The sequence below is a fragment of the Molothrus ater genome, chromosome 5 (assembly GCF_012460135.2).
Source record: "Molothrus ater isolate BHLD 08-10-18 breed brown headed cowbird chromosome 5, BPBGC_Mater_1.1, whole genome shotgun sequence".
Classification (NCBI taxonomy): domain Eukaryota; kingdom Metazoa; phylum Chordata; class Aves; order Passeriformes; family Icteridae; genus Molothrus; species Molothrus ater.
The window spans coordinates 34491252-34557929 of record NC_050482.2 but is presented as its reverse complement, the minus strand read 5'-3'; the positions used below and the strand labels follow the sequence as shown (position 1 = coordinate 34557929).

Sequence of the window (66678 nt, the reverse complement as noted above, 5' to 3'; positions counted from 1 at the left end):
TGCCCCAGCACTTTGGTTGACCAAGTACTAGCAGTTTTATCATGTAATAGATTAATTATATGAAGCCATTTTGAAGGGAAGTAACACTATTTGAGGTGAAGTACTTGTGCTCAGACACTGCCCATGTACCAGCACTTCCCCTGAGACTCTGAGCTCAGCATGTCTGAGAGTGTGCCCCTGGCAGCTCAGTTATTCACTACAACAGAGCCATTAGAGAAGGTGACAGCTCTCATGTCACTAACAGCAGCTTTCCAACTTGTATCCATCCCCAGGAAGCCAACAGCCCCTGCCCCAGCCCTTCCCCAGACGAGTGTACTGCTATTGACAATCCCCCAAGAGAGTTCTGTGAGTCAATGAGTTTCCTCTTGGAGTAGAATCATTGTCAAGAATGTGAGATTTATGGGGCCAGAAAAAATAGCTACAGCATAGGAATTATAATGCTGTTTTCCTGTTACCTGTTTTTAGCTATGTGTCGTGTAAGCTAAAATCCACAAACAGGCTGGAGCCAGCTTCCCCCTGGAAACACAAACAACCATTCCTCACAAGAGCACCATTCTGGGAACTCACAGGCCCACTCTAGCTGAGCTGAGCCTCAGCAGGTTTCCCTAATGCACACAGACAACCTTGCAAGAGCTGGGCACCCAGTTCTCCAGAACAGGGTGCATCTGCAGATTAAGTTTATGTGTCACAACAACCCAGGAACCAGAAAGGGGTCTAGAAAGGAGAAATCCAAAAGTACATGCTTTCTGGATCCTGCCAGGCATTCCTATTCTAATTCACAACCTAAAGCAGGTGCTTTGGAGACATCCCAGCACATGACAGTATTACACAAAGACACCTTGAGTTTCAGAAAAAATGATACATCAATATATACATATGTACACACAGCCATGATTTAATTGCAGCCAGAACTAAGCCCCACTCAGACATTCACCTACTCCCACTGGAATGAGATGGGGAAGAGAATCAGAAGAGCAAAACCTGTGGGTTAAGATAAGGACAGTTTAATAGGTAAGGCAAAATCCACACATGAGCAAAGCAAAATGAGGAATTCATTCACCAGTACCCATGGTGAATGGGCAGGTAGGTATCCAGCCCCAGGAAAGCAGGGCTCCATCATGCATAATGGTTACTTGGGAAGAAAAACACTATCACTCAGAATGTCTCCCCACTTCCTTCCTGTTTCCCAGCTTTATATGCTGAGCGTGACACCACAGGGTGTGGGATATGCCCTTGGTCAATTAGTGTCAGCTGTCCAGACTGTGTCCCCTCGCAACTTCTTGTGCACCCCCAGCTTACATGTTAATGGAGAAGGGTGAAGAGCAGAAAAGATCTTGATCCCATGCCCAGCAATAAAGAAAACACCTCTGTATTATCAACATTATCTTCAACACAATTTCAAACAGATCCCCATACTAGCTGCTATGGAAAAAAATAACTGTTCCAGCACACACACACATTTGTATACATACACAGAGAGTATATGTGTATATCAGATTTAAACACAGTTAAAAGGAAAAACTGTGAGGTCCACTTGAAACCTTCACAGTTTGCCTTAGTTACCTCGCCATAAGATTACCTGGCATAAATATAATGTCAGTAACATTTACAAAGCTGACATAGTTTTCTAGAAAACATTATCATGACCTCTGAAGAAAGTGAGGAGTAAGAAGCTTGAGTTGTTCTTTGCGCCCTCCACTGAAGAACCATCAACACTAAGCAGTATCTGCTGCTCTGGCTGTACCACCCAGCTCTCACTGCAAAGAGCAAGTTCTTGGCAAATGATTGCTCTTGCTCTTGCACTTTTAACAGAGCCTCACGAGTGCAACGAGTGATCCAACAGAAGCTGCAAAAGCTGTATGGAAACCAGGCCTTGCTTTCCCAAAGGACAGTCTTCAAAATGGCTTCATATAATTAATCTGTTGCATGATAAAACTGCTAGTACTTGGTGAACCAAGGTGCTGGGGCTATTTCTTAACCTGAACAACTGTTTCTTACTGGATTTTGAATTATAAGACAGTTTGCAAAATTCTGTTCCCATTTAGAGTGGTTTTCTTCGAGCTACAGTATGTCATTAATTCCACTTCATCATGTTACTGAGTCATGGCTGGGCAACCACACCACACATTGACAGGAAGCTCAAAAGTTTCAGTTCACCTGATCTGACTGTTCGCAAGACCTAGTTGGACACATGTAGGTCACTATATAAAGTGATAGTTTTGTAATATGTATGTGACTTTACACGCTGAATTAAGAATTGCCATCTGGTGGAAGGGGTTAATAGTGGTGCCTTTGGTGCTGTGAAGCTGTGTGCACTGACATGGTCTCAATTCTCTTTTTTTTTCCCCTGTGTGAACTGAGTGTTGACTGCTGTTGATAAGTCTTATTAAAACTTTATGTTTTACTGATGTTGGCAGGAGTTTTCTGAAGAAGCAAGACCGCTGGACTAGGATCTATTGCAGTTACACTGCCACAGGGGTTTTTTGTTGTTGTTTTTCTATTAATTATTTAATAATTTAGGAACTGCTGTAGAAGTTACTACCTCAGTGGTCCTGGTAATTACATGGTATTAACACATTAAAAACACTGGTAGCAGCAATATAGTGTTGTCTCGATGTATCTCTAGGTTGCTTTCTCTTGTATCTCCACTATATGAATTTTTTTGAGAATAAAGTTATTTAAAACAGAAGGGGGTTTTTGTGTGTTTGTTTGTTTTGGTTGGGGTTTTTTTTGTTTGTTTTGTTTTGTGTGTATATGGCTCTGGTTTTTATTTTGTTGGTGTTTCCCCCCCCCTCCCCCCCTCCCAGAATGTAATTTAAAATTGAGGCAATGACTTCCCTTCCTCTTGGATGTTTTATGATATGAAATACTAGCTTTATGATATAGCATCTTATACTCAGGAGACCCAAAAATTATGTAACAAAACCAAGTGAAGGTCAGAGACAAAGATCTTTGATGAAGGACCAGATATAAAAGCCAAAGTGTTACTGTCAGAGGAAATGTGTTACTCTGTGTTACAAAGATGTTACATCCAGGGAAGGAAGGAGATCGCAAATCCTTAGCAAAAACCCTGAGTCAGCAGTGCCTGTGCTGAGAACTGTCTCCAGTCTTTTTCAATCACCTGATATTCCCAGGCTAAGCAATTTTATTGATGCTATTCATTCTTCTTCCAAAGGACTCACAATTTCTTACATAACATTAAACCTATTGAAAAAAAAAAAAGAAAAAAACGAGTCAAGCAGAAGTATGATGGTTGAATGCTACATGTCCTCTCCCAGTCTCTGTATTGGTACCATTTCCTCTGTAGAAACTGAATTCCTGCTGCCATTCCTAATTATTGTGCCCAGAAGACACTTGCGTGTGTACTATGTTTCCATAAGGAATGGCTGCATTACAGGAAAGCTTATTTTCAAGTTTTGTAGGGAAGAATTTATTTCCATTACTGAGGTTTTCATTGCTGGGCAGAGAGCTGTCTAAAGTTTACTGGATCTTGAGCTGAAACAATTTTATAGTCTACTTTGATCTTTGGAAGTTTGAAAGTCTGGACAAAAGCAGAGAAGATTGAGATAAAATGGACATGACAGCTGCCTGCTTCACAAATGAACTGCACCCACAAATGAGGGGATAAGTGTGACCTGAACCCTGAGATTGAGTGTTCAGTTTTAGGTGTTCCATGACCTATGGCCCATTCATACAAGGGTTTTAGGGGAGAGAATCTCACTGCCAAAGAAAAGATCCAAGAGCACAGTACACAGGCTCACTTTTTCACATGCCCACTCTTCAGTATTTCTAGCCCAGTGGCCAGTCCTGACATTTCTAATAGTGCAGTATAATCCTGGCTGGCTGAAAATGTTCTAAAGCCCAAGAGAATTCCTGCATGCTGGTATGTTGCTGCTGACACAACAGCTGAACATCAAAGTACAGTGTTGGTGCTCACCTGTGACCTCATTCAAAGTCAGAAGGAAGTGTCTGTGGCTTTAGAAGCAGATGTGATGCAGAGTTCCAGTCCTCCCCAAAAAATCTTCTCTCTTCAAAATGGGTCAACAAGTCATTGTCGAGAATATTTACCACTATGGTTTCTTAATGAATTAGGGAAGTTCCGTGTAATTAGACTTCAAGAGTTTATAGGTGAGTTACATGATAGGATAGACACTTAACTCTTGGTGCAGTACCAGGGAGAAAAAGTGACCTGTGAATAATTTCAAAATAATTCCCTTAATTAATTATACTTGAAAAAAAAAAACCAGAGAGTAATTTATAGAAGATTAAAGATCTTTGGTAAGTTTTAATTAAAATGAAAGCAGAGGACATGTATTTTCTTGTAAGAGTTTCATATTTTAAACAGTGTTACTAGCCTTAAATATTAAAAATACCATTAAACCTATTAAAAATCATTAAATAAGAAAGGGAAATTACTTCCCCCTCATTTTTCAGATGCATTTTTTTCAGTTTACTCTTTCTCCACAAAGCAAGACCCTCCAGTGATGGTTTCATCCAGAGTATCATATTTTAAATGAAAGGCAGCTTTCCTTCCACTGATATCTCCTGCTATGCAGGTCAGGGTAGCCTGTTTGAGAAGGGGAATCTAACCAAGCAATTTCTCTGAGGCTTACCCTAAGTGATGCTTCAAGACCTTGTTTTTGAAAAGTCTATTGTATTTCCTCCTCAAACAAGAATAAAAATAAACTCTTCCTCAAATCTAGTAGAAAACACGGAGCTGAAGTCTCTTCTGGACTTCAGCTGGGGACTGGAGTAAGATCCTGAAGCACTAGCACAGGTTTTACACATACATGTCCCAGTGTATGGTTTGAAATAAAAGAGCAGGAAGACAGAAGAGATGCTGTAATTACTGCATAGGAAGGGGCAGAAGAAGGATTCATCATCTAATTCCCCATTAATCTGCCTGATTTTGTTTAAATATCCATCAGGACAAGGGACGAGGTGTGCTCCTCATGGTGGTTTGAACTGATGGGCGTGGCACAGCTCCTGCTTAGGTCATGGACCCTTTCTATGGGGTTGGAGCCACAAAAAGAGGTCAGGCAAGCTGGATCTGTGTCTGATGAGTGAGTGACCAAAGGGATGGAGAGGTAACATCTGCCAGAAGGACAAGAGGACAGGGGATCTGAATGCCTGTCCACAGCTCCCGTTGTGGGTATGGGACTTCAGTTCTGATGGATGAACTGGTGGAGAAACCTCAGTTAGAAGCAGACTTTGGTTATCAGACTGTGTTTAACACCTGGGGCCGAGTTAATGGAAATGCATTTCAGGGAGAGTCAATACTTCAAAGCAGCCTATCCATCAGGATTCTCCCAGTTTGGTCTTTACCATCTATCCTTTGGTTATGTAAAACTTAGCCTTTCATCTTCTCATTAATCTGTACCCCACTGGAATGATTAGCTTGAAATATAAGTGGTAAAGAGTTTAGAAATATATTCTTGAATAGCCTTGTGGTACATTTGGGTGTGAACTAGACTGTTGATATCCTGGGTCCAGACTCAGTTTCTGCTGCCTGCTGCAGTCAAGATGCTGTTGGAGGCTGGTCATGGGAATGGGTACCTGAGAGGGGCATGGAAAAGGAGGTGGTGATGATGGCTCCAGGGCTCAGCTTCAAGGGCACAGATCTGTGCAGCATCGATGTAGCAGATGTCTAAGGGCAACTGAGGCAGGACTGAGACATGGAGGGATAAATTCATGCCACAGAGGCATCAGAGGAGGCTAAAGAATAAACCTCATTCCACTCAGCTTTTAACTGCTTCCTTTCAGGTGTCAGAAAAAAATCTGGGCATTTCAGACCATGAGGTTAGGTTGAAAATGGCTCTTGTCCTGAGAACCTGAGGCACAAAGAATGGAGCCCAGCCAGATGGATGCCCACCCTCAGAGCTCTCAGATATCCACTCTCAGAGGCAGAGCTGAAGCCTTGGTTTTCCAGATGTCTTTTCTCCTGTTTGTCACCTGTGTGCCTTGTGGGTATTAGAAAACCAGGAGTTTACATTTGTACCAGTTCTGTCTTCTCATGCTTTACCATCTACAGATGTGTTGAAAATTACTGTCTAAAGAGTGCAGTGTCCCGTTTGGAACACTACATGGCATTTCAGACTGAAGGTGCAGCACTGCCTCCATGTTAGCAGAAGAGCCTTAGGAACATGGAAATCACCTGGATGGATACATGACCACAGCTCTGGTCATTATACCAGATTACAGCCTTAAATACAGATATTTTTGAAAAAGGGAATTTGGAAATCAGGCACGTGATAAATGCAGTGTTGATCCTACACAGTTTCTGATCTCTCAGGGAGGATTGCACAGTGATGTGCAGATGGCCCATGACTCCAGTGGGCCACTGCGTGGGGAAGGTATTTTTCAGGGTAGGAGCCACAGGTGGTCAGTGCTTTGGTTCTGACACAGTCTCTGATCACTTGTGTGCACCAGTCAGCAGCAGTGAAACCAGTCTTGTACCACAGAAGATTTGTTGATGGTTTTCTGCCATCAAATTGTCAATCAAGTGAGCGTGTGATAATTAGGACAGGAGGCACAAACTCCTACAATTCTCAAATATTTTTATGCAAAAAGAAGTCAGGATTCCTACCCTGGTAAAAGCCCCTACTTTGCCCCACATGAATATTTGGGTTTTTTTATAGGAAACTAAAGATTATGATGGCCTTGAAGTTGTATTTGTGGGTTTTGAAGTGGTTAGGTAGTTCTCAGAAGAGGATACTTACAAGTAAGAGACTTGCTGATGTCATTTTTATTTCACCACCAGTACGCCAAAAAAAAAAAGCTGAGAGAGACGTTGGTGGCCCTATATAAGGTGCAGCTCACCTCCTGCAGAGCACATCAAGAATCACAGCAAAGGTAAGGCTTGCAGCCCTTGTGCTGCTCTCACTTTGACCCTCTCTCCTTGGTGCTAACGCTGCCTTGTCTCCTCTCAGCAGTGCTGAGCCCGCTCTGCAGCCGCTGGGACAGACGCTGTCAGACCCTGAGCCATGGCCTCCCTGCACACCTTGGCCAACAGCTTCCCAGGATGGATGTTCTTCTGCTGCTGTTGCTGTCTCCCTCTTCTTCTCACCAGCTCTCTGCCTCTGAAAGGGGCTCCCAGTGCCCATCATGCCTGCAGGCTCAGGAAGATCCATTTCCAGCAGCCCTACATCAGGAATCGCACCTACACCTTGGCCAAAACGGTACAGTCATTGTGTGTCCTTCGTGGTGGGATCTGAGGACCTACTCCTCTCTTGGTGCCTCTAGCCTTTGGCATTCCTCCCTCTCTCCCCTGAAAATAAAACAAGTGGATTTGCAGTTAAGGCAGAGGTTGGGTGTGTGGAGCAGGTCTATTGCCTGCTGGCTGTGTAGGCAGGGGAAGCTGCTGCTGCCTCTCCTCCTGCTGCTCCCCAAGGGAAAGGCAGCCCCTGGAACAGCACAGCTGCTTCTTGTCAAGCAGCTGCTGCCAAAGTGGGTAATTTGTGAAATATGACATTAAATTTCTGAGTGTGCTCAGGCCATTTGGAGCTGGGCCTGTCCATGACTCCAGTCACAGCCAAGCAGATGCTCAGGTGTCCTAGAGTGCTCTGCCAGGGCAGGTTTCCTGGCTGCTTTTGCCATGGGTGGGTGTCCCTGGGTGCACACCACCGAGCACCTCCCTGCAGCACTGTGGGCCACTGTGAGGTCGGCCACCTGCAGTATCTCGTTTAGTCACCCATAACCACGACGACTTCTGACTTTTAACTGAGAGGTACAAGTTCAGACCTCAGCTTATTTATTTTCCTGTGATACTGACCTTGAATCTCACCCAACTGAGGGGAGAAACAGACACGATGTCGAAGCTTATCTACCTGTAACAGACTGTGGTGTCCATTCCCTCATTTCACCTGCACTTTCATTGCTGATGAAAACTTCTGGGTTTATTATTAATTTTTCTGTAAGGTTCCCAATGCCTCCTGACTCTTCCTTTTTCCTCTCAGGCCAGTGCCTCAGACAAGGACACAGACAACAGATTGATTGGGCAGCAGCTCTTTGTTAATATCAGGGTAAGCCTTACATGAGGAGTCTGTTCTTTGCATCCCTCTGCAGCACTTATGATCTCTTGCCTTGATTTAACATTGATTTACTTTCATACATAGGAAAACAACCGCTGCTACATGATGAAGAGGGTTGTGGAGCTCGTAGTAAAAGATGTTCTCCTCACTGAAATCAAGAGCCAGTACCCTCATGTTGAGGAGGTGGCACAGTTCTTGGCATCCCTTACCTCAGAGCTGAGCAGCTGTGTGAGTAACACTGGGTTTCTTTCCCTCCGACTCTCATTGCTGCTCCTAAATCTCAGAATGCTACAAGCAGTGTCAAAAGGCAGTGATATGAAAGGAAACCTCAGATCAAAGATATGAAAGTCAGAGTTAATAGAAAGGTGTGAAAAAGAAAAAAATAGTACATCGCTGCATATAGCTGTCCATCTTATGTCTGATGTTTCCTTTCTTTTAGCAATTCTCAGGAAAGAGAGACCACATTGAAAATAACCTGGAACAAATGAAGAACAAAATGGAACAGGTACATTTTCCCCAGACATTAAGAAAAAGCAGTTTCAAACCCCAGTCCTTTAGCTGGATTAAGGCTGACCTAATTATGAAACAAACTCGAGATTATTTAGGATGTGAAGCCTATGAGGGCATTAAATAGGAGATTAATGGTATTTCCCCTTCTAGCCCTCCCTCACTTGTCCTGTTAGCTCTCTGCACATGTTATGGGAATTTAAACCTTAAAAAATTAAGTTTCAGGAAACTTATATGCTAGTCTGGATTTGAACAAACTAGTTTATATCTTATGATATAATGACACTAGCAGAACTGTGTAAGAGAATTAGGAAAGTAAATTGTTGATTCAGTTTCTGTGACAATCCTAATTTCAATTTTCAAAAAAAAAAAACACCCCTATTTGTTAAGATTTGCATTCTGCTCTTTTCTAGTTGGGAGAAAATGGAAAGACTAAAGCCATTGGAGAGCTGGATTTACTGTTTGACTACATGGAAAATGCCTGTACTGATGCCCCAAAGAAGGGAGGGAACAAGAAGAAAAATTGAAAAAATTCTGGATCAGGCTTGAAGAGATGTCTCTGCAGATCTCTTGCAATAACTCAAATTAATTAGCTGCAACTATGTCCATTCCCCCCAGATGCAGTATATTTTTCACTTGTGTCAAAACTAGAAAACTGGGCAGAGACAGGATGGATATTGCTGCCTTCTTTGAAAATGAAAACTCCAGGACATTGCCTCTTGATTGCAATGCAGGGCATTACTTATTTTTGAAAGCACTGTTCTGTCCTCCTTGTCCCCACAGGAATGAGGCAACGATTTCTGTCTTTTATACACTGAAATTTGACACCTATGAATCAGCTTTGTTTAAGGCAGTGATGTTTTGATGTGATGTTTTAGCCAGGATATTTTGAGCCTCCTAGTTGGAAATCTCTTTTGCATATGTTGCCCCCTTCTGACCTTTGCCTGAAAAGTTGGTATTTCAGATTATTTCAGAAATAATTTTTGTCATTTGTATTTAATTGTAACTTATTTTAAGGTAATAATTATAATATACTTTTATTTATATGGATTAATTGAAAAATATACAAGGAAATGTATTTATGAAGCTTTACCAGAAATTAACACTGCTGTGTGGTATTTATATGCAGATGGAACATTTTATAAATGCTTTAATTTATTATAATAAATATTTTGGTCCTCAAATATTGCCATTTGCAGAACTTTTTGTCTTTTCTTCAAACACAAGGGAGATGACACACATTGCACCTGTGGAGCTGCTGAACTAGTGGCTGTATTCTTGTGCCCAGGAAGGATGCAAGCTCTGCCTGGGGCTATGCTTCTTCACCATAAGCCTGAAATTCTGGCTTCTCACAGGCCAGGGCTTAGTGGGCAGCCTGTCAGTCAGCCTTTCTTGTAGGGGATGGTAGGAAAAATAGCATAATTCCTGAAAGTCATTGGTTTGGTTCACTGGTTCTGCCTTGGTACATACAGAGACAAGATCCCTCCTTGAATAGCTGCTGCTGAAAAGTCCCAAACTGTCCCCATGGGCCAGATGACACAGAGACAAACAGGCAGCAGCTGCTAATGAAAACTGAGAGCTCTGCATTCCCACTGCCCATCCACAGCATACTGAGCACAAATGGTGCTCTGCAGCATCAGGGATCTGAGACTCCTTCAGAAGAGAATGCTTGGTGCCTATTCTCAACACAAACTCCAAGGCAGAAAAACCCCCCAAGTCCCTGAAGCACTGTTTAGTCTGTCATTATCCTGTCATGTCCTTCAGCAATGTCTCCTGGAAAGACAAAAGAGTTGCCCTGCTGTAGCCAGGGAAACTGGTGACTGGACCAAGCCTAAAGGGTGAAAAGCATCCAAATAATCAGAAATATGTAATAGCAGATTCCAGCAACTGCTGAAGTGTTCTTGAGTGAGGCCTTACCATTTATTCATCAGGGAGACAAGTAGCGTGTTGCTCCTGAGCCAGAGCAAACTAAAGATGGATTTAAAAGCATCCATCCGTACCTGTCTTGAACACAGTTTATGTGAGCTGAAATCACAGCACTTTCTTGTGGGAAGTCACATATTAGACCAGCATATGATCCATTTGGGTGATGGACGCCTGTTACAGGTCAAACTAGATTCATTCAACATGGTTTACTTTTCCCCACACTTTCATTTGCATATCACAAGACATGATTTACATGGCTATTCACAGTCAAGGCAGAAGTGGCCCATAAATGACAGGCAGCCAGGATCTGGTACTGCATGACAGTTTCAGGGATTTAACCTTTATTATATATTCAGTTTGGTATATATTTCCTTTCTTCTGGGATAAGGAATGATGTTGTCAAGAGCTATTGGCCAGCATCCTTTCTCTTATCATTCAAACTTGTGACAACTGACAGCAAAGGAAGGGAGTTTAAACACCAAATGAATAGCTCACTTCACTGACCTTTTACATACACAGTTTTTCCTTGAACCACATCTGTCTCCCTTTACAGTCAGTGGAGGATAAGAGGAATTATACAGGTGTCATTTCCCTGGTCTGCATTGGAAGGTAATAAAGGTTGTGGCTTTGGGCAGGATAACACAGCTTTACTCTAAAAGTACCTGTTTTGTTCCTTAATGATAAATAAAGGCCAGACCATGAGCCACATACATGCTGTTCCTTGTTGATAAAATCACTTCACAAATGGATGAATAACTTATTTCCTTCTTCTGCTTCCTTTAGGTCTCTTCTACACTGTCCTTACCGAGTTACCCTACCCAGAAATGTCAAATCAGTCTCAAGTTTTCCACACTGGGGCAGATTAAAATCTGTTTGTCCACAAAAGCGTAAAAATGAAGTTGACTAATTATTAACTTCTCCAAACCTAAAAGCCACCACTTGGAAGATTCTACCACAGAAACCTCATGAGCTGGAGCCCTGGAAATGCCACCCAGCAAAATTTGTAGAATTTCCTTCTCAGGTTTTCTTTCAGGGTATGTGTGACTTGAGGATGTGTGAAGGATGGTGGTGATGGTCAGTTTTGAACAAAGGAAGTAGAAGTCAGAGTAGGTTTCCCTTAAATGGAGGAAATGTCTGGGACAAACAATCACTGATCAAAAGAAAATAAAAATGTAGTTTCAGTCAGGCAAGCTGGGTTTTAATCCAGTTAATAGTTCCAGCTCAAAAAAGGAAAATCTTGCTGAAATATTTTGTTCTGACATTTTCTAAATAGTTAGTGTTTCGATTTTATGAGCATTTCTTTCAAAGGTTGAAAAGAGATTTGGAAGCAAAATGAGCTGTTTCATTTTGAGTTGGACAAGTGCTTTGAGCCTACACAAAATGAATTATTTTGGCTTAATTTTGTGGTTGGGCCACCAAAGAGAAACTCCATTATTCATGCAATTCTGATTCCCGTTGCCCTATTTTAATTTCCATTTTCTGCCTCCAAGTCATGGACTGTTTGGAATTCCCAGAGATCCTCGACAAGCAACCTTAGGGAAAGCACCTGCTCCACATTGAGGACACCTCCACTACAGGGGCTGCAGGACCTCTTCGTGGGCAAAAATTCACAGACCACTCTACTGTCAAATTTGCGTTTCATTGACTCTTCCTCCCCTTCTCTTACATTAGGTGACCAGAACAGGCACTTTTTTTCCCTACACAGATAGTTGTAAAACATTTATAAAACTGCCTCTGAAATGTCATATTGTGAAGAGAGAAGAACCCAAAGCATAAACAGAAGTTTCCACATCCTGCTGAGTAAGTATTGGTGACAGTTTAAGAAACATGTCTTAAATACATTGCCTGGAGTGTTACTCATTTAAGAGATTTAGATATTCAATGTGTGAATATATACTCCCCAAGTGACCTACAATAATACCGGGTTAATATTTCCAATCTGCTGCTGTAAGTATATTCTAGGCAATGCAAAATGTTGAAGCTACCCTGTTCATAAATCAGTGGCATGTGATTATGTCTGTTTGTGCTTTAAAGCACACTTTGCTACACAATTAACTGCTCTGGAGGAGGTATGCACTGCAGTGAACAGCAGTAAATGCCTGACAAACTTTTCAGTCAAGGTAATGACCACAGAAAGAAGGAAAAACCTACAATGCAGTTCTGTGGGACCCTGGGTATTATTGGCAGGCCACTATCCAAAAAAAAAAAAAAAAAAGTTACATAGAATAACATATTTAAGATGGAAAGTGATGCAATCTCTCCAGGGATCCAGACCAGGATTCTATTTCTAGCAAACATTCAAGAATGTTTGTTGGAAAGTCAGATTTGTGTGAGGTAACTAAATACAGACTATGTCAAGGCTGGTGGTGCTTCTGGGGCTACATATGATTCATAGCACATATCCATTTGTGACACCTTTTGCATTGGTTAACACTGCAGACATTATCAGATTAACTGTATGAACTTCACCACTAACAAAAGTGCTAAACAGCAATGCAAGTGAAAGGATTTCTTCTCAAGCCTAGGAAATCACTCTCTCTGTTAACCTTTATATTACAAATTCCTGGCAAGTACACATATATCGATTTCTATAGTTTAATTTGGAATTCAATGATGAATGGTTTGAAAAGAAAAGATTCCTACCTCTTTCCTCCCCTAAGGAGAAATTAAAGTAAAAATTATATTGAGAAGAACCATTTATCCTCAGGAAACTAGCTCATGGGACCCAAATGTAAATATTTTTCCAGTATGAAGGATTGAAGCACAGCATTTAATATTTCCAGGATCTGGCCATTTTTCTTATCCAAGTTTGATTAAAAAAAAATAGGGCTATCTTCTAAACTAAAAATATTTTGTCTTCAGCTATGGGCAGCATGGATAAAAATATTTTGAAAAAAAGCAGACTCATGAATATGTATTTAACTGACTTACTTGAAACTGTTTTATGGTTGTTTCTTCAAGAACCAGTAAGGCTTTTCCCCTGGAAATTGTAGCCCTAGTTTCAAATGACTGAATGCAAAGTGATGTTGATTTCCAAAAACTGCAGAATTGCATCAATTTAAAGTTCTCTTTATTCTACAGTTTTTTCCAAAAGAAAGATTTCTGACTCCTACTGCACATTTAAAGAATAGTGATGATGTTCCTTAAGAAGTGAAAAGAATGGGGCAATCATGCATCTGTGGTAAAGTCTAAAAGCTGTGCAATCATGAAGATTGACTTTCTGATTAGGCCTTGTGATGTAAGAGCTCCCCAATGGATCAGTTCGTCCTGTGTCTGGTCCTGCTCCACAGAAGGTAGAAAATAAGCTCCTATTGACTCCAAAGGGTGTAAGACTTGTTTGTGTATTTATAGGGTCAATTCTATTACCAAAAAAAAAAAATTAAAAAGAAAGGTTTCAACATAGATAATGGAAGTGATGATTTGGACTGTTCTGATAAAAGGCTTTTTCATGAAAATCTTGTATTAACACTTGTTTGAGAAGCAGAGGTTCCAAAATAAAGTTTAGATGCTGCTTGTCTTTGCAGTGACCTTGTATTTATTGTTGGTCTAAAAATACCCAGACCTTGTCCTACTTCTTACCAGAAACATCTGTAAAGTTTCTGGTTTGACCAGGTTTTCTCCTTCAGGAGTTATCCTTTATAATGTGAGTCCTGACAGTTTTGAATAGGGAAAGAAATTCCAGATTCTCTATTTTTCTTATGTTGTGACCAAATAAATAAATGGTGTGACTAAGATTTAAGGTAGATATTACCAGATCTGGGGATGTTATCAGCTCTGGGCTTAGTTTTACTTTGACAGCTCAAAAAGAGAGTGTGCTTGTTTGTCAAGGACAGCATTTGGCAAAAAATATTACTGGTTTGTAGTCATTAATGTGAATATCAACACTGTATGCATTTCTCCTCTGTGTGATAGAGGTTCAATTCAGTTTAGGAAAGCATCTTGGCTTGATGGGAACCACGTGTGGCTCAGAAAATGCAGGACAGTTGCTTGCACATGAGATATCTGGTTTAACTTGGCATGTGAGCTTGCAGCCTCCAAAACAGGGAGCTGCTCAGTGTTGTCACCATGCCCTCATTTAATATCTGCCAATGATTCAGTTCTTACCCGACTTGGATTTCCGGGAACTCAAAACAAATCAGTGACCAAGACTCTGATCCTGCAAATTGCTAAAGCAGCACATATTCTCCTCATTTTGATAGTAGCCTTATATGAGTCATCTGCCCTAGCTTTGGTGCCAGAAAGCCAGCTAGCAGAGCTGCGCTGCTGCCCACGGGCAGAGCCCGTCCCTAGCCCTGTCAGCAGCAGGGCTGGCAGGCGCGGGGAGCCTGGTGCCTCCATCAGCCTGTGTGATGTGTGTGACGTGTGGTGTGTGGTGTGTGATGTGTGATGTGACGTGTGACACGCGACATGTGATGTGTGATGTGTTTGTTATATGTGCCATATGATGTGTGACGTGTGGTATGTGACGTGTGATGTGTGATGTGTGATGTGTGACATGTGACACGTGACATGTGACGTGTGATGTGTTATATGTGATGTGTGATGTGTGATGTGTGATGTGTGATGTGTGACATGCGATGTGTGACATGCGATGTGTGACATGTGATGTGTGATGTGTGATGAGCTCAGACCCAACACCGAGCTCAGACTCAGCACCCAGCCTCGGGGCTGTGGCTGGGCCTTGCATATCCCACGCTTGGTGTGGTGCCCATGGGTCAAGCTAAGGGCAAGTGGAAGAACCAGAATGAAGAAGCTTTTTCTGTGCCATTTTACTTTGGAAATGTTTCAGCAGTAAGAACGTAACTGCACTAGATTTCAGTTTTCAGTTCCTAACTGTTTTCCATTAGTACTTGCAGTTATGGACTTCACTTTCTGTTGGTAACCCAGTGTCACTGGAAATGAATAAATAAGAGAGAATGTTTTTAAGGGAGGTGAATATGTGATGTTTCTCTGAAAATAGGAAGACAGGAGCAACTCATTTTTTTCTACACTGCTGAAGAGTAAATCAGAGAATTTATTAGACCTGCAGTATGAAGTTTTGGCTGGTAGGCTTAGGCTTATACTGTAACCTCATTATCAGAACCGAGATAAGAGAGATTGATAAATTACCTTCTGTTCCTTGCCATATAAATAGCACATAAATAAAATGTTATGATATTGTGATAAATAAAATGTTTGCTTTCCCAAAGCAACAGAATAATAAAAATAAACTTTTATATGTTCAGAGGTTTGGGCAAACATTTCAGACCTAGAATACTTTGAAGGGCTTATCTGAGAGTTTTGAATCATGTTGTCTGAAGATCAAGGCAACAAATGTGGTTTTTATGGAGCTAAACAAAGCAAAATTTGGCACAAAAATGCCTTTTTTTCAAGAAAAGGAATTCTCATGTGCAAAAATTGCTTTCAGATAATCTAACCTAAGCCTGGAAATGTGAGGAAACCTTTCTCAACCCATGTGTATTTGGAACTGATAAAAGCTTCTTCACAAATAGGTACAAGTACTGAAAATTTGTACAGATGGGAAAAAGTAATTAAAATCAAGGCTGCCATGTGATTTTTCCAGTCCACACTGTGAACTATAGAATTAACCTCTTTTTGTTGATTTAAGTAATACAAATAATCAGAAAAAAATATGGCAAAGGATTTTTTTTAGTTTTTATTCTTTGTAGCAAATGGTATCTTTGAAGATTTTATTAAGTTTGAAAGGTCATTTTAACTTGATTTAAAAAATGTTTTTCTGCTTTTCTACACAAGAGTGATTTTCTTCTGGAAACTCAAAAGCTGGTAAGCCCAGCACTGATATTACATTAAAAAAAAAAAAAAAAACCACAAAAAAGTGTCCATTCATTGTTCTCTGCAAACCATAGCTTAAAAAGTTAAAAGTAGCTGTTTTCATATGGAGAACACTAAGGACTTACTAATTCATTTTGCTTCACTCCTACAAGTATGACATGATTTAAACTTTTGTCACAGTTACAATATGAATTGGATGTATGGGAGTTTGCAAAGTCAGTGCTGAGGTCTGTAACTTTAACTTTGCATATAAGGATTCTCTAAAAGCTCTACTAAATCTACAAATATTAAGAGATATAATATTTCTCTTTTGTTCAAGAAACTCTTAAAGGAAGTATCTATTAAAAGATTTCTGTAATTTTAAGTGTTGTGCATGTGTTCACATATTGTGCTACACACTAAGTAAATAGTAGACCCTGGAAACAGACTAAAGAGTGAAACTCCAAACCAACAATTATCCAGAATTAGATATAACCAGTACTCAACTTTCTTAGAAAGTTTCTTAGGTTTCTAAAATAAATTTCCTGAGTTTCTAAATAAAGTTTTTCTGTTGTTTTAATTGGAAAAATCATCAAAAGTTTCCTGATCTAAAGTGAAAATTTCAATGGATATTTTGACATCTGTGGCATTTTTCTTTCTTTTTTTCTAGTTATTTTTTGTGATATTTTATTTTTCTATAACTTTTAGGAGTGTTTACAATGCAGTCTCTATTTTATAAATCCTGCCAAAAGAAACTCTTCTTTTACAGCACCATCAGGTACCTCTCTAATGACCTGTGCCATGGGATTCTACATGCTTTGGAACTTCTCATAAATAAATCATTATTTGTCTTCTATATATTTTCTAGCAAAGAGTGCCAGATGTGACCATATCTGATAATTAAATAAGTAAATTTCTCCCAGAAGTGCCTCTACTGATGGAGTTCATTGGAAGCAGCACTTCACAAAGAAGGAAGATGCACAGTGGGAAGTGGAAAGTCTGAAGCCATGAAGGTGCTGGGGAGATGGTTCCCTTGCAGCAGCCTCTGACTGAAGGGATCAAGGATGCTTCTGAGGGAAGAAAACAGAGGGAAGCACATTTATTGCCAGTGGGTTTAAGTTCACTAGAGGAGAACAGCACTCCCAAACAGAAAATCCCTCAGGGAAATCACTTTGTTGCTTGCTGCACTGCTGCTTCTCTAGCTTTTGTTCTGTGCTTGTACACTGGGGATTCAAGGTGGCAGATGTCCTGTGGGAGAGTCCAACAGAGGCAAGGATTTTGGAGCAAATCTCACTTGTGAGGGAGCTGACCTGAGAGATGACATGGCAAGTTTTTTACATTTTCGTGTGCAGGAGATTTTCTTTGTTGTTCAAAACTGCCTGACTAAAGCTAGGATTCAGCTTTCAGTAAGCAGAAAAACTTTAGCTCCAAACCAAATGGATGACTTCACTTCTTTACTGAAGTGCAAGTATTCTCATTGCAAGCAATATTTCCTACATAGGGTTTTTGTTTGTTTGTTTGTTTGTTTGTTTGTTTGTTTTTAATGAAGGACCATTCTTACAAAAAAAGAAAAAAGAAAAAAAGAAAAGAAAGAAAAGAAAGTGATTTTTCATATTGTGGTTCAATTTATTGCCTGTCATTAGCATGGGCATGTCAGCTGAGAGATTCAATGCCAGTCTTGCAGCCCAACTCCCAGGTGGTGTAACACATAGAGCTGTATGGGCAGCCTGTGCTGGCATTGCCAAGACACTCAGGAATGTCCTGGGTTAAGAGAACAGAGGGGAAAAAGGACTTTAAAAATATTTTGAAAAAAGAAGCAAGAATGAAGGTTAAAAAAGATTGTGGGGAGAGAGAAAACTGAAAAGATGGTGCACAAAAGTAGGAGGACAAGCTTTCCAGGACAAGAGTTGTGCCGTGCAAACTGACACACTTCTACCAACCCAGCAGCTGTGGACATCCTCCCCCAGAACTAGACCCAGGTTTCCATGAGGTTGGCTTTTTCCTTTTGTAATTTTAGTGCAACCTTTTATTAATGCCATGACGACATTACAAGAGAAAGCAGGTCACAGACTTTTGAACACTCCTGTATGTCACAAGAGACGACAAGGAGTGTGGATTGGCCACGTCCCCACGTGGGAAGGCTGAGCTGTTATTGCTGGGCACATCTGTACACTCTGCAGAAATACTGCTGTGCAGGGATTTCCTACTGTGAGTTTTGTGGTGGCAAACAAATGTTTTCTAAAGAGTTTGGGGATTGAATCGTTGTTGCTAAATGAGATCTCTTGACTGGTTGATGGGAACGATGCTCAAACATTTTTTCATATCTCTTTCTCTCATAATCTCTATTCTCAAATGCAAGACTACATGTGTGTGACTAGTAAAGGCTATACACATAAAGGTTTTATATAAAATTCAACTCCTTGTCCAACCAGAAAGTGATTACTAATTTTGACTACATAACTGGACATTTAAGATGTATCTTGACTATTACTCAAATAGCACTGAGCATTTTTCTGAAGCAGTTGGCAATAAAAACTGCTACTGCTTAGAAAACTATTTTTTTATTTGTTGTCTATTTCTGTGCACAAATGCAAAATTTCAGTTCTAGTACCTTGGTGGTTTCAAAATGGATGCTGAATATACTCTAATCTATCTCTGAAAAGACTGAATGTACTGAACCTTCCAATCAGATTTCTGAAGTAAAACCAGCTTGACAGATAATTGCCAACCATCTGTCACCAAACTGAAACACTGAAGCAGGCCAGTAACACAGGGAGATCCACCACCTGAACCAGTCCTGAGAATGACAGAGGACTGACAGCATGTTTTATAGCAATTTACATTTGAAGCTTTCTCAGAAGTTGTTATACATAAAGTGCAAAGGAGTGCAAATGCAGGAAAAATGTAATTATGTTTGGGGTTGTTTTGTTTTGGATTGATTTGGTTTAGTTTATCTTCCTTATCTGGGTTTGAGTCTGATTTCTGCTTTACTTAATACCTTAAAATTTTTATGAGTTTTGTGTAAGGCATAGAGGGGGAGAAAAACTTCTGAGAGAATTGGATTTGTGGACCTGCTGGTGAAGTGCCACAGAATAATTAAGGGACTGAAGCATCTTTTGTCTGAGGAGAGGCAGAGAGAGCTGGGGCTGTTCAGCTTGGGGAAGAGTCAAGGAGATCTCACCAATGTGTACAAATGCCTGAAAAGAGGAAGCAAAGAAGAGAGCCAGGCTCCTCTCAGTGGTGCCCAGTGACAGGACAAAAGGCAACAGGAAAAAATTAAAATCCCTGAAATTCCACCTGAATATAAGACAGTTTTCTACTGTGACCAAAAATTTGCACAGGTTGACCAGAGAGATTGTGAAGTCTCATCTTCAGAGATATTCAAAAGCTGACTAAACACAGTCCCAGACAAGCAGCTGTAGGTGGCCCTTCTTGGACAAGATGACTTGCCCAGGTCACTTCTGACCTAAATCTTTGTTGCTCTTTGGCACCCAGACAGGCACCAAAAGTGGGTGAACAGGGATTCTGTGCATAAGGATGGGAAAAGCACCAGGCTGATATCCAGTCCTGGACATCCAGTGATTATCATTTTCTTTGCACTGTCCTTATTTCATTTATGCAGGTTTATTTTTCCTATCCAGAGCAGTGTGTGTATAGTATGTAAGCTGTAGCTGCTGGTGCCATGTCTCTGTGCTATTCTGTTGTTCTCCTGATGTTTATGACTACTGAGGCTACTGGTAGTGGATCACTGGGTGCCTGTGTGCTGAGTTTGTGTGGGTAATGTTGATACCCTTGCCTGAAAAACCGGCTCATAATAGTTCTGTACTTGTACAGAACTTGTACAAAATCTATAGCAGCTCCAAGGGTTCCTATTACACTAATAGAAGGTCACAAGAAACATTTAACTCTGGTGGGTATTCAGGGCTTACCTATGAGTTCATTACAACCATTTTTAGAAAATTGCAGGCTCAGTATTGAATGCTAGAAGCTTCTGTTCTCCAAACTACTCTCTCTAAGGGAGGTACTAGGGTATCTCAATTTTTTATGTCCTAACAGTAGTGTTGTCACCCTCAGTTTTTGTAAAATATCTCTAAACTTCTTTGTTGTTTATCAAATCATGTTTCTGAGGACAAGTACTGCACCTCTTCATGAAGACCTCTTATTTTTCAGAAGACCAGAGTGATTCAAACAGGATAAGGAAACAAAAAAAAATTGGTATTGTCCTAAGAGAAAGCATAACATTAGCAGCAGTTAAGCAAATATGAGTAATGTTCATAGGAAGTACACGACATTTAATTCTAGTTGTACTAACAGGAAACGAAATAAACAGAAATTGTGAAAAGTGAGAAGATTCCTAAGTAAGAAACTAGACAAGGCTTTTTGTGGATGGAGATCAAAAAGCCATTTAAGCTGCAAAACAACCAGTCATATGATTGTTACCTTAAATGGACTAACAGAATTTTGCAGCAGTGCTAGCTGTACATGTTCGTTCTCCACAGAGACTTTAATGTTAATAATATCTAATAAGCTCATGTAGATCAAGACAACTCTGTGGCTCACAATAAGGCAGGGAAGAAAGGATCTTCATCACTCTGTTGTTTTCATGCACTCACATGGAGCATAGGTCATACACAGCTTGCTTTGAAACTTAGTCCCTACACAGGGTAAATCAGCAAGACTTTCTTATCTAATAAGCTGACTACTCTGGTGGTTTTTCTTACACTTTTTTCTTAGATACTTTCTTTCTTGTCCATTCTCATGGTCATAAGCTTTATAAATTCTGTATAGATGTAACACATGAACTTCACTTGTGTTACCAGAATTGTGTTGTTCCTGAAGTATTGGCTGATAGTGTACATCTAACTTTCCATTAAAGAGAGAGCCCATTGCCTCTAGGGCAGGGTCCTTGAACTTCTTCAGTTTCCAGGCTACTCATGGAAGCCAGCTTGCTTTGTGGTGTGGTCTGTTGTCCTCAGACTAACTCTGGATACATCAATTCTGCTGCTCATACAAAGCTTTGCAGGTATTTTCTGACTTCATTGCTAAAAGGGCTGGTCTGAATTTGTTTTTTCTTCTGCTTCTTATAATTTTAAAATACTGAGTAATACTGGTTCTTTGGTATTCTACATTATTTATACCATAGTTATGGTATAAATGAGTGCCAAAGTGGCACTAAAATACAAAGTGCTACACAAGACCCAGAAAGATAAGACTATCTTTGTTCTGACAAGTTACACATAAAAAAGTTGAAAAATATTGGCTATTTTTTGAAATAGCCAATATTTTTCAATAGAAAATCAAATCGTCCTATCAAAAATTGTGGAAGTGTAATTGATTTTATAGGATTGGCTATTAAATGGTAGCCCCCATTCTTTTATGAAAGGAGTGATAGGAAAGCCCTATTATATTTTTATTTATTTTTTAAGGTATGGCTACCTTGAACTTGCATCTACCTGCATCCTTTTACATCATCCAGTTGAAAAGTTTGCCAATTCAGTAAGACATTTGCTGATTCACATCCAGAGGTGTCTAGAGCCCAATGAAAAGGTGTCACTTACAGCCCTGTAAGTAGGGTGATAGAAGTTCACAGAAGAGACAAAATGAAACTTGTGGGCTCAAGGGTTTTCCAGCAACATTAGAAGTTTCAGAGATGTTGAAAATTATTGATTTTCTTATGAAAAGCCACTACAGACTGGCTACATGACCCATTTATTCCATTTAGAGGAAAACTGTTGACCATGGAGTACCACACCAAGGCAGTTTTGCATTCTGACTGTATTGCTTTCACCCAAGATCCTCTTCTAGGAACAAACTAGCAATAAGAGGCTAATCTGCTGCCCACATGTCATGTGTGCTGAGGTTCAGTGCACCTCATCTGGCAAGCCTGACCAGCATTTAGAATGTTTAAATAGAGACCACAGTTCACATGAGCACTAAAATACACATAAAGCCTCAGGCCATCATCCTCTCCACTTTCCAAAGTCTAAGACCACCTCCCCTTGTTGGTTGTTTTTGTTCCTGGACCCCATCAGCACTTGAGCACTGGTTGAGCGACTCTGGTGTGTAGATGGTTCTGTGGAAAAATGCATTTCCCAGAGCTGTTATGGATGGGATGCTTGAAGAATCCTGCTTGGCCTGCAGGCTGCATGCATGCTTGTGTGTGTAAATGGTCAGTGGGATTGAGGCTGGAGTGAATTAATTACCCAGTTTGTCTCACCTTTCTTCCTCCCAGAGCTGACACATATCCTGGGCACAGGCACACTTGTGCCACCATAGAGGGACAAACAGATCTGCTGCTGGATCTAACAGATCATGGTCACTTTGAGTCATTTCAGCTGCAGTTTAAACCACTTTCTCTGATCTGTATAAAGTTTTCTATGTTGCTTTTGAAACATTAAACAAGTCAAATACCTGTCCTGTGTGAATATTTCAAGGGCTTCCTTTTACATCCAACAAAAATGGTATCAAGGAAATTTTGTTCTAGACCAAAACCTGCTTCATCTTCTTGCACACACCTCAGCCAGTTGTCTCACCCAGGATCTTGACATTTGACTTAAAACCATCCTTGGCTTGACAGCCTCACATGGCTGGTGTTACTTCACGATTTCCAAGTCTATACTTGGGGTGATCTTGCCTGGAGTGGTACCTAAGAAACCTGCAGCATTTGGCTGTGTTGGAAACAGGCCAGAGACAGAGATTACCCAATCTCTGACCACCTTTGTAGAAGAGTGATAATTTGATTCTACTCTTTTATGTTTATCACCTCTATGATGGATATGCTGTGGTCCTGCACATTATTTCCGAGTGCCCACGAATCTCAGTGGGGTTTTAAATTGACTTGATAGCCAAGGATGTCCTGGTCCTTGCACAGAGCCCTCCCTGGAGCCCTCTCTTTCACACTAAGCAGTCTACTGCTCCTACTGGGGCAAAGTCTACCCTGGAAAAAGACTACAGAATTTAAAATAGGCAGCAAACACCTGATAGATGCTATACCCTGGAAAAAACACCCATCTCAAAAACTGAACAGGGAAGTTCTAAACACCATGCAGTCCAGCTTCCTTATAGATAACAGATTTTCTAATCATTTTCAGAGTAAATTAGGAAAGTTTTTTTCCTTTCTGGGCCACTACCTTTCAGAAAAGTGCTGCCATAAGGTTTTGTGGAAAAATTTTAAAAACCCCAAAATACATTTGGCATGTTGCGAAACTAAACTATCGTTCAACTACCTTTTCCTCACTTGACCACCACTAAAGTGAAAGAAGACTTCTCACATGATAGGGAAATTCTTTTTTCTTGGAAACCTTGACCGTGTTGCCAGTAAATATGGAGATATCGTTTAGAAAAACGTCACAGATGATTGTGGTCAAATTTGTTGAAAGTGGAGCAAGCCGTATAAAAAAGCACAGCAAAAATACCGATCAGCCACCACATGAGCAATAGGTTATCTGCGTGAGCATCTCGGGGAAGAAGCTACTTTGAGGGTTAACAAAATTAGGTTAACCTCTGTCATCTAACCAGTCTGGCTGCATCACACATGCTGCTCTGACTAGAGGCTCGAAGATTTGGGAGCGAAGATGAAAGGATGTTCTATTTTCAGATCTGGGCATTTTTTATTTCTGCTTTGTCTTTTTGCTGTGGAAGGCAAAAAGTCACCTACAGGAAAACACACCTGCCGAAAAGGACTCCTCTCCCAGGTGACAGAGAACCTGTATGTCAAGGCAACTAGTTTAAAATCATCTATTCCTGTAAGTTGATCCCACTAACTGAAAAAGTTTATTGTATTTATAGATGCTTCTTTATTAGTTTAATTACTGTGCTTCTGGAAACTTTAATGAGTTGAATGATCTCTACAGTCCTGAGAGACAGGGTAGTGCAGCTACTTCTTTTGTAAAGGTGGGAAAAAATGATGCATAGAAGATGCATAGAGAGGCTGGATGAGTTTTCCATGAAAGAAATTTGCAGTTAGGCTAGGATTGGAATACAGATTTACTGAGTCCTCACCCTACATCTGAAGAAGACAATGAAGATTAATATTATTGTTACTAAGTTTTGTACAAACCAGACTTAAAACTGTCTCCCTTCCTCTGCTCGGGTTAATTATTACTATCATATATTTTACAGAAGGATCTCATCAAGACCACTAGATTGCTTAAAAAGACTACAAAAATGCTGTTTATGGTAAGATTTATACTACCTGTTTTCCTTTTTTCTTACTTTGACTTTATATTGGTCAATAGAAACAGGAATATGTGATCAAAAGAAATGACAACTAATGCAAAAATCACTTGTGTTTAATTGGAAAAGACATTTATGAAAGCCACATGCTTGGAGGAAGAGTGTTTTTTCTGTCTCATGAAAGGGATATTCCCCTGGGATACGAAGGGACGGTCGATCATGTTAGGGGGAGAAAGAGGTGGATTTGCAAAGCCTGCCTGGAGGCACTTCTTTGTAGGCAGCTGAAGTTGTGCTCTGCCAGGGAGGTTGGGGTGAGGGTGTTTTTGGTCAGGGAGGAGTGTGCTTGTTGTAGCACTCCTCCTGCATGCCCTGGCTGCATGTGAGCCTCCCAGGAATGCTTTCAGGCACTACCTCCCACAGGAGAGCCAGCGCCACAGCCACTGTCCCATGGCTGAGGGTGTGCAGCACCATGGATAGCCTGGGCATGCTGCAGAGAGTTGAGACACCCAAGGAGCTGCTTTGAGCTTAGCCCTCTGCAGGTGCACTGGAAGAGGGTCATCAGAGTTCGCAGTGAAATTCAGCATGGGAGTGAGAAACAAGCCTTGGGGTGGCTAATTGTGACTCTAAGTGTGTGAGACATTTTAGTTTTCTTCATGCAGAGGTCTAGTCAGCAAGACCAACTGAGCTGGTTTATCCTTAAGTATAGACCTATTGGCCTTTGATGTCCCTTGGATTTCACCAATTAGCTTGGGAGTGAAGGCTCCTCACTTGTCTGTGGGACCTACACACAGATATCCACATTTGAGTGATGGCATCTGCATCTGCATTAGCCTCCTGACAGGAATCTCTCACCTGACACTTCATTCCACTGCCTAAAAATAGGCATGTAGTTTGAAATACCTTTAGGTGTCCAAGAGAACCTACAGGTCAGGCAATAATACAATACAGAGCTGACAGGATGACTGATCTTTTCTGGAGCAGCAGTTGGGGATGGGCTGGATACCCTACAGCATATCAAATGGCATGGGACAGTAATGTGGAGGAGTGGAAAATGTCACATACATTTTTCCATTTTTCCACTCCAACAATTTGACCTAGATGGTCTGACTTAACTCCCCAATTTATCTTCCATTTACTGTTTGTGTATTAAGTACATTTGTTGCTGTCACTTCTGTTCTGTAAAACCATGATTGGTCTTACCAATACTCCTGTGCCTGCCAGCACAGCACCCTCCTGCCTTTCCTTCAGAAACCACAGAAGCAGATTGAGCTGTTTAAAACAAAAGGAGGCAGGTCAATTAATAAAATTAATAAAAACGGTTTTATTGATTACTTTCACACTTTCTAAATATGCATGTTTTGTGAGGCTGAAATTTTAGCCTCATAAAAGTTGACTTTGGGGGTGTTCATTTGACAAATCATTACTTGATTTGTTTTCAGACAAACTGCACTGTTCGAGATCAGCTCCTCACCTTCTATGTGAAAAATGTCTTCAGTCGTCTTGAAGTAGGAAGTGACAAGTTGTACTTTATTAGTGCCTTCCAGGTCCTGCAAGCAAACATGGGTGCCTGTGTGAGTATATTCCTGAGAGTTAAGCTAACTTTGTCCATCTCAAAAGTTAGGGAAGGGCTCCATCTCAGTTTTTCAGCAGATGGAGAGGCAGAGGGTGATTCAGAGTCATGGTGTGACCCACGCCACAGGGGACCCAACTTCTTGAGGGCTTCTCCATTGGGCCCAGGGAAGTTTAGCACCATTCATTCCCTCTCGGAGTGATCCTGTGGGGAGTGTGCAAGGTGGTGGAGATCCCATGGAGCCAAGCCACTTCCCTACTGACCATGTACTTGTTCTGCCCTCTCTCTAAGCTGCAAAGAAACAGGGTGATCACAGGGAGAAATGAGGCTCTTCAAGTTTCTGTGATCTTACAGTGGTAATGCTTTCCTTCTTTAACAACTTACCCTCTGCTGGTGTGTAATCTTTACTCACATGTCATCTCTGCTCCTCCATACTGAATTTTGAAAGAACTGGTGGTGTCTCATGAGTGAGCAGGAACCACAATTACAATGCACATGAGAGCAGTTCCTATGTATTAGCTGTGCTCACAGTCAGAGCAGGTTGTCAGAGAGTGATGCTGCCCACTGGCAAAATGTCTCCAGGTGCCCCAGAGAAGAGGCACTTTTACCAGCTCTGCCTAAGTAATGACAGGACAGCAGTTAGAGCACACTTTTGCCTGTGCATATATTCACTAACATACCAGGTAGATGCTAAGATGATGCCATCACTTGTTGGTCATTTCTCACATAATTTTTAAGGGTAAACAAATAGTAACTGGGTGTGTCTTAAAACTAAATATCCTATGGGTATCCTTTTTCCTCCCCTAAACCTGAAGTCCTCACAAATAACAGTGTCCCAGAAAGTGGAGCCTGACCTAGGGTGAAATATAGCTATGGATATCCAGGCAAATGTCTGTTGCGATTTTATAAAGTGAGAGAAGGATGGCAAGTCAATTAATTAATGAATTAAATTAATTGAAACTTTGGCTAATCTGAACTGCATGGTAGCACGAAAGAAAAGGGCAGTGGTTCTACATGCACAAAAACATTTGCAATGCAGAACCAAACAGCTTCAGAGATCTCTTTGCAGACCTCTCTGCAGAGGTCAGAACTGAACTGGGATATTTGCATAATGCACAAAGATTCAAATCCTAATGGGAGAAAACTTCACCAGCTTTCAGGTTCTGTATTTCAAACCATGCTAAACTGTTGAGATTTACAGCCATTATTCACAGCAGTCTGCTGTGATCATACTGCTGTGATTATTTGTGTCTGTCAAAATTCCAGAAAATGCTGTAATTCCTGAATGTGACAATATCATTTCAGATGATATAATATGCTTTATAGATATTACATTTTTGTCTGGAGAAACAATTACATTCTATACAAATGCCAGTACCCACTGAGGAGTTTAGACTGTCAACTGTGACTGAATTCAGAATATCCAGTGACTGTAGCTTGTTACATAGCTTAGTAATACATTTGATTCTGTGCTATATGGAGACAAAATGCTGCAGTTTTCTCAGAGCTCCTGCATTCTTTTTCATAATTAGTGCCAGTGTTTTACCCAACACAAGTCTAAACATAACAACTTACCTTTTGGGTCATAAAACGTGCTGGTAAGAGTGATAAGACTGTCCCTGCTAGTAGAAAAACAACAGCTCTTTGAAAAATGATGGCTCACCATGATTTTCTAGGAGACACCTCATTTCTGGAAACTAGTATTTTTTGAAATGTATGTAATTCAATTATTCATATTAATTCAATAATTCATTAATCAACCCAGCAATACAAAGCCATGTGAAAGAATAACAAAAATGATGAATAGAGTGAAAGTAATGGATCTTTTGCTAAAAGTAAACTTGAGATTTTTTTCATATATTACTCCTCAATAAATTAACACTCATTTGTCCATGTACATAGTTCTTTAGTTGCTATTACCTAGTTGAGCTGTAAGATGTTTATCAGAAGGGATTTCCTTCATGACAACATATTATGCAATTAATTTTTTACCTTTCAAGAATAAAGCTCTCCATACAACTTAGTGAAACAGTGACACATTTGTAGACATATTCACCTTATATTCTTTCACAAATTCAGGCTGTAATTTGGCCAACTAGAGGCACATGTGCTACCTAGAAATCCTAACAATATTTACCTCGCAACCACTTCCAAAGACTTTATACTACAATATTACAATTCTCATCCTGCCAGTTCTTGGTTTTGTCCAAACAAGGAGGCATTAATATTTTTCAATGATATAGAGGCCCAAGTTCAGTTTTTCAGAAATATGAGGTCAGCACCACTGACCTCATTACTTGCTTGAGTGCCCTGGTCAGCATTGCTGAGAACACAGGGTGAAGTTGCTTCTGAAGTCAGACTTATGTTCCTACAGCTACAGCAGTAGTGCACTGCAGAAGTGTTTTCTCATATTTGAATGGAGTGCAGAAGGACAATATATTCCCTGCAGAGCCTTTAATATTTCTCTATCATTTTAGGCAGAGCTTGTAGACCTCAAGCTGAGTTTTCAATACTCTAACTTGTTGGTCAGCTCATTTAGTTACTCGCAGTATATGCAGGAAGATAAGAGTTTGTAATGTGCATCACCACTAAAGCAAACATACTCATTTAAGGCCAGTTCTGCTACCAAATAATATTTTGTGGAAGTCTGTATCATACAAGATAGAGATCATTAAAAAAAAGCTCCAGGTTAGAAAGAGCAGCTCAAGTTGGAAGATTTTTAAAAGTTTACTTTTATTTAGATCTCTTTTAATGTCTTTTAAAGATTTGGGTTTTTTTTCTTCTTTCATCATGTGAGGTGACTTTGGGAAGCACAAAAGGTAACCTGAAAATGTTTGTGCTCCTTTTTAAAGTACTGCATGTAAGATAGAAAAGGACTAACCATTCATTTCAGAGGAGCTATTTCCTTTCATGTGTTGAGATGAGGACCTTTGCCTTTTTTCTTTTCAAACATGTTGTCCTTGTTTGTAGATTGGAAAATATCAAATTTTTCTCTTTTTTTTTCTCAGAAAGAATGTATTTTTGACAGTTCAGGTAGCTGAGGATCAGCAAGCCATGTTGCTCAGAAAGCTTAGTCTGGCAACTCAAAAAAAACATTTGGAAAAGCTTTGGGTAGCCATTGCTGAGTGGCCAGAGATAGGGTGGTGAGGAGACAGCTAAGCCTTCCAGACTGCAATTAGTCAGACAGTGGAGAAATGGGCAGGGAAACAGAGAAAAACATAAATTAACTTTATAAACATGTTTGGAGGGCTTGCAGAAACGTGCAAATTTGCTCCCTGTACTTTGCAATGGTCTTTGGCCCTTAGCCTTGCCTTCTCTCAGGTTCAGAAGTTCTGAGGGTTCAGAGCTAAAGGACCTTGAATCTTAGAGCTAGGATATGATTTGCAAAAGCTGCAAGTGCAACCTATGTACAGATTCCTGGGATAAATAGAAAGTGTTTAATAAGAAAACTTAGAGGTACTCATAGTATCAATTTTGGGTGTTGTGAACTCAACTTGGCAGGAAGCGGGCAGGTAATAGAACACACTTGAAGTATTGGGAGATGATGAAATGATGCTGAGTTCACTCATTTTACTGGTAGCCCTACAGTGCCACACTGTGGACTGGACTCTTCCTCATCACTGTGTCTTTATATCAGCATCTTTGGGTTTTTTTCATCCTTCAGCTTCCGTGTGCTCCATCCACAAGGTTAACTTCTGCAGTCAAAAAGTTAAAGACAGTGTTTCTTAAGGTAAGAGCAGGAGGTGCTGGCTCCCCATTGCACTTTTCAAGGGCTGTAGCGAGTTTCTTTTCTAATGCCTTTATCTTCTCAACAGCTTGGAGATCAGGGAATCTACAAGGCCATCCATGAACTGGACATTCTCCTTCCCTGGATTCAGGCCTACATACAAACCATCATATGAAGAATGAGGAGGTGACAGACAGTGTGCTGCTGCTTCTGTGAGAAGAACGGATCAATACCCAAAAGGCTGAAAAGGAGCTGAGAGCTGGACGATAGATGTGTCTGGCAGTAACTCCCTCCCATGGAAAGAGACCCTCTGTAACACAAGTGGCATAAAGAGGGCTTTTCATAAGCTTTCCTGACTAACGTGGCACAGCAGGTTAGCTGCTGAGGAGCAGTTAGAGCACGCTGCTGTGCATCCCACCCTGCCTGCCTGCCCACTGCCTTGCGGGCAGCCCCCAAATGCGCCGCACCAGCAGAACGTGGGATCTGCCACATCAGACACAACGTCCCACGTGCTGTGGGCATGATCTTGCTGTGGCTTGTGCCACCCTGTGTGAATACAGTTCAAAGAAAAGAGGATCACTTTAAAAAATCCCAGCCCTAAGCTATATTTCCTTTGGGGCTTGTGGTTGTAGATATATAACAGTATACACAAGCCATTCTACATGTAAATAAGAAAAATAATTATATACTGCTCATCTTTATTATTAATTTAAAGTAATAATTGATCCCTAATAAAAAAGACACAATTAACATAAAAGCTTTTTTTCAGACTCATGCATGAGCTTTAGATGTCACATGATCTACATGAGATCAGACACTCAGAAAACACAATAAATGGATTACTTTCACTAGGATTGTAAAATGATTTGTGAGAAGTTTGGAAGTTGATGGTAATGGTTCCAAAATGTGTTTCATAGAGTACAGAATGAAGATGGAATTCTAGTTTTCTCACATTTTTAAAGATTTACCAAGAGAAAATATCTAGGCGACGAACATCTTCCCTGTCACGGTGCGCTAAGTCCCGGATAGGTGGGAACAGGGGCATGACAGAGCCCCTGTTTGAGCTCTGCAGAATCCCAGCTACCAGTGGAGGTTTGGCACAGGAGCAAAAGGCAGCAGCACAGGCCCTGGGGTGGAACTGGGATAACTTTATTCAATGGCAAAACTCCCCGAGTCCAGGATCCCAGAACTCCGAACTGAGGGCAGACAACAGCTCATAAATGGGGGGGATGTGTCAGGGGATGATACAATCTTTAACTAATGGGGAGAACTGGGGGTGGAACACAAGGCAAGGAATACTGTGTGTAAACAAATGGAGGATTTCAAGGGAGGAGAACAGTTTAAGTAAACTAATGGGATTTCGAAGCATTCAAAATTGACAGGGAAGTTTCTAAAGGGAAGGGCAGGTTCGGGGCAGGATTGACATTTAATGGAAGGAGGAGTAAGGAAGGTTCTGGGGAAAAGGGTAGGGACAGGAGGGCTTAACAACTGGGGAGGGGGTTTAAAACTTGGCAGGGAGTAGCTGGGTAACAAACAGAAAAACCGACACTTAACTGAACTGAATAACAGGAGGAGGACAATACAGAGCAATACAGAGGGGTTGCAAAACCACAAATTAAACAGTGAACATGCCAAATAAAAAAAAAATACTACAACAATTCCCAGTCTGTATGTTTGGCAGTTCCATGGGGCTAAGATTCTGCAAATCTTCAAATCTCATATTTCTACTATGTCAGGAGCATTTGAAACCATTAGTGTGATGACACTGATGAGTCTGAGCTAGTTCCTCGTCTGGGGAATGTCTAACACAAGGGAGTTGCTGTGAAAAATACATTATTTTTCAGTTGAAGACAAAATGGTTAATTAGGGGGACAGTAGAAAATTTGATGTCATGGTCTTCTTTGAGCATGTAATTTAATTTTTAATTAACACAATGTCTCTTTTCATGGATTTTTTCACACCCATTAATTTTTGAAATTCAAGTTTGCTTTCAGTTTCAGTGTTTTTTGTTCAAATTCTGGTGTATGGAATAGAAAATTGTCCATGGGCATGGCCTCTCCAGCCTTCATCAGACCTAACAGTCTAGTACTTGGTGCTGGTAGGGAGCAGTAGCTGGGACCTGGAGCCCTGTGGGAGTTGGAGGGACTGCTGCTTCCCTGCCTCAGAAGGGAGCCAGTGACACCTGCAAAGAGAAAAACTGCCACCTTTAGTTGGGAAGATCCATGGGCAATGTTTTCAGGTAATTCAGGTTGCCAGAGACTTCTCTTGTGGAAATTTTGCACATCCAGTCAGTGATGACACATGAAGTGACACAGGACCTTTAGAAAGGGCAAGTAACACCTTTCCTGCCACACTGCATTCCTGGGGTCAGCCCTGCAGCAGGCATGGGCTGCCAGCACACCTCTCACAGCAGGGTTTGAGGTCAGGCGGTGGCAAGGCTCAGCCTCCCTTCATCTGACAAGGAAATCAAGCTATTTTATGGCATAAAAGCTTAGGATTTGTGTATGTCAGCCCTCATTTTCCATATGGCTTGGGACACTTTGTGGATTTTTAGTTGCCTTGTCTATAAAATGAAAGTACCTCTGGGAATGATGCATCTCTTCATACAGTAGTGAAAATCACACTTGCAAACCAATTAAACATGCCTGGATGAAAGCCAAAATATAGCATCTGCAAAATAAAGGGCATTACCTAAGGCAAAAGTGTTGTGGTGATACATGGCATATGCAGGCTACCTAACAACAAATATTGCTTTGATTCTTCACAAAAGCATAGCAAAATAATTGGTATTAAATATATTCAACTGTCAATTCAAAGTAATAAGTATGGACAAAAGCTTGTTGCCTTTTAAAACCGGAGAAGTGAAGGACTGCATTTTAATTTTACAGAGGAGACTCTAGGTGTCACTCTTAGAAAACAAGACTCATGTTAGTCTCAGTTAACTGCTGACTTCAGCTGATGGAGAAAGTGTTAGAGCATATTTCATAAATAGTTTTCTTGAGTGGAAACTGAGATAGATATGCAGTTAGGTTAGAAAGATTGAACTATTTCAATTCAATTGCCACTAATGTAGAATTGAAACAAAAAATGCAGGGCAAAAACGATGGGCATATAACAAGAAACTGATTGATTATGAAGTCTCTAGTTTTGCTAAAGAATTCTTATGTGACTATAGACAAGTTCCTTTTTTAAGGTACTTTTCTCCTTTGGTGAATGGGAAAACTGTCTATCAATTATTTGTTCAAGTTAATTTAGTGTACAGAAATCCTCAGAACGAAATTATTTGCCATGCAATGTTAATTGATGTCACTGTTACTTAGGGTGGCTTGTCTCATCACAATGTTTTGGTCTTTTTGAAGCAGTGACTCTTATTACATGGAAAAAAAAAGGTATTTTATGAGTGTTACTGCAAAAGCAAGAATGAAAAATATGTGGCTGTGCATTAAAATTATCACTAGATCAAAACTTCTTGAAAAACACTGATCTAGTGGAAAGTAGCAGTATTGCAAAACTGCACATGCAGTTTTGGTGTTATGTAAATAGTACAGCAACAGTCAGTGAAGACAATTTCCATCACATACAAGATCATGTACAATTTTCTGATTTCCCTGAAGTGTTTTTTTTTCTCTCAAGTGCAAAATCTTCAGAGCGGAGGTTATCACTTAATAAATAATTTCTGCTGTAGGCCCAACTGTCTATAGCAATCTCCTCACCTCAGCTGCAGCCCTGGTGTTATAATGTAGCAATAGAATCATGGAATCATAACATCATGGAATTGTTCAGGTTCGAAAAGATCATTCAAATCATCCAGTCCAGCCATTAACCCAGCACTGACAAGTCCACCACAAAACCATGTCCCCAAGTGCCACATCCACAGGTCTTTTACCTACCTCTAGGGACGGAGACTCAACCACTTCCCTGGGCAGCCTGTTCCAGTGCTTGACAACCGTTCTTGGTTGCGACTTGACAGTGCTTTCAGAGAATATTTCCTAATCTCCAATCTAAACAAGTCCTGGCAAATGCTGGGACAGTTTCCCTTGGAGAGCATTAGAAGGATTAGAAGATTAGATTAGAAGACTGTTTCCTGAAACATGGAACTAAGAATCGTATTTGGACAATTATGCAACTTGTGTTGGATTTGTCTATTTGGTCACAGTTTCTTTGAGCCCACAACATACACTGGTTCCTAGGGACTGTAACAGCAGAGATGCTGCAAAGATGTGTGGCCAAAGGTGAAATGCTCGAATTTTTGGCCTAGTGATTAATGAGATGCTCCCCAAATAGCCCCCAGAAGCCAGTGAGCCCAGACACTTAGGTCATCCTCTCCTCAGGAGTTGTGGGGCTGCCAGGAGAAGGGGTGGCTGGGCAGGCAGTGCTGTACAGGAATGGGAGGGATACAGCAGCCCCTGTTCAGATGCAGTGGTCACCTTACAGCTTCTCCCATCTTCAGCCAACCTTCTTCATGCTGCAAATAATGACTGCCCTGGGGCTACTCCCTCCTAAATACTGCCAGGAGCTGCTGAGCTGTGGAGAATGGTCTCACCTCAAATCTGTTTTCACTGAAAAATCAGTGTTTAGATTGACATTCCTATTCTGTTGGCTTCAGTGGAAGAGTGATTTGGAAACATAAAGGCAGCCAGTAGGTTTCTTGCTCTAAAGGAGCATTGACTGCCAGAGGGAAAAGGGAGCCACAGGAATACCATCAATTGAGGGTGGAGATTATAATGGAATAAAGTGAAATATGTCAGAAGAAAGTTTGAATTGCAAAATGTTATGGATAATGGTTTTTTTTCAGTTCTTTGGATGGAGTGGGTTGATGAAAGGCATCAATGATCATAAAGCCACAGGGTCCACAGGATAAATGAGGCTTTCACAGGACTCTGGAGGCTTCTGGCCCGACCTCCTGCTCAAAGCAGGGCACACCAGGAGATCAGATCAGGCTGCTCAGGGCTTTATCCAGTTGGATCTTGAAAAATCTCTGATAGGAGCGATGGAGGGCTGACTTTGAAGGGCCATTGCATAATTTCTAGATGGGTAAATTATTACAGAGCTAAATGGAGCCACAGCTGAAGAAGAAGGTTTCCATAGTTGAAAGGCAACCTATGAGAACTGCCTGGTCACAAAATATTTGTGTGAGGTGAATGATAAATTGCAGGCAAGTATTGAGTCCTGTGAAAGGAAAGGGTTGAATGAATTTTGAAACAGAATTAAGGCAGATGAGAAGTCACAGATGTTTCACTTCTGGTAAATTATTTCTGAAGGTTGCAGGCCCCTCTCAATTTACACTGAGGTCTTTGGTCCAAAGCCTTGGACATGGAAACCAGCCCACTCCTGACCTGGCTCCTGACTCCTCTCCTTGCAGCACGGGCACTGCCAGGGAATAGGGGTCCATAAAAAGTTCATGCAGGTCTCCCTGCTCCTTGGTCATTGACTCTGGATATCCCCAGAGTGCCCTACCTTCTCACCCCAGAGATGAGGTTATGATGACCTTTTTAGAGTTTTGCTGGCTTCTGGTAGGTTTTCTGCCTCAGAAAACTGGCAAAGAGCAGAAGAACATGTTATGCTAGGATATTAAATTAATATCAGCTATCTGATTACCATTCCCTGATTTTTGAATTGTCATAGATAGAAACCTGAGAAAACAAAAATTTAATTCTGTTTAGTGGAAGAGGGTGTATAGATGTAGAGGCAGCCTGAGGAGGAAGGGTGTAGAAGAGAAGTGATGATGGGTGAACAGAGGAGCTTGGGGTGTTTGGGTTTTATCCCTATGTCTCAGCATGTTGCTGTATTTTGCACATAAAAAAAAATCTACTTAAAGAAAGGGGGATGTAAAGTTTCTAGCAGCTGCAGTTGCAGAGAAAAGAATGAAACTTAAACAGAAATTATGAATGAGATTATATATAGGTTTTAAGTTGCACGTAGATATTGTAGATACTAAGATACTGAGGTGTGAACAGGTTTGGTTTTGCTTTTCAAACAGTCCTTTAATCAATTATGTTTCTTCATATTTAATAAAATATTATTTTTCTTCTATTTAAGATCGCAAAAAGGCTTTCACACACTTGACATAAAAATAGATTGGGGTTAACGATGTACATCACTTGTTAACATTAACCAATGGATGCTTTTCCTTCCACTTTCTGCCATTGCTGCTTATTCAAGTTGTTTTGGCTGTGCTGTCAAACAAGCTGATGAGAAGGAAGTAGCTTCCTTGAAGTAGCCATGGTGCAGGGGGGCCTTTTGTTTGCTTGTTTCTTCTAAAGATTCAATAAGCAGTTGTTAACAGCTGAATACACCCTGCTGGTCTTGTTGCTGAAGGTGAAGCTTGAAGCCCGTGTCGATCATTGGTAAAGCACCATCCACTATTTTCTGATTTTTCCCTCCCCACGTGAAAGACGAAGTGGTTTGTGCCAGCCCAGCTGGTTTTCCCTAACCACTCAGGAAGAACCCGCTGACATCTCCTAGGCAGACTTTGTCATGTCAGTCTAAATGTTTTCTCTGTTCCTGTGTAGTCACTAAGGAATAACCAGTAGCAATTTCCAAGTGATGAAGAAAGCTTGCAGAGATAAACCACAGGTGCCTTAAATTACTCACTTGATAAAGCTATTTACAAGTGAGCCTCTTAGATGTGAGGAAAAAACTTTTTTGTGAATGAGAAACCACAGGCTGTCAGTGGAAAAGACAACCTGTTTTTCTACCCACTCTGGGGGAAAGAGTGCTTCACATACACCGATACCCGCGAGGGCCACGGATGTGAATCCCAAGATGGAGCACAACTGCCGTGCAGAAGGAGAAATTGAAAGTTTGGAGAAAATTGCAGGGTTAGAGAAGGATACAAAAACGGGTTGCAGCATCAGATTGCAATTTGACTGCAGTTTGAGTCAGTGGTTTGGCCTCTTTGAGACCAGCAAACTGAGCTTGCATGACCTGTGCCCCTAAAAAAGCCTGCTAATACCAAAGGGTGATTGTGGCAAATATCTGACTGATATGGACTGCACTAAGCTGATAGACAAGTTCAGCACAATCTAAAATCACCTGAAGCAAGATCCTGGTGCTCATTCCTCTATATAGAGAAAAGACAAATGACTCTCTGGGGAGGTTTTATAGAAGGAAAGGAAGAGGTCATGCTAATCTAGTGGCAATCTATTAAAAAGTGCTTCCACAGCCTAAACTTCAGAGTGAGGGTTTCACTCATGAGTGTAAAAAGATTTAAGAATTGTTGCAAACTGCATGTTTTGTATTATGGCAAAAAGAGTGAATGTATGTGCTGAACTCGTCTCTGTGTGAGGACTTACTGAGAGGAAGGAGAAAGATGTAATTTTTGTATGTGGTTTCACTATTGATTTTCTGAGTCTGCTCCAGCTTTTCCTTTCTTTGAAACTTTTGAATAGTGCAAAGAATTTTAAGAAAAGTTATATGAAAATTTGCGCTCCGGTACAAGACATTAAATATACCAGTTCAATTGCATAAATGAGAGGGAAGATAAAAAAATCAGCCAGTTGCAATTGATCTACAGAAATGACTTCATAAGAAGTCATGTTTCCTCAGTTAGATGGAGGAAAGCACAGTAAAGTTGTACTCTTCGGTGCTAAATCCAGGAAATTCAGTTAGGCTGGAACTAGCAATAAGACTGACACTGACCAGGCCAACTGGTATAAATGATCACCTTTAAGACTGTAAATGGAATCTCCGAGTATCTCATCATTTACGTCAGCTACTTTATGTCCAGATACTGAGCACAGGAGTGAAATGAGTTCCTCTGAAATGTTTAACCTATGAACCCATCTCTGTTTCTTTTTTAGGAAGGCTGTTGCAGAGTTTCACATTCCAATTGCCAGAAGCCTTTCATTTTCTGGCCTGAGTTTACTCATGGACAGTTTATAGACATTTTGTCTAGTGTCAGTTTATTCTGTTAGCCTAGATGACTAACTGAATTGGCTGTTTTGCTGTAATGTAGTTCAAATAACAGCTGGGTCTTCTCAGCTTTTGTTTTTCTAAAGCTGAACAATACAAATTTTTCTTGTCTTCCTTTATAAAGCAGGAGCTCTCTTGGTTTTCTGGACCATTTCTAGTTTGAACTAATCTGTATAACACAGGGTTAACCCACAAATGTATATTGGCATTGCTCCCCTCAGTCTTCTGGAAACACCTTGCCAGTTAACCTTCACAGTGTCAATTTCCATTGCAGCATTGTCCTCATGGTTCCTGTGATGAGGAATGGCATCATGGAGTCATTCTCCTCCTCCAACCTCCAACCTCCTCCAACCTTCTTTTGTGAGTGCCACTGTAGATTAGTTATTTAAGATCCTGTCAAGCCCAGTATTGAATACTTGAAGGTAGGTTCTGCCACATCTTGGCAACTCAGACATTTAATCTTTCTCATGCTGAAACAATTTGAGCCTGTTGCACAGCGTCCTTTCACTATGCCCTGTGTGAAAAGAGTACCTCCACCTTCTTTGTAACTACCTTTTGGGCAGTGGAAAACTGCAATCAGATACCCCTGAACCTTCTTGTCTTGTGGCTGAATAAATCAAATTCCTTATGTTTTCCTTCATAAGTAGAGATCTTCAACCCTCTCATCGCATTGAAGGCCACTGGCAGAACATTCTCACATTTCTCAGTGTCTCTCTTGAGCTGGGGGACCTAAGCTGGTTGCCCTGTAGTGGGTGTGGACTGAGAAGTGCCAAGCAGAATGGGAGAGAGAACGTCCTGTGACCCTCTGGCTGCAGTTCTGCTGATGCAGCCCAGGACACTGCTTGCTTTCACAGCTGCAAAGATGAAATCCACTTCCATTCAGCCATCCACCAGCACTTCCAGGTCCTCAACAGCAGACTTACAGTCCTGTCTGTCTTATTTTTTTCATTAACTTTTGAGGCAGATTGGAAATAATTTTGCACTTATGACTTGCAGAAACCCCAGTCTTATCAGAGAATGAGCATCTACTGTAATGGTATCTTTTGCAGTAGTACTAACCCTCTGTCAAAAAGATCCACACATCATTCTAAATCTGTGAATATCAGCAAAGCATAACCTTCTGATTTGGGATGACTGAAAAAACAAAGTGAATTCATTCCTTCGACTAAGCAACACTTCATTATCACTGACTCCTAGACACACATTTCCCACAAATTTCCATAGAAGCAGAGGAGGAACTCATGCATCCCACCACAGACTCTTTTAAGTGCAATTCAAGATGCAATGCCATAAATTAGAGGGATTTTTAATGTGTTTCCATGTGTACCTATATATGAGAAGACCCATGACTTTTTTCAAATATTTAGTTGCTTCTTCCACAAATATTTATTGCTATACACCTCTCTGTCTACTTGTATCTGATTATTCTGGTTCAGGGTTTAGTACAAAGAACATTTTAATTTCATAATTTCATGCTTTCCATTGCTTAGACCTTTTCTCTTCAGTGCTTAACCATTTCAGGTAAGATCAGAAATTGTTGCAAGGTAACTTATGTCTTCAGTAGCAAAGGTAGCAGTACCATAGGAGCAGATTAGTAGGTTACAAACATTGGTGTTGAGGACCCAAATTCCACACTGACCTTGTTATGAGTTTATTTTGAACCAATTCTAGCCTGGTCCTGCGGCCTAAGCTCCTGTTAACAATTGGATAATATCAAGAGAATTTCTGAAACACTTTCCAGTTTTATTTTATCTGAAAGGAACTAAATTTTGCTAGCTCCCAGAGTGCTCCCAAATGCAAGCCAAAGTGTGTGAGTAGTGATCCAGAGATTGGTTTTAAGTTCCCATATGTAGAATAACTGGTACACAAACACAGAGGATCTCACTGGTATGTCATTTTGCCTTATATGAGCAGAAAAAAAATAAAAGTCAGTCTAAAACGTCTTCGAGATTTTTTTTTAGCAACAATTATACGAGAATCGATGGCTCTCCAAAAGAAAATTCTCTTATGGAAAGTCCAGAGCAGTTCAAGTGTGCTGATGGAAACCAGAGTTGGTGTGCCTGAATTCTGAGCTCTCTGCAATTAATACTCAACTTGCCTGTGTACTATTGCAAAGCTGTGAAAGGAGTGTTGTATTTTGCTTGTACACACAGAGGCAGAGGTAGAACACCACAGTTAAAGTCTAGAGTATCACAGCTCCTCTGCTACTGATATCTACACTAGCTAGATTAAAAAAAATCACCCTTGCTGTTGTGGCAATATGCTACAATTTCCCCCTCAGTTTTGCTGCATAGATATGCACAGAATGGGGTGATGTGGCAAAACAGAGGTACTGAAAAGGATAAAAGTGAGAGCCCAGAGCCCTGTACATATTATTACAAAACAGAACGATCAATTTAAGTGGCAGGAGAAGGTTCCTTTCTCTACTATTTTTCATAAGTTTTGGAAGTTTTTCATAATTGCCATATAGACTTTCCTAGATGTTAATAGGGATATTAATAAAATTAATACTTTCCTAAATTAATAACTTGTGTATAATTGATTAAATTAATATTCTTTCATAACAACTAAACAGGAGAGGTATTTCCCTCCTTATGGTAACTAACTCATATAGACACTTTAAAATACCAGCACGTGGTCCATCATTAGTAGACCAATCTTCTTGTTGCTTAGCTGTCAAATTCAGTGAAGGTGGCAGGAGTTAAATTAGCTTTGAGGCTTTTGAGTCTCTCAAAATCAGAAGAAACTGCTGACTGCTCAAAAGTTACTGACAAGGAAGGTACTGACAGCTAAAAAACTGCATAAGTTTCATTTCCTTAGGAAAAGATTAACAAGTCAACCTGCCACATTTTGACTACTTAAAAGTATGGTACTTGAAACTGTATTTTGTTCTTCTTGAAAAAAGTATTTTTGTTGCAGTTTGTGGGAAAAGAAAGAGCAATATTTGTTTATTTTATTGTATTTTTAAAACCTTGTTTTATTTCAGTTTGGGATCAGAAACTTAATAGTCTCTTTAAAAAAGCAACAGATTTCGGTTTCTTGTGTTTCGGTTTTTGCAAAAAGTATTTATTGCTAACTAATTCAATCTTTCTTTCCTAAAGAGGACTGGAATATGTTCATTCAGAGCACTTCATAGCTGTTAGTTCAGGCCTCTGAAAAAGGAAGATGAGCAACTGTTAAGAGAGGTGCATCTACTCTCGACCCACAGTAGCTCTTCTATAGGCAGCCTTACTTCCTGTGGAGATGAAGAGGAAATGTACTTAGGGTGTGAAGCATCTTCTTCATCTTATAACTACCAAAAAGCAAAGGTCTTGAATATTTCTCCTTTCACTTTAAATTCTGAATCTAATTGAAAAATCATTGCAACTAAACACCTCTCAAGAAGTCCAGTTCTAAGTAAAATGTTATCTGTGGATAAATTTCCTGTAAGCCTGACTTGGTGGCATTCTCATATGTGTCCTGGAGGCTGGACAGAAACAGGTAGGATCAAATCTGTGTACTGACTTGCTTTTTCTCTGTAAGTAAAGATGACTGGCTTGCTTAGTCACACAATTATGAATGGCACTAAAGGGATTGTCAGGTGAGGGGAATCCCCACCAAACTGTCTCCTGGATTGTTTTAGAGGAAAAGATTGCACCACGTAGTAGATTTCTTCTAAGAAACATCCTGTGGAGGTTTCCAAATGATTATGACAGAAAATGTCCACTCTCTAGGCTGGTTTGAAACATTAAATGGATATTTTCTTACTGATGTTTGAAACAGATCATTGACTTAGGCTCCAACATGTGCCCACTCCTACACACTTGTGTTTCCGTGTACGTGATAATTAACGATTATAAAATTGTGTTAAGCGATAACAAGAAAATGATCAGATTTTTTCCCCAAATGCTGACGTTTCAACTTAGAATATTCAATAAGAAATCAAAGCAGCTTGCTTTCACTACTGTGTACTTCCAAATTTAAATATATTAATTACTAACAGTAAATATGTCTGTAAGATAAAGTACTTACACTGTGGAAGCAAATGCAACTGTACAATGAAAACTCAAATGGACTTGAATTCCTCATTAAAAATTAGATCAAAAAGCTCAAAAGCAAATAAAAGTGAGCAGCAGAGAAAATCAGTATTAAAAAAAACCCAACGTGGAGAAAATTCTATAAGTATAATGAGAGGTAGACAAGCAGGACTGGCTCACTGACAGGTTGATAGTCTGAACAGTCCCATTTTGATATAGTATTAAGAATGTATGAAAAGTAATGAGTTGTTATCAATCTGCAATGAATTTTCAGTTGAGTCCGTGCTATTTTGTGAGGTTTCAAGCTGGCCTCTGATGAGATTAATGGAGATCCCTGAATGGACTGACCTAGAACATACAGAAACAAACAGCTGGTTCAAGACTAGCATCCTTTGGTCTTCTCTCTTTAAAAATGACATAGTCCTTCTGAAAAAGAGCCTTGGGCTATTATCACAGACACTTTGATGTGCAAGTTCTGGTAGTTTTTTTGCTTCTTTTGAAGATGGATCTGATCCTATGAAAATGAAACTGAGTAACGGACAGAAAATAGCGAGGTCACTGTATGGAGAGTTGAAGTGTAGAGAAAAACATGAATTCATTTACTGGGAGTTGGGGAAAGACACTGTGAGCAAAACATGATATTTTTTCTGTCAATACTGCACAGCAACAGTAGATGTATACAGATATTTACAGGAAATATCAGAAAGTCAGAGCCACCAAATACAGTCAGGCCAAATTACAGCGGAATTGTTTTCTCCATGAATTAGCTCTCTCAAATCAAATTAAAATATCACCTTGAAACTAATGGAAGTATTTGTGGAAAATGTTATCATAATATTAGCATGCTGGTCTTGTGAAGAGCAGGGCTATTAGAGTATCACAGAATCATAGATAGAATATCCCGAGCTGGAAGGAGCAGAAGAATTTAAAAACCTTGGAAAATCACTTTAGGGAGAACTATTTTAATAAAATATATCTTTATTTTGTAGAATGCTTCACATCCACCAAGGCACAAAATGCCTTATCTGAAGTCAGTATGTTGTACTGTTAGCATGGGATGGATACCATTGCCTGCCTAACAGTAAAAATCAACAATATGAACGTTGTCAGTGCTAGTGTCTAAAAAGCCTGGGCAAAAGTATTTGAAAATTATTAGGAAAAAACTTTGAAACAATTGTCTTTTAATAATATGTTTTCCTATTTGCTCTATTTTGCTTTTAGAAGTTCATGTTTTCTGTCCTTTCCCTGCAAACATACTGATTAAAAAGTGATTGGAAAAAAACCACAACTCCAAAACTCTAAAATATATCCCAAGATTCATGAAATCATATAAAACAGGAAGCTGGTGCTTTAAAGTGGAAACAAATTCTGTAATATACATGATGATGTTCATAATGGGAAGTACCTCCAAAGGATATTATGGTGCTGAAAACAGAAAACTTTCAAATGTTTTATTCCTCTTGGAAGAATGAAGAAGAGAGAGTGAAAACAGAAGATTTTATGTAGAAAAACCTGTAGACACTCCATGGTTTAGCACAGGAGGTTTTACACAAGCCACTATTTAGACTGCTGCTGTGCCAATGGTTTTGCTGCTTTTCCATTGATGTGGACTGAAACTAAAATTGAATAAGATTTAGAATTTTTTTTCTATTTTACAGGCAATAGATTTCAATCAGAATTTGGATATGTGGAAAAATTCCAGACAGTAGGAATACAGAGTAAAAATGCACACAATGTTTGTCCAAGACTGTTTGATACATTGCCACAATTTTTTTCCATATTTTAATACAAGAAAAAGAGTACTTTGGAATTTCACCTGACTTTGTCATGGTTAGCTCTCATGGGTATCTTATAGTTTCTAAATCATTCATACATGCAGACTGTGTTTTTTTGGAAAGCTGGAATATCAGTTTGTACCAACTTGAAATATGGTGCAAGAAACAGGAAGAAAACTTTGATCTGCATTGAATATTGCAGTCCATGCAGAATTAGCAATGAGGAAATGTGTGTTTTAGGTCTATCCTTCCGGGCTCAGAATTCCTCATATCATACATGTCAGCTCAACAGTCTTTCAAGGAAAAGAAAATGAAGACAGAATTATGCTGATTTTAGAAACAGGTACATGAACAGCTATCAATGAGGACAGATGTTTTCAGGAGAATATTTGCTATCATCTCCAGAAAATTATTTTAACACAGATCTTGAATATTTATATTATGTTATTATTGGAGTGTTTGGACAATACAGAGCTGATAGTGATGCAGTTAAGAATTTAAGCAAAGTCCACCACAGCGTGTGAGAAAGGCCAGCCCAGAACAGCTATTCCTGGCTATCCTCTTCTTCTTGGGCAAAGAAAATGCTTGAACTCTTACTTACAGGATAGATGAGTACTCACCCCATGAGGGGTAATTATTTCCTGTTGCTAATTCGGAAAGGAATCATTAGTGTTTGGTGGGGAATTCCTGCATGGGTTTACCAAATTAAAAAACTGAAGGAAAGTCTGAAACAGGTGTCTTGTGTGAGTCAACATACCAAGATTTTAATGATTTTGAACTTACACTCTAATCTAAATTGTACCCATCAGTTCATTATGTATTCGGATGTCTGTCTCTCTAGATGTCTAACTCCACCAAGTGTTAGTTTCTTCTTCCTTCCCTTTCTTCAGAAAGCTAATGTGTGTGAGAAATTTTTGAAAGGAAAGAGGGATCAATAATAAGATTTTCCTGTCTGCATTTGCATGCAGAGAGGAGTATGTAATGGAGGTCAACGGGCCTTCCTCGTGTCATATTTCAGATTGTACAAACTAGCTTTCCAACTCTCTCTTCCAGCACTCCAAAGTGTCTCTGGAATGGGCTGAAATTTTGTCTTATTGATGCCTTAAGTTTGAACTTTCATATTTTCCAGATCCTGTACTGCACTAATATATAACTCTGAACTTCATATAAAGTATTATCAAGTTCTCCTCACAGCTTAGTCAGACAAAACAATCCTTTTCCAGCCTGAGAACCAAGGACACCATTGCAGCTTCAGGCCCAAAAAGTGTAAACAACAGCAAACTGAGGAGAGCAATCTGGGAGTATGGGACTTCAAAACCTGAAGCTGTAATTGGGCAATTAACCCCAATATGTAAATGGACCAAAACTTATAAAAGTGTAAAAACTCATGACCCATTGTCCATCTTGGTTGTAGCCTTGGACAGGCTCTTGTACTGCCCAAGGTGTATCCTTTGAAGGCCTTTTAATAAATACCTACTCTATTCCTTTAACTCTGTCTAGCCTCTGTTATAGGTAGCCTCTCAAGGCACCATGTAAAATGAAGTAGATGATTTGTGCCAACATTATCCTTACTAATGACTGGAAACATCCTCTAAATCACAGAGATCCAGTGGTTGGAAGGAGTAGCCAATTATATCCCCCATGATGTATAGGCATATACATCTCCTTATCTGCAGGAGAGTGATGGGTCAGTTCTTTATATTTTATTTGATTTTTGGTTTTGATTTTTGTTTGGTTTGGGAATTTTTGCTCTTTTGTTTTTATTTGTTTGTTTGGTTGGTTTTGGGTTTTTTTTAGCAGGGAAAATGACAGCGTTGCGATATGCTTGTAACGGTCAGTTGCAAATTCATAGGATCATAGAAAGGTTTGGGTTGGAAGAGACTTTAGAGATCATGTAGTTCCAACTGCATGGGCAGGGAACCTTCCACTAGACCGGGTTGCTCAGAGCCCCATCTAATCTGGCCTTGAATGCTTCCAGGAATAGGGAACCCACAACATCTCTGGGTGATGTTCCATTGTCTCACCACCTTCACAGTAAAGAATTTCTTCCTAATGCCTAATAATTCCCTTCCCTCTGACAGTATGAAGCCATTCCACCAGTCCTATCACTACATGCCCTTGTAAAAAGTCCCACTCCCAATTTCTTGTAAGTTCCCTTAAGTCCCCCTTAGTCATGAAGCTTGATTATCAAGACATCTACATTGCAGATCACAGCAACAAGAATAACAATGCTTAGTAATTACATAGCACTGGTACAATGTGTAGGCAAAGTTTAATCACTTAACACCCTCAAGTGTGACAACCCCCCTTCACCGCCCCTGCACTGTGAAGAAGGAAAAAAAGGAATTATTTCTGCTGCTTTGTAAGAAAGGGAGGCTGAGAGGTGAAGTGTGATAGAAGGTCAGAACGACAGCTCAGAGAGGGTTTTCCAACCATGGGCTGCTTTCCTGGGGCAGTGATAATAGAGAAAGCCACTGTGTTTTAGTGAAATGAAAGCCAGGCAGAGATCTGCTGAACTGGCATGGGCAGTTGATCACTAAACCACTCAGCACGCTGAGGAGTACGCATAAAACAAAAAAATGAAAGGGAAAAAGCTGTAATCAGGGGTCATAGTGAAATTTGACATGACTTTGCAAGGGCATCTTCGGGTATTTGGTATAAGGTGTTGTATGAACAGAAGGGTGTGAAACCTCTGCTTTGCATGAAGAGTCAGATGACTTCCAGGCAGCAAAATGAAAAAATGCCTTGGTTTCACTTCCTTCTGCGTTTGGACCAGATGATAATCCAGCTGTGACTATGGAGTCTCACAGAAGACCACTTCAATTCTATGCAGCACAAGATTTTTCAATCCTGTTCTGACATCTCTTTCAAATAGATTAGGACAAGTGTTCAGACAAAGAGCTTGTGTTAGTGTTGAGTGTTCAGTCCATGCCCCAGATATCTGCTAAAGAACACAGATAAAAAATTGCGTGCTCTAAGGTCTCTTGGAAAGTGCAGTGATTTTCAGGATACCTCCTGCTGTTGTTTGCAATGATGTTGGTTCTCAGGGCAGGCAGAGCAGGGGAGCCATTTGAATCTGGGTCTTCCTCACAAACCTGAGTGTTCACAGTTCTTGGGCAACAAGACATACACTGGACAGTGCTGATCTGGTTCTGACTTTTGGGCAGAATGGGAAACAAAACTGGGCTGGAATAGACACAGGACCCTCATGTTCTAACCATCTGCTGTAGGCAGTTGCCTAATTTCAAAATGATTTGGAGATATGATACTGTGTGTCAAAGGAAGAGAATATTATGTGACTAGTATGCCAATGTTAATGTGGCACTATTTATTAAAATGTAAGGGACTTGGAAAAGGGGTGCTATATTTCTGTATTAAAGTACTTTTCAATGCTGCTGATGATTTACCACAGAACATTCAACACTTCGTGTGATAATTTGAATGTGGAGATTAGTAAAATGTTTGAATCTAGCCTCCCCAGGCAGGAGAGTGTACCTAAAATTCAGACCTGCACTCAGACGGTAGCATAACAGAGACAGACGTCATGGCTTTTGTCTTTGATTTTTCCTTAATTTCTTGTCTCAGTTTATGATGAGATACTTGTAGCACTGCACTGTGGGCAAAGCACTACAATGGGACTAGGAGACCCTGTTTGTGTTCCTAGATTTGCCTTTCTCAGAGGCTGAATGATCATGAATGATCCCATTTCTCTGTGCTTTTTTTTTTCTTACCTGCAAAATTGGATGCTTGGCAAGCAGCCTTCTTTGAAGTGTGAGGAGATTTAGTCATCAAATTAGCCAAGTAACCCACCAAACCTATAACCAGTATCAACAAAATGTGAATTGGCAAAATCCTTTTTTTCCAATACTTTATCCTCCTGCTATTCTTAGAAGTGTATTAAAATGTGAGACCAAAGGGAGATCATCTGAGTGGCACAGCTTGCTGTGGATAAGATGTGTGTCTGACAAGTTTAACAGGGCAGCCTAACCCAGCACAGTCCCTCTGGGTGAATGCAGTAGAATACTCTCTCTCTGTAGAAGGCAGTATTCCTGACTTACTAGGTCACCTCCTGGAATTACCTCTTCTGCTTGGCTGGAAAATGACCGCTGTTGGTTGTGTTCAGCTGTGTTGTGATTTGTTCTTAATGTACTAGGAAGACTGAGCTGGTTGAGTAAAGAATCTTTCCCAAATTCCCTTCTTTGAGGTCTTCCTTTCACTCTCTCTAGGTAATTCAGCACAAAAGCACTGTTCAAATTAGACTCTGTAATACAAAATCTGAGCTTCACGACTCAGTCCCTCTTCCAGTTGTATGTTTCTGACTACATAAAGAGTGCCATAGGTAACAGGAATCATTTTCACTCTCCCACTTTACATGTCTTTTCCAACACTTTGGAAAAGAATTGCTCTATTGACTCATGGCCAGTCAATGAACCCCAGCAGGTGTCCCCATCTTGTAAAATATCTTGATCTTCCTGTGTGTATAAGATTCCATTTATCTAATCCATACCATATCCTTGTGCTTGCTTGGCATAGCAAATCAGATGTTTCAATCAGTGGGTTTGTTCAGTGTGCTGGCATTTGGGAATTCACTTTGAATTCTGAGTCCACTTTGATTTTTGGTGGGACCTCCATTTTGTCACCCTCCCTGAAGGTAATTAAAAGGCACGTGAATGTGGTGTTTGGGAACATGGTTTAGTGGTGGACTCAGTAGTGCTAGGTTGGAGGTTGCACTCAATGACCGTAAGGGTCTTTTCCAAACAAAATTATTCTATGATTGTAATTTTTGGCACAGAATCACAGAATAAAAATAGGCTGAGTTGGAAGGGACTTTTGAATATCAGTCCAACCTCTCTGCCATGGGTAGGCATGTTAACTTTACATTCGTTTACAGTGCTTTGAAGCACCTTGAATAGCACTATTACCTTGCCTTCATGTCAACACTTCCAGTAATTATGTTATTACTTTATCAGTTTTAACATCTTAAACTAAGATGTTCCTTGCACAATGTTACTACCTCAAGCAGATTACAGCACTAATTGTTGTGCAGTACCATGTTTGTTGTGAGATGTGTCCCATCTGTCTATGCTGCTCTTCCCAGGGAGTTCTTGCATGCAGCTTTTGGACCTGACATTGTTGGTGAAATTTGGCTCTTGTCCCTGAAAAATGACCATTTCCCTGGTAGTAGTAGTCTAGGTTTATTTCACAGATGGACGTCTTCTTTCAAACAGCAAATGAAAAAGATTTTATGGTATTAGTGGTCTTTAGCTGAGATGGAAGGAGCTTCTGGGAAAAGGGAGAGTTTCTTCCAAGGAATATACAAAGAGCCATGTGGGGCTGAGATGGAGAGTTCTAATCTTACCTGTTTGGAACCACTTAAATTTTTATCTGTTTCTGATGAACCACAGACATCTTCCAGTGCAGCCTGTGTGAACTGAGCCCACAAATGCCCTCTTCCTGATTCTCTCTCTTTTCTTTCCCATGGGCCCCTTCTTTATTTCTTTCCCCTGTAGGCTCCTACCTACCCTCCATTCATGTACTGCAGTCTAAAATTATCTGATTTCTTCATAAGACTCCTCAGAATAAGCTCTTTTCCCATTATATCCATCAAAGCAGACTTTAGTTCCTATACAAAAATGTTTTCCCCAGCTATCCTCAATAGAGTGGTTTCAGGGTTCTGTATGCACTAGGAGACCACTGTGTCTGTCTTCTTCAATGGGGCTTGTTCTCACCTGTGTCCTTCTCTTTTCACATTCTGCACATATTAGTGCTAGTGAAATGGCAAGTGGGGAATTTTAATCATTGCCAAGCAGAAGTGAGTGACTTAAGTACTAAACACTCTGCTCCCACGGACAGTAGACAACCATAGAGGATAATATGATACATTGCTGCATCCACGATGGAACCTTGTTTGTCCTATTCTGAATCTGGAGGTGAAGAATGCAAAAGCAGCAGAAATGCACTTTAGACCATGGAAAGGAGTGTGTTTCACAAAGGACAGCAGCAGAAGGAATGTGTAAATCTCTAAGTGTTAGTATAGAACACCATGGCAAACTCAGTGGTTACTTTAAAAGAATACCAGAAATGAGTTGACTGCTGCACTGACCCTTTAACCACAAGATAAGATTTTTTTTTCAGATGGCGTGTAAGAATAGGTTTGAGCCACAATGCATATTCCTCAACCAGTACTGTAATTTCCCCCTTTTCCCCAACCACGTGTAAATGAAACTTCATAGTCTGCCACGTAAACGTTACCCATTGATGAACCACTGAAAATTTTTCCAGGACCATGCTTTGACAAAGACGCTTTCGAGGGATTCCCTTGATTAGCCAAAAAATGAAGGGTTCTTATCTAACACTATCTTGTCTAAATATACACAGCCTGTGATGATGAAATAAAAAAAAATTCAAGACCATGTATAAATACCACTGACAGGATGATGAAGTTCAGTCGTCTACTTGCTTCTAATAGAAGATTTAACTATTAGAAGTTGAAGCTCTCTGCTCTTAGACCTGGTCCCCCAGCACTGATCTGAGCAGTTTAACTGAACCATCATAAAGAAAATGGCTTTCCAAAACTACAGCTTGTTTGTTCTGTCTATCATCATGATTTCTTTTGGACATGTTGAAAATAGATTGAATCTTCTTCAACTTCAAAATGATATAGACAAACTGAAAGCTGATTTTGTAAGTATAGTCTTCTACTGCATTTCTCTTCTCCTGCTGCTTTGCTTTACATGTAGTCCAAACTTGAGCACTGCTTGACATACTCAATATGTACCAAGAGAAGGTAATCATGGAAATAATTTTTGATCATACCTTTTTTAACAAGAATATGGATTTTTTTTGTTTTACTAAGTTCTTTCATTTACCTGGTTCAGTTTTTCAATAGTCATAGTTATTGTAGGAATTTGCATTTATTTTAGGGGTGTTCTTTCTTTCACAATAGCTTCTTCTAGCTCAATTCAGCTTTGATTACATGGAACATCTTTTAACAAGAAATCTTAATGCAATTTATGGTGAATATGTTAATCTCTATTCAGTTCTGACTACATGCAATTTACTGACTTTAAATTTTATGTTAGCAGTGTCAATGCCAGATTTAGTACTACATAGGAATATAAAAAAATTGGAGACAAACTTTTGCTTTAACAAATGCATTCGCTACTTATTTTAAGTTGTAGTAGTGTGTTACTCAAAGGTGATTTCTGCTTCTTATTTTTTTGCATCTCGAGTCATTTAACTTGCACATGTGTGACTATGACCTGGCAGGGAATGTAATCTGGCAAAATATTCTTTCTCGTCAAATAGAATTTTGGTGACTTGATAACTGTAATGTTAATTCACCAATCTTCATCTGGGAGGCATTAAAGCAGTACACATCTGAATTCAGCAGTGATTAGTCACAGAGAAAGCAGATCTACAATAGTCACTTTCAATTAATAGCTTTTATTTTCAATATATTTTTGTTGTGTTTTTTCTCCTCTAAATGCAAAGAAACAACTGCAACAGTCTGCTCCTATTTTCAGCTCTGACTTTTCTGTGATTTTGTCATAATTTTGTGCAAATGACAGTTGACATTCAGTAGTCAGAGAACCACCCTCAAGTGGTAAAGACTAGTGTGATACTTCAGTGTTTGCAGAAAACTGGCTGTAAAAGTGGCATTATGTCTTGAATTTGTGATTAGCATAGACCAGGGAGAGTCTTACTCGAATATATATAGCTCTGTGGGAGACATCCTGAGCCATGATGAGCTTTTTGTACTGACATTAAAACTTTGGTCCATAGCAGGTGCTTCCCACCTTTCAGAAGCAGAAAAAATCTGTTTGGTAGTGTGCTCAGCATGGGGAGCCAATCAGCCTAGGAGGCTCCTGTCAGACTGCAAGTTTTCTCTTTGCACTCACTGTGTTTAAATTACTGAGCAGACAGAAGAAGGAAATAGTCAGTGTTGTATACAAAAAGGAAAAAAAAAAGCCACACAGAAGAGGAAATGATGCAGTTTGTCTTTCCTTGGTAGGAGAGTTGTATTGCTCTTTTTTTCCTAGAGCCTGTTGCCAACATCTGATGGTTAAACTCCATCCCTGGGAGCCTCTCAGTAGCCCACTAATCTTGCATATCCCCATACCTGGCTGTGGGCTACTGGGATATTCTCCAGTTTTGCAGTCATTTCATACTAAAACCAGCTCATTCTTGTTCCATCTGAGATTTTACTGAGACTGTATGAATTTAGGGTCACAGATTACAAACTGCTGGACTTTGGCTTACCAGAAAACATACCAAGATCAGATCTAATGATTTTCTAGACTCTTGCTGTGCTTATGAGCTTTTATTTTCATCTGTCAGTAGCAAAACTTACTGGGAGCATTTGGGAAAATAGATGTGCTAAACATCTCTATTCAGATGAGTTGTAGCAGGAGAAGACATTGAAAAGAGGACTAATTCCACTTCTGATACCAGGCAGCCAAGTGATGGGACTTGGTGGTTAGAGAAGTGAAAGCACTGGGAAAGCATTGGGATTTCCAGATGTGCAAAAATCTGAATTTTGATGCTCATTTGAATAAACAAAACAAATTTGCCTTGTGATAAATATTGTTCATGTAGTAGATATGTTTGTTCTTTTTTTCAGAACTCAAGTCATTCTGATGTAGCTGATGGTGGACCTATTTTTACGGAGAAGCTGAAAAGCTGGACAGAGGTGAGTCAAAGCCAGATATGATGAAGCATCTCAGGCACTTTTTTTGGCACAAAGCAGCTCCCAGAACCAGCGTAATTAGCTGCAGTAGAATGAACACGAGCAGAGTTCTCTTTGGTAGCTTGGAAATGAGACAAAAATAGAAAGTTTTATACTGCACTGTGAACTGACTCAGAGGTACAGTCAAGCCCAGGAGCTGAGTTGCAGCATCTTCTTTATCATCTTGTTTCAAGCAGCAGAGAAGCCCTGTATACTGTGTTTTGTCTTCCTTCCTTCCTTTCCCTGCTGATGGGCACTCACAGACCTTTCTTTTTCATCATATTTTTCAACAGAGAAATGAAAAGGAGATCATCCTGAGTCAGATTATTTCCATGTACTTGGAAATGCTTGAAAGCACTGACAGGTCAAAGGATCACGTCAGGAACATAACTGAGGAGCTCTATACTCTGAAAGAAAGCCTTTCTGATGGCTCAAAGAAGATGGAAGATCTCAAGGATCTGACAAAACTTCAGGTAAGGCTCTTCCCTTGTCTCCAAAGCTTGTGGCATTATAGTTGTGATTCGAGTGTGATTTAAGCTAATAATGCTTCAGTAACCTATATGGTAATCCATGTGTAGCTCAGTTCATGCTGAAAAACCAAGTATTTCCAGCTGCAGGGGTTGCTGCATGTCTACAGTGTGGGGTAGTGCTGAGTCTTGCTGTGATCTGGCACAGAGCTGCTGGCAGCGCTGTCACACGGTCTGTACACCAGAGGTGCCACTGACACAGCCCATTGTGGCACAGAAATTGGCTGGGAAAGTTGTGCCTGGCTGTGGAATGCTCTGTGGCTCTGGGAGCACTCGGCTCACGGTGCTCGTGCCAGTGGTACCAACCACCGACCTCGTTTGCAGACAATGCCCTCGTGCAGTCAGCTGCCTTTCACTGCAGGCTGGCTCTGTTCCACAGAGTGTGGCTGGTCTGGGGCAGGCTGCAAGGAAGCTCAGAAAGTGGGAAACAAAAATATGGGACACAGTTGCTCTTTGCTATGGGAATTAGGTAGTAGGGAATTGAAAATTGCAGATGTGCTTCTGTTTTACACTGGTAGCAGTGTAGCCCATGTGTTGTGGACAGTAAACAATTACAGCTCTTGGCATGACTTTTGCTCCATTTATTTCTTGCTTATTACAGATGAGTGACTTGAAAGTTCAGCGCAAGGCTGTAAATGAGCTGTTCAGCGTCTTACAGAAACTGGGGGATACCTCAAGTTCTCACAAAAGAAAAAGAAGCCAGTTTCAGAGGCTGTGCAAATGCTAACGCCATCTCAGGATCTTCTGTACTGAGCTACTGTGCAAATCTTGTTGGGACAAGATTTTTTTATTTCAATCTTTTTATTGATTTTTTTATACATTTATTTATTAATATTTAAGTGTCTTAAGTAATTATTTATAAAGAAATACTAATCAAAGTATTTATACTCCCTAATATTATATAAGAACTGACTTTGTCTTAAAATCCTGTCTATTTGTTATATGTTGTTGACCTGAAAACAGAGAGTGAGGCAGTGTTTACCCAGTTTCCATATGGAAACCTTGAAATTACATTATAATGGTACCAGCTTTCCATCTGGTGCTATCTTGAGAGAGGGATGTTATGAGATTAGTTTCATCTATTTGGCATGGAGATACAAGCACCAGTATAGAGGAGTTACTATATTCAGGAAAAACATATTTATGTCTGCTTACTACTAAACATGTCTAAATCCAAATCAAGCGAGTAGACATGCCTAAAGATAAACAAATGTTGAAGAAAATTTCTGAACTAGAGGACTAATGGTTAATTGCTGGTTACTATTATTATTATTACTATTATTATTGTTATTATGCACTGAAGTTACCAGGAGAACAGTCTACTTAATATCTCAGGAGAATGTGACTAACTGTATTGCACTGACTTAACTTAAACTCTCAGATTTTAAAAATTTCTGGTTTTATTTTTTTGTATTGAACCAGTGAAATGTGTCTGTTGTAATTTAATTTATTTGGAGGTAATAGTATTGAAGCTTTTATCTCAAGGACTATATTTTTGCACTGGAATATTATTAAAAACTTTGGATTTTTCAACTGAGATTTTTGAAATTTGAATTTTAAATAAATAAATAAATAGATAAATTTTAAAAGTGTGTTTTCATGTTTATTCACCATCATCTATATGAAAAATAAAACTCTAATTTTATTTTACATTTTCACAAAGATCAGTCCTGCCCAGACATATAAAATATATTTTGTTTCCTTCATATTTTTTAAGAAATATGATAGAAGAGTCTAAAATTCTCAAGTTTTTCTTATATCTGTTTGAGAAAACATAATTTTGCTTGTGGGAAGCCACTGATCATTTGAAATTTGTTGTTACTCTGATCTAAGATAAAAAACACTCAAATTTCGCTGCATGTGGAAGTTGCGGAGCCCAGAGTGAGCTCAGGCTGTCTGCTGGGCTCTCTGCAGGTGCTGCAAGCTGGAGGCCTGGGGCAGCTTGGGCAGGTCTCACAGGGCTCTGAATTCTCAGGTCCTCAGGGCTCCACCATGCAAATTTTCTGGGGATAGACTGGCTGAACTGACTGGGAATGGGAATGGGGCAGATTTTTCTTTGCATTCCTGCCAGCATAAGACTTCTGACTACTCCCTGAGCACTGATTGAATCCATAAAATCCAGAAGTAGCACCACATCATGCCCAAAGTTTAGTTGCAGTAAGTTCAGCTGTAATTGCTGCAGCCATTCCTACTCCCGTGGGCTCAGCTGTCTCCCACTGTTCAAGATATCTTCATTCATATCCACATTTGACAGCCATAACAAGTGACTGTGGTCCTGGAGACTCCAACTGATTTTGAAGGAAACAGCTGTTCTTGTTTCTATTCATCACAGACATGCATATGAATGGGAGATGCAAGAGAAATTTCTCCTGTAGGATTTCTCCAGTTCCAGGAGTAAGCATGAGAATACTCAGAAAGCATTCAACATAGACAATGTGTCCTTCTGTGCTCATGCTCCTTCATGAGGTATTAAAGGAGACTAACTCTCCTTTGGGGATACACAGCCAGGTATAGCAAGTTCTACTGAAAAAAAACCAACCAAAATGACAAAAACCAAAAAAAATCCAAAACCAAAGAAGAAGGAAAATGAAAAAGAAACTAAAGAAAAGGAAGAAAGAGAAGAGAAGAGAAGAGAAGAGAAGAGGAGAGGAGAGGAGAGGAGAGGAGAGGAGAGGAGAGGAGAGGAGAGGAGAGGAGAGGAGAGGAGAGGAGAGGAGAGGAGAGGAGAGGAGAGGAGAGGAGAGGAGAGGAGAGGAGAGGAGAGGAGAGGAGAGGAGAGGAGAGGAGAGGAGAGAAGGAAAAATGAAAAACCTAACAGAAGGGTTAAAGTTTCATTAGTCATTGGTAGGGATAAAGTGTGCTTCCCCACTACTCCTGAGCAAATTAATATCCTATTTCTTGAATTTTAAGCCAAGACTGGTTAGAAACTACATTATTAGACTAGAAAGTAAAAAATCTACAGTCCTTCTACACCCTGCTGTGTTCTGCTGTCCCCTGCATTCCTGAAGTTATCACATTAAATTTTGCTCAAAAGAGTTGAGCAAAAGCAAGAGTTTTGTGGGGAGGTTTTGCTCAGTCACACAATTTTCTGTGTTCTTCTCATCCTAGTGCGGGGTAGCAGAGAAGTAGTGAAGGAATGAGCAGTGCAGAGATGGAGTAGCAGCTGTCACTGCTGACCAAATGTGTTTGCATGTTCTCATTTCAGTCGTTTGAGGATTTGGTTTTTTGTTTGTTTGTTTAATTGATTAGTTGCATTTTTTCTTCTTATTTTTTTTCCCTCCAAAGTATCCTTATTTTCTGGAATATTCCAGGAAACTGGAATTTTTTTAAGCATCTTGAAACCTCTCATGTTAAACCTGACATGAGACATTGTAGAGATTCAGAGGAGCTACTACAGCTATCTAACCATTTAAAGAAATCTAAACAATGTTTCTCATATTGATCTTGCTTTTCCCTGTCCAGTTTAAGTCTGTGCAACTTCTACAGGGTGCTTAAGATAAACTGCTGAACATTTCTCACTTTGTTCTGTTACTGTGATAGTAGTGTTAGAGAAGAATCTAATAAAAATTAGCCTCTACAAAGCCATTTTTTCCATCCATCCCATCCCCCCATCCCATCCCATCCCACCCCATCCCATCCCATCCCACCCCATCCCATCCCATCCCACCCATCCCATCCCATCCCATCCCATCCCATCCCATCCCATCCCATCCCATCCCATCCCATCCCATCCCATCCCATCCCATCCCATGCCTTTTTTGTGTGGTGTATAATTGTACACTATACAAATTAGGCAAATCACTTTTAACATGAAAACCTGTCATCTCTTCTCTGACATTCACAGGAGTCCTGGATCTCCTTTTCTGTGTCATTCCTCACAATATCCAAGTGAAGAGGACATTTCCAGCTAAGCTAAATGTAAGGGTGAAGTGAATTTTAATGGCTACCACAGATATTTCTATAGAAATACATGGCGGAAGCTTTGAACATTTTTAACTGAAGGTCACTGCAATTTCTTCCACCTACAGGATCTGAGAGTGCTAATAAATGTGCATGCTTGGGTGTGAAAAGATATAATCTACTACTTAGCAGTTAAAATTAGAAAAAGTCAAAGTCAAAAGGAAAGACAATTGTCTGAAGAATCTCACTTTGTTTTATGCATCACTTCCGTAGCACATTAATTCTGTCCTTGCTCTCTATTCCTGCGTACTACTAGCCCTGATTTTTATCTGCCATTTTATCACCTTGTCGCTCTGTATTTTGTAGTCCTTCAATAGTTTTCTGGAGCTGGACCTCCACACTGTGTCCTGCATAAGTTAGTACATCAGCAAACTCAGTTATGAATATTGCTAGCTTACTATGTCACCAAACTTAATTGTGAATATGAATGACAAAGTTAACATGAATAACCTAGTACATCAGCAAGCTTAATTCTCAACCCCCTTTCTCAAACTGCTGATGGCTACATTTTAAATCATGGTATTATTAAGGTTGGAAAAGACCTCTAGGACCATAGAGTCCCACTGTTAATGCCACACTGCTGTTTTCACCCCTAAACCGTGTCCCCAAGGGTCACATCCACATGCCTTTGGAACACTTAGAGAGGTGGTGATCCCAACACTTCCTTGTGCAGCCTATTCCAATGCATGACCAACAGCACAGGCCCCAAGCAAGCCCTCTTATGACTGAACCCACTTAACTGCAAAAACCATTCACAGATTCCTCCTCCTTTTTCCTTATATTCTAACCATTTGCATTTTTATATAAGGAGTTTCTCATCATGTAGTAGCTCAACTTCTTTGGTAGCTTTACAGTGAGACTCATCAGGGATTCTTTTGAAGCTCAAAGACATGGTTTATTTTGTCTCCCCCTTGTCTGTATTCCCTGACTCTTCACTAAACTCTCTTATAAAAAATGTGTGGTGTATCATGTCACAAATATCACAGTATTTACTATTTCCTTTTGCACCACATTTATCCATGGGCACACTCTGTCCTGGTACTGTGCAGTAAGGATGTCAATTTTACTGGTTTGCAGTTTTCAGCAATTCCCTTGAGGCCTTTTAGAAAATTAATATCCAAGAAGTCCACTTTGTGCACGCCTGGTGTAGGGGCAGATTCAAGAGTGGGTTGGATCCTGCACACCCCAAAATCTGTAGTTCAGCTGTTTTACCCTTGAGTCCTGCAGGACTCTCAGGTGAGGGCTGTCTACTCAAAACTGTCCTTGCCATTATCTTCCTCCACTAATCTAGGAGTGACCATGGGATTATTATTATTTTTTTTGTAAGTGGGAGGTAGAAAGAATAAAGAAGTCTTAAAAGGTCTGGAGGTGTAAAAATCCAAACTTGTCAGACAGATGTGGGATTTTCAGCCCCAAAATAGCAAATCATACAGAACCTCTCACGTCTGTGTGATCTTGAGTGGGGCAGAGTGATAACAACAACTTTTGCAATTCATGGGATGTATGTAGGCTGCTGAAGTAGGTGAGGATGTCACCTACTTGAGGAGGCACAATGGCCTTGCAACAGCAAAAATGTTACTTCTGTGTGTCTTATCTAGCTGTTGGTCCCCATGCAAGACAGCAAAATAAGGCCGTTGTCTTCCAGCTTCCTCTTTCATTCTTTTATTTCCACAGTTCCCTCTAGCAGTGAGCAGAGACTTCCTGGAAAGCAAAAAAGAAGGTGTACGCAAAAAATCTACCTGTGGAAAAGAGTAGAGTAGTTCCTTGATGCATAGCAAAACCAGCTGTGGTCACATTATCCAGAGGGAAACAAGAATTGAAGAGGGCTCCATTCCCCATCTCATGAAGTGGGGAGGAGCCTCCTGCACCACTCCGTGCTCACTGCTCTCACAGGCAAATGTCATTTATGAGATTCCCCCCTATATCACTGGTCAAAGATGACCTTCACCTTATAAAACAGAAAGCAAACCAGTCAGGGAAATTTGGTCTCTAAATCAGCCCTGGGCTGTGAGTTTAACAAGTGACACTCAGTATTTCTTCACAGATTGGATCGATGTTATCAAAAAGATGCAATAAAATGTATCTCCATGCATAAACGTTTCTGCAGAAAAGTATTCTTGAAAAATGTGTCATCGTATACAATGAGCCCAAAGAAAATGACACGGAAGGAAAGTCATTTCACAATTGATGATTTTATTTCATCCTAAGGCTGTTAGTATCATCAGAGGTAAGGAAATTCCCCACCAGAGTCACCCTTCTGATAGGTCCCTGAAGGACAAACGTGTTGCTAACTGGCAACTGTCCCTCTGGGGCATGCAAACTGTCCTCATTCCACTTTCATGTCTTTTTGCATTATCATCTGGTGTCCTCCTCCACAGATTTCTGGCTGCATCCTTAAAAACTGAACACATCAATGATTTATGATCTTATAAGGACAAATTTAGTCATCACACTTTCACTGCATCTTTAGAAGGACTATTAAACAGAAACACTATGCAAATAATGCTGCTCTAGCAATTAAAATTTATTCTCAGGAATTTATAAGATATTTTATTCCCACTTGAGCTACATGATTACACTATTTCAAGGAACCATGATGATAAATTCAGTTTGAAATACTTACCTACATTGAAAATTTGGCTATGAGGATAAACGAATGCTGGAGAACTCCCTCTTACTAAATTTATTGCAATAACATGTACAGTTCTTTACTGTCTCTTGTGAAAAGCCAGTGGTATGCTGCTCACTTGTGGTATATAATTCCTTGTGCAGTTGGTGCTTCTTGAGGTTTCTGATATAGGTTGATTGATATAACAATTCATAAAAGTCAATGGAAAGATTCCTTTTGGTTTTAAAGTCATTGGAATTGGGTAACTGGATTCTTGATACCAATATAAGGTGCTTTTTTTTAAAAACAAACCCTCATAACTAGAGTGGGATGTCCAAACAAATTAATAGATGAAAAAGTATAGAAGAGGTTGATAGCTTAAAATAGATCCTGCCTTTTGATGAGTTTGTATCAAAGCCAATCAGCAATATTCACATTATTTGCTGAGAATATTCCTATTTTCCCTAAATGGTCTCAAAATTCCTCACATTTGAACCTGGAATATACGGTCTTGAGGATTATGAAGAATGTGAGTGGTTTCACATCATCAGAAACCCACAGCACACTATGGGCTCTATTTAATTTGGATGGTCCAGGCTTACTCTCTTTTGGTTCCTGAATCATGCTTCTCTTTTGGCTACTCCAGACACTCAGGCAACACCTTTTACTCAATGATGGAAAGATTTTATTATTCACTATCAAGCTAAATTGTTTTTGTTTTAATTACAAATAAATATGCTTAAGTCCTTTCCCTTACTTAGGACAGTAGAAAACTGTTTGGAATACAGTGGCTGTGAATTTATGGAAAGGCCATAATTTATTGATAAATGACAAAATTATCAAGTTACATAAAATACCATAAAGTTATTAATTTAAAATGCATACAGTACACTTCAGAGATTCCTAGAAAATACTTGAAATGCTGCCCACTGCCCTATGTCATTCATGTGCTTGTTCTCTTAATTTGTTCATCAACAGCACAGTTTAATAACACTTATCTGTGAACAAACAAATTGTTATGATTTTCACCTGACACGAGCAATGAGACCAAAAGTCCAGCTGGTGAAATTCATGTTGCCTACCTAGTAACTTGGGTTTTTTTGCCATAGACTTTGCAAAATCATTTGCTTCTTTGATGGTGAACAATTTGATGTGGTTTTCAGATGGTGTTTATCACAAGAGGCTAGTGACATGGATATAAGTGGAAAAAACGATTCATTTTAAAACCTTGAGCTGGTCTTAGTAAGCTAGCTCTTCATTTCAGAAAGTTCTTATGAATTCTAAAATTATGTGTAAACCAACCACGCAAATGCAACATCAACACACTGTAGGAAAGAATAGCAAATAAAAAAAAGAAATTTTCATTCATTTGTGCCTGAATCAAAAATAAGCTAAACAGAGATGGGAAAAATAAGTATCTTTTAATCTGCACAGAGAAAAACAAAGTCTCAGATGAAAAGTAGTAGTACTACTTCAGCTAAGTACTTTCTGTTCAGTGACAGAAGTTGTTTCTCAAGCCTTTCACCTGACAACCAAAACAAACCCCGAACCTAAATCTGCCCATTTTACAGAAATGGTGTTTGACTGCCTGTAGAACCCACTTAGTGAAAGCTCTGTCTCAAACCAAAGATGCTCTTTGAGGGTATGAGAAGCACTGTCTGGCCTGACTGACTAAAGCTAAGCAATAGCTGTGCTGCTTCCACAGTTTTTCACAGCCCTAGGCACCCTTTTAATCCATAGAGCACATATTTCACATACTTTTTACTTTTTCAGATCATGTACAACATCAATTTATAGGTTTGCAATTTTGCTAGGCCATTTTCTACTACAAAGGGACTTTTCTGATAAATTCTCTGAAATGGTGAGAAAATGACTGACAATACAGAAGCAGAATTTTCAAGAGGACACATTTTATACTGGATGGACTTCTTTTTGCTTTATTTGTCAGGATGATCTATCATTTCCAGGACCTGCTTATGTGCATTTCTCTGAGGGGCATCCCTGAAAGCACAAACAGCACAAACCAGTGATGTGGCAGGGATCTTGGGAAATACTAAGTTCAGATCTCAGTCTGAGTCAGCACTTCCCTCTGGGTGGGACAGAATAGGAAACACACCTGCCCTGACCCTCTTCCCACATGGATAGTTCTGCTCCTCCTGGTGCCTGTGTTTCCTTGTATCTTCTCTAATCTTAAATTCAGAGTATACAATCTACAGCTGAGCATTTGCTCAGTGATTCAGATAGGTAAATAACAAGGCTTTGGACTTAACCTTCTTCCTCAGCCCCTGTTTCTGGCTCAAATTTCCATTGCTTTTCTATGTTTTCCTTCTAACCAGTAACTTTTCTCTCTGGCCACCTGTGGCTCATTTTCTCCCACTCCCAGGAAAATTCCCTGATTTTTTTTACCCTGCTTGGCCCTTCCCAGAGCCCAGCCTTTCTGAATCTATGAATAGGGTCAAAACTCATCCTTCCTATGGATCAGGGCTTACCTCTTCCCGTGCAATGTGACCCAGATAATGCTGGCTGAATACAAAGGAAATCTCTGTCAGAAGAATGTATGTGTGTTTGTACTTATACAAACATGAATACATATTAATACCTATTTTCACAGAAGTCCAAACCATCCTTTCTCCACCTTCAGCCCCCCAACATCTTAAGAGCACACCATTCAGCCACATACTTTAGCCATTTCTAAAAATAATTGTTTGACTTTATTGTAATCCTTCTAATCTTCTCTCTTTTCTTTATTCCATCAAACCCAATTGCACCCTGGATATATGAAATTTAGCACCTTGTGAGCTCCTATCAAATATTGGCAGCTAATTCAGTTGAGCTGATGTTGTAATGCTCTGTCCTTATCATCTTTTGTGGTTTATTTGGAGAGACTCTTGTGAACATAAGAAATAATAAGTCTATCATTAGGTGTGGGAGTTTTACTTCTTGTCTGGCTATTTCTTACCTGTAGCTAATCGGTTCAGAGGAAAGTCTGTGGGTTTTGTTCCTTTTTACTGTTATTGTTTTCTTCCTGGTAGTTATTCTCAGTTTGTCTGCATTTGAGCTAGAAAAAACCTCCTGTACAATGCCTCTTCAGCCACAAGAGTATGCAAAGACATGTATAACAAATTTAGCATCAAAGTAGATTCTGCTATTCTGACATATCAGAATAGCACTGCCACTGTTTTTCACCTCCAAGAAGGAGTGAAAGGGGATAGATGGTCTTGAGTTTAAAAATATCTGACTGAGGGTTAGCTCAAGAAGAAAGGCGAACTTGCTTTTTACTGTCATCCTACTTTGCCACCCCAAAGTACTGGTACACAAAATTTTATCTTACTGAGAGGTGCATGCACTCATGTAACTTGCCCCAAACCTAACTATTCTGCAACAGGATTTATTCATTTATATTTAACAGCTGGACTACACACATGAATTAAATTAATAAACAAAATTGTTGACAAGGAAACGCTAGCTTTCATGTGCTTGAGAAGGCTGTGGTGAGGGGAAGGTCTGCAACAAAATTCAGGAGAAAAGGTTCCAGGCAGTCCCACCATCTGATAGCCTGTTTTTGTATCACCACATCTGTCTCAGAGTGCCAGAGGGAAGCCAAATTTTCTTTTCTGCCGTTGCACAATTTTAAGAATTACTGAGCTGTGTGGGATGAAATTCTCCTCTGGGCTGAGTGGCAAAGCACTTGCCAGGAGCACCTCATGCAGTTCAGCTCCAGCCCCTGCCTGCCTTTAGCTTGCACAGCTGACTAAACCAACAGAAAACCAAACCATAGGCCTTGTAAAATGGAGGGTAATTGCTACAGAGCTCACAGCAAGCAGGGCTCAAAGCAGCCCTGGGTTCCCTGCATGTGTCTGATATATAGTATTACATACCTGCTCTCGCTGGACCCCTTGCAAGCAGAGATGATCTAGCCAACTGTATAAATTTTGGGGTGAACAAACCTTTATTAAGAGAAGGAATGAATCCTACTGTGATCTTACTCAGCTGTGGTCAAAGCTAAGCAGTGAGCACAGTTTGCAGCAAAGAAGCAAAGACTTCAAATGCAACACATTAAAGTATCACTGGAACAATCTTAGGTGCTCTTTGGTGCAGCTGTTTGTAGAAACAAAGGCACTATATTAGTCACACTGCCATTAATCAAGTCATCTGGCTGACTCATAACTGCAAAGTGATAATAGAGTAATTCAAAATATGGACAACAAAACACAGTTTATGGCTACTTTTCCACAATAGTAAAGAAAACAGGGAAAGGAGTGGCTATTGTAAAGTCAGGGGTGGTTATTAGTATTACAGGGACATAGAGAGAAGTTGTATCACCTAATAATTGATAATGCTTTACAAGAAAAAAATCGTGGCTCATATCCTTAAAAAATCAGATTTTAAAACAATGCATTGAAATATCACCCTTATCAAATAAAAATTGCTCAGACATACCCGTGTTGCAGAAGGCAGGAAGGCAGGACAATCAAACGTCATGGAAACGGTTTTCTCACCTAAAGAATGAGAAGGCAAACGTGGCTGGAGTTAAATGGGTTTAGATTTACAGTGAAACACTGTAAACATCTCCTCAAGCCTTCTTCTCCTGGTTCCACTAGTTTTCCAAGGCAGATAACATTTTTCCATATGTGAAAATGTACACGCACTGATTTACCCATGTTTGATATCTTACACTAATAAAGCGATTCAGTGTGTAATTTCATTAATTCTGTTTTTTCTAGGCTTCTTTATTCATTTGCCATTAGGCTGGAATAGTGATGACGTGTGTGACTTAAGGTGGGAATGACTCATATTGACATTCTTCAGTAATGGTCCCTGCAGTGTTGGGGATACCATCCCATTGAGCCTATTTGCTGAGCAAACAGGATTCCCAAGAGACAACAACCTGGACTGCAGTGGCTGTGGGAATAATTAAATTACTTTTTTCAGGATTTTCAAATTTGCTAATTTACATTGTATAAATTCTAAATTTTGTGCCAGAGTTTACCTGGGAAGACTCATTTACTTTTTTTTAAGGTGGAATTTGGAATTTCCCAGCTGGAGGCCTATGTCACATTGTTTCATTGTGATCATTTTTGTGAAGGATGAAAATAAGAAGGGAGCTTTTTTCTTACTTTCCTTCATTTCAAGTTGCTTATACATTAGGGTTAGACATTTATTATTACACTCAAATTCCTCTTGAGACAGAAAGGTAGCTATCTTAAAGTGAAGGTAACAAGGCTGTGAGACCATAGACAAGAGAAGTTCATAGCTACAACAAGAAGGTTGTAGCTTGGAGGGGTTTGTATTTCATCTGTCCACTTTTCTGCTAATGCAAAAGTTGCAGAAAACCAGCCCAGATTCACTAAATTAGTTATTTGTGTTGGCTAAACAATGTCCACTTCTTTTTGGATTCCTGAGGCAAGTGGCCTGGCCTCATGTTCTCCGCTTTTAGACACAGAACTTCCCAGCTAGTATTTTAGTATTTTGCCTCAGCTCTATGCTCTTCAGAAGCATGAGCAGGGTGTGCCATATGAGGCTAACCAATTATCCCATTGCACACTCTACAACTCTGAGAGGGGTGTTTCTGCTGCAAAAAATGTCTGGTGAAACCACAGGCTGCTCCTGAGTCTTGTGTATACAGCTGGCTGTGGGCTCAAAGCCACTCCCAACAGGACAGTGCTGACTTCATATTATGAGCACAACTGCCTCAAGTAAGTGCATAACTCTTTACCCAGGGAGTTTCTACCACAAAAGTCAGGAAAAAAAAAATATGCATACTGGTAGGTCCAGTAGGTCTCACCAGTTTGTGTACACTGATTTGTTTCATCAGCTTTTGACTGAAACATGGCGCCATAGAATTTAGAAGACCAATTTGAAGCAGACACGTGGTCCTATAAGACTTTTATCCCAAAAATAAAACCAGTATTTATTGATAATTTATACCAAGCCAGCAGATGTGTAGGTGAGTGAGGAATCTCCTGTCCACTTTGCCATAGTGCTGGAGACTGAACACCATCAGGTTCTAAAACAGCCTTGATTTTTCACAAAAATTATGTATGGCTATGATACAGTTCAATGTGTGAAGCAGCAGAAAAATGGCCTTGGGATAGAAGACATCTCCACAGTGCTCAGAAGGTGAGAGGGAGGGTAAAGAGCCATGCCAATGCATAGAGGTAGATTTTGACACAAAGGAAAAAGGAGATCTACTGAGTGGTGCAGTGGGAATGGGAACCTCCTTTATGTAGCACACAGAGAATGCTTAGATTGATATATCTTGAGCCAATATAAACAAGAAGACTGTGTTGCTGAAAGCCAGAAAAAGAGTGTTGAAACAGAACAAGAATGAAAATGAATAGACAATAAACACCTGACTGTTGGTTTTTAAGATTGTAGATTAAAACTGTTGTTTTTGGTAGCTGGGTATTTGTATATTGTGTAGCATTTACAAGACTTGGTGACAACTGGGGTGTGACAACTCCTAGACAGCTGAACAAAAGAGATATCTGACTTGCAGGCCTGAGGAAAGATCAGTAGCATGGATCCAAGAGGGAGCAGTTTGACACTACTGAATTGAAGCTGGTGTTGGTCATTCAGAGAAACCACAGGAGCAAGTCATGAGGGTGAAGAAGATCCTCAGCCTAAACAGATACAGGTAGGGCAAGAGAAGTGTCAGAAAAGTCAAGATATTGACAAAAAATGCCAGTTAACTGGTGAATGAGTTTGGGATACTAGCTATGAGGTGGACATTTTCAAGCCTGTGGTTTTATATGTGGATTGGACCATCTCTTTCCACAGTTTTTCATGAGGAGCTGAGGCCAGTCTTATCAACCCTCAATGAATGTAACTGATATGGCACAAAAAAACGTGAAAAGTATGACTAAAGACATATCAGATAAAGAGAGTCTAAGAATGGATTAAAAGCGTCAGCTGAGGGGAATGAAAATGAAAGCTAAATCAGGAATGATAAAGTCATTGAATTTCAGAACAGTGAAATTAGATTTCACACTTGTTAATTCCAGATAAGGGTCAGTCTAAAACTGCACATTTAGCCCAAGGCACAAGGACCCTGCTAGATTGTGGATTCTTCTAAATTGTAGCTCTACATGCAAACTGTAGAGCGGTTCTTTCCAATTTAACACCAAATACTAAATTATATTTAGTGGGAGTTTTTGGTGTGATATAAAAGCACTTTGTGTTTCTTTGAGACTTGGTAAATAAAGTGCAAATCACTTGTGCACTAGCCTTCATGAATAACTTTTTACATTTCTGTACCAAGTGCTGGAGAAGAGACCACTGAATTCTTCCTATCAACTGTTCTGTGGCCTCCAGCAGCTTTGGGGACCAATGGACAGCTATCTTCTCTGCTTACAGACCATCCTGCTACTCTCCTTTAGTAGTAAAGCACCTTCTACTTCACCTGCTGAGGCCAGACCTCCCTGCTGTGCTGTTGTGTACAGT

The 66678-nt window shown here is 40.0% G+C and overlaps 3 protein-coding genes across 3 annotated transcripts; all 3 read left to right on the top strand.

Moving 5' to 3' along the window:
* The first annotated feature begins 6983 nt into the window (after positions 1 to 6983).
* Positions 6984 to 9064, top strand: IL22 (interleukin 22). The gene is made up of 5 exons (XM_036401642.1): positions 6984 to 7178; positions 7956 to 8021; positions 8115 to 8258; positions 8470 to 8535; positions 8951 to 9064. The coding sequence occupies exons 1-5, from the start codon at positions 6984 to 6986 to the stop codon at positions 9062 to 9064; spliced, it is 585 nt and encodes a 194-aa protein (XP_036257535.1).
* Positions 9065 to 23809: 14745 nt separating this feature from the next.
* On the top strand, positions 23810 to 29882 carry IL26 (interleukin 26). The gene is made up of 5 exons (XM_054514807.1): positions 23810 to 23980; positions 24357 to 24413; positions 25850 to 25981; positions 29645 to 29710; positions 29796 to 29882. Exons 1-5 carry the CDS (start codon positions 23810 to 23812, stop codon positions 29880 to 29882), a joined length of 513 nt encoding a protein of 170 aa, XP_054370782.1.
* Positions 29883 to 49973: 20091 nt separating this feature from the next.
* IFNG (interferon gamma) lies at positions 49974 to 54250 on the top strand. The gene is made up of 4 exons (XM_036401041.2): positions 49974 to 50096; positions 52036 to 52104; positions 52434 to 52613; positions 53269 to 54250. Exons 1-4 carry the CDS (start codon positions 49974 to 49976, stop codon positions 53392 to 53394), a joined length of 498 nt encoding a protein of 165 aa, XP_036256934.1. The 3' UTR covers positions 53395 to 54250.
* Positions 54251 to 66678: the final 12428 nt, after the last annotated feature.

Excerpts from the sequence above, each read along its gene's own strand:
- IFNG (XM_036401041.2), top strand. The coding sequence starts at position 49,974 with ATGGCTTTCCAAAACTACAGCTTGTTTGTTCTGTCTATCATCATGATT. Across the intron at positions 50,097-52,035 it reads ACAAACTGAAAGCTGATTTT|AACTCAAGTCATTCTGATGT; the intron begins GTAAGTATAGTC and ends TCTTTTTTTCAG. Across the intron at positions 52,614-53,268 it reads AGGATCTGACAAAACTTCAG|ATGAGTGACTTGAAAGTTCA; the intron begins GTAAGGCTCTTC and ends TGCTTATTACAG.
- IL22 (XM_036401642.1), top strand. The coding sequence starts at position 6,984 with ATGGCCTCCCTGCACACCTTGGCCAACAGCTTCCCAGGATGGATGTTC. Across the intron at positions 7,179-7,955 it reads CCTACACCTTGGCCAAAACG|GCCAGTGCCTCAGACAAGGA; the intron begins GTACAGTCATTG and ends TTTTCCTCTCAG. Across the intron at positions 8,022-8,114 it reads AGCTCTTTGTTAATATCAGG|GAAAACAACCGCTGCTACAT; the intron begins GTAAGCCTTACA and ends TTTCATACATAG.
- IL26 (XM_054514807.1), top strand. The coding sequence starts at position 23,810 with ATGAAAGGATGTTCTATTTTCAGATCTGGGCATTTTTTATTTCTGCTT. Across the intron at positions 24,414-25,849 it reads CTACAAAAATGCTGTTTATG|ACAAACTGCACTGTTCGAGA; the intron begins GTAAGATTTATA and ends ATTTGTTTTCAG. Across the intron at positions 25,982-29,644 it reads AAGCAAACATGGGTGCCTGT|CTTCCGTGTGCTCCATCCAC; the intron begins GTGAGTATATTC and ends TTCATCCTTCAG.